Source organism: Ammospiza nelsoni, chromosome Z (assembly GCF_027579445.1).
Source record: "Ammospiza nelsoni isolate bAmmNel1 chromosome Z, bAmmNel1.pri, whole genome shotgun sequence".
Taxonomy (NCBI): Eukaryota; Metazoa; Chordata; class Aves; order Passeriformes; family Passerellidae; genus Ammospiza; species Ammospiza nelsoni.
The window spans coordinates 27174740-27235687 of record NC_080669.1 but is presented as its reverse complement, the minus strand read 5'-3'; the positions used below and the strand labels follow the sequence as shown (position 1 = coordinate 27235687).

The 60948-nt window shown below is 39.5% G+C and overlaps 2 protein-coding genes across 3 annotated transcripts; one reads left to right on the top strand and one right to left on the bottom strand.

Moving 5' to 3' along the window:
• Positions 1-245: 245 nt before the first annotated feature.
• On the bottom strand, positions 246-8482 carry LYRM7 (LYR motif containing 7). Of its 2 annotated transcripts, none has more exons than XM_059492514.1 (5): positions 8412-8482; positions 5875-5947; positions 5203-5273; positions 2627-2708; positions 246-776 (listed from the first exon to the last, which is right to left on the bottom strand). In XM_059492514.1, exons 1-5 carry the CDS (start codon positions 8466-8468, stop codon positions 700-702), a joined length of 360 nt encoding a protein of 119 aa, XP_059348497.1. In that variant the 5' UTR covers positions 8469-8482; the 3' UTR covers positions 246-699. The 2 variants fall into 2 exon arrangements, with proteins under 2 accessions (XP_059348497.1, XP_059348498.1); XM_059492515.1 differs by lacking the exon at positions 8412-8482 and adding an exon at positions 8007-8062.
• Positions 8483-12060: 3578 nt separating this feature from the next.
• Positions 12061-16019, top strand: HINT1 (histidine triad nucleotide binding protein 1). The gene is made up of 3 exons (XM_059492188.1): positions 12061-12225; positions 14817-14921; positions 15681-16019. Exons 1-3 carry the CDS (start codon positions 12115-12117, stop codon positions 15843-15845), a joined length of 381 nt encoding a protein of 126 aa, XP_059348171.1. The 5' UTR covers positions 12061-12114; the 3' UTR covers positions 15846-16019.
• The last annotated feature ends 44929 nt before the right edge of the window (positions 16020-60948 follow it).

Genomic DNA, 60948 nt, shown 5'->3' with positions numbered 1-60948 from the left:
ATTACACTTTTCATATATTCACTCTAGGCGAGTTCACTTGGAACTAAACAGCAAGACTGTTTTCTTTGGAAAATGTCTCAGTCACTCAATGATTACCAGTTAAAACACAAACCACAAATTCATAAACCAACATCCTTAGGTTATGTTGTATCTAGGTTCTCTTCTGCTGTCACCTGAGAACTCAAACCCTAACATTCTGGCTCATTCCAAAGTGTCTGGGAGAAAAAATACACTAAACATGCCTCTCCTGTCTGTAAAACACAAATAATTTATTCAGATAAACCTTTACGAATGCTCTCAAGCATCACAGTATACTAGTGTACAATTAATGACAACTTCAGAAATCATGCTTTTGGTACAAAGCATAAATTTAACATTAGATACCACAAGATGATTTTTCATTACTTCAAAGAAGCTTATGATTGACAATAAACTCAAAAATAAATATTATCAGTATTCAGCACTCAATTTAATTTTTATATAGCTTTGAAAAACTCTGGATTGCTGGGAAACAATCTCTGTCTGAGAGCTGTCATAATCAGAAACATTCCTGGCTGAAGTAACACAATTCATGACTGTACTTTTAAGTTCTGTGAAAGTATTACTATCTTCCACAGAACAAGTGCATGATGATATCCCAGAACTCAATAAAATCACTGAGTTGATTTCAGTCTTTTTTTTCCTGGTAACAGTACTTCCTCAGGATTCTTGCTTTTTTGTTGGTTTATCTAAGTAGGGAGTGTTGTCCTGTAGCAGATCTTTCCTGGGTATGAGTACTGAAATAGAAAAAACCCAAACAAAACAGTAAGACTATAATCTTATGGAAAATACTGGGAAAATACTATTTCAAATTCTAAAGGTGTTTTTTACATTTACAAACAAAATATTCAGTTACTAAAATGAGGATCTGAACTTGTGGTAGGTGGCATCTATCTAGCATCTAGATATCTAAGACAAAATCATACTAAGATTTTACTTTCAGCTGGCTACAATAATGTTTTCCCATCTTCTTTTATAAGCATTGAAAATTTTGATATTAAGAAGCCATAATTGTTAAGCATGTACTGTTAGTTTGGTTATGGGTTAAAAGGGTAGTTATAAGGAATACAGTACTCAACGGTACCATAATACACCTATGTAAAGAGCACCATCCTCAGGCGAAACGAGCCAGCCTGGACAGAACTGTAATGGGCCAATCAGGTGCCTTAACCTTCATGCAAATGAAGGATCCAAAAAGAAACCAATCCAAAGGGACAAAAATCAGGACAAAAGGGGCATCTGACCCACTGAACTGGTGCCGCTCCATCTGGAACATCGGGGACATCCCCATTGTTTCTAACAATTATGACAATAAACTCTGATGAGTTTAATGAGTACAATTTTGTAAAAATATGTACATAATATGTATGCTTGGCAGCCAAAAATTAAATTTAGAATTAGCAGTGACTATTAGCAGGAATCCAGTTGAAAGACAAAACATTATTGTGTCATCGTTGTGTGTATAAAATGCCTCCTTGCCCACAGTGTGCAGTGAATAGCAAGAATAATCACAGGCTTTCACCTGCTGTTTCTGAGAGCTGTTTCATGGGGGAAGTGAACAAAAAGGAGGCAATGAAGGACTTAAAAATTCATGAATAGCTTGATGAAAATGAAAAGTAATTGAAGAGAAGCCCATTGAAGATAATTAAACCAGAAAATATCCCTGACTCAGGAAGAGCTGCCAGGTGTGAACAGCTGAAAGAGGTGCAAATTCACTTTGTCTGTTCCCATTCTTCAACTATTATCTGCCTAGAATCATCATGGAAGACTTGACACTGGTCTAGACTTATCTTTGGCCTTGATTATAACGGCTGTTTTAAAGTTGCATGTTTTACCAAACCTAAAACTGAAAATTGGTACAAAACTTTCCAGACAACACTAAACAGAAGTAAAAGGAAACTATGTACACAGCTGAAGATTTCTTGTATTCTCTTACCACACAGCTGTATGCTGAGCCTACCTACTACTACTCTTTTTGACTGCAAGATAAAAGAACTTCTAAACCAGGAATCAGGATTTCAGAATTTGATAGACTTTGCATTGAGGTAATCGCTATGTCACACATCCTACACAGTATAACCTGAAAATGAAATTGTTGGAAGAAAGTTTTGGAAATGAACACTCAATCCTCAAAGAAAAAGCTTTTCTATGGTCAGTGTATATAATGCACTTGTTAATGCTCCTCAGGCAGCTCCTCCCTGTTTGGTAGAGCAAGCACCTACAGACAGGTACCGAGGCTACTGCCTTGGGACACATGCTGACTGATCAGCCTGTATATGCATGCTGACTAGCTAGCTAACTGCTGACCTTCCTAATAGTTACAGCTGGTTAAGGGATATTAAATGTAATCACTGCCTCTTTTCTACCAGCCTCCATACCTCAAAATATTTGTATGGAAACTTTGTACCTTTGAAACCTTCACCTGTCCTAGGTAGTGACATTAATGAATAGCTTACATTAAGAATTTTGCCAGAGAATAACAGACAGGCTATTTGCCTCTCTATCCCTTTCCTTAGTTTCACATTCTATATTTATTTTCTAAACTGTAACATATTTAAGTATCTTTTTAGCATGCAGGCTTACTCACCGATTTTGTCAGAATCTGTGTGAATGGCCTGAATAACAGAAGTTCTGAGAATCACTTCAACATCTGAAGCAATTTTAAGAAGCTAGTAATAAGGAATAAGAAGAGAGGAACAAGAGAGTAATTTGAATTATATGTGACTGTTTCTGAAGATATTTTCCATACCAGACAGCTATTCAAATAATAAAATCATTCAGTTTTACTACTCAGTTACTTATGTACAATGTATACATTGCTTTTGCCTTGGAGATCCTGGAATAACTTACAGGTTGACGTGTTTGACATGGAGCACATAGTGAGGGAAACTCTGGCTCAGTAACATACACCAGTACATACGTCCACGTATCCAATTAAAACTGGAAACGAATAAGGTGAAATGCAACTACAAAACCAATTAACTAGTTTCCAATGATCAAAGACGCTCACTCACGCCTCAGTAACGTTCGACGTCCCATAGTGAAAGGGCAATCTCATTCTTTCAACACTACTGCTCCTGACATAAGGAGACAAAAACAAGGGCGAAACATGACAAGAATTAAGAATTCTGAGTTTTCACAGTAGAACTGTGCAGAAACAAGGCACTACCTAAAGACTACCCGAGGTATTAGTATTTAGTATTTGGCAAATGGCCTAGAATTCCTTCTCTCACTAAGAGGATAAGCTGCAGCACCCTTGCTAGCTTTGCTGCACCATTAAGAGAACCCTAATACTTGTTTGCCTGTTATCTGTGTCAGAAGTAAGGAAATTGCTCAAGTGAGATACTTCAGGAGACATGCTCACACTAGGAAGCAGCATGTATCAACAGCAGTGGATCTTTGCAAAGGCTAGGGCTCAATACTTGCCATCCACACTGCACTTCTCATGCTCTTCCCTTTTAAGGGCTTGGAGCAGGTACCCTTCAGTTCCCCCTGCTGAGAGCCCATTAGCAGCCAGGCTGCATGCTCCTGAAGCGCAGCTTCCTCTTCAGATTGACCTTAAGGGAATTCTGCTAGTTGGTCTGACACTTTACATAACAAGAAAAGTCACAGGAAGTGGAACTAACCAAGGTAACTTCCTAAGTGCACTCCTGACCTGCACAAAAACTGCTGCATTAGATTTAGCTACTACATTTTTCATTCTGATACTGTAGACAGTTACCTCTCTCCTTATGTCACTGCAAGCTTGACATGTACAAGTACATACAGATACAAGTACCTGTTGTCACATTAGAATACACTGTAGTTTTCTATTCTGGCTGGTCAATACTCCATTTTTTAGTTGCTGTCCAAAGCAGAACATTAACAGCATCACATTCATGCAAGCAAGTGCTCAAAAATTCTCAAGTCCTGTATAAAACTTGGTTCAGTTCCTCTGCAACTAAGTCTTTTCAGTGTGTACATGTAATAAATATGACAGCTATTGTGATGTTCTAGGAGTGTGTAGCTGCAGTGGAAGTCTTGATATTTCTTTTACTGACACAGTTAATCAAATATCAACTATTCCATATTAAAAAGTCACATATGTGTAATTTGTAGGTTGCCTAAAAAACAAATACAGATTTCAGAATTGCAAAAAATCTTTTTCCTGTACATCTATAAAAAAAAAACCCTGAACACATAACTTAGCTAATCAGACAGTGGTAACACAAACACTGAGTATTATTACAGGAGGCTGATAACAAGCTGAAATTCAGGAACTCCTAACTAAAAGGTCAGAACTATTTAAATTACTGTTCTGTGTCTGGCATGAGGAAAAGGTTTTCATTTTAATTCTTCAAGGGACAGATGTAGGCACTTTCTTCCAACCAGTGCCCAGTGACAATGTAAGGACAGTCTGATAAAAGGCTGAAGGACAAGGACTAAGTTATTCAGTCTGTAGGATGTTAATAGATAAAATTATCTAAAACACATTAGTTCCCTTTCAGTTCAGAGCAATTGTCAGAAAAAACTGACTCAGCAAAAAGTTTTAAGGCAAAGGTAACTAACTTAGTGAATTAACAGAATGCTCCACTTTTAATGCATGGTAAGGAAAGACATAGTAAAAAAATCCCTGTAGTATAATTAAGATATACTACATCTATACTGTACTGCAATAAATCATAATAATGTTGCTGGTTTTTGCCTTCCACAAAGATGCTGAGTCATCACAAAGATGCTGTGATAGTAACTCAGCAGGTTGTTTAATTTGTCTGTTTGTTTCTGTTTGCCTAAACAACAGTGAGCAGGTACATTTAATTGACCACAGTACAGATAGGTATCATGAGCAAAGTATAAAATATTTACATGAAAATCGCTACTTCACACATTATCTCGTAAAATTTTATTATAAACTTTGAAATAATCACATTGGACTATCAGAACACACTTTCTACTTATGTACTTTTGTATGTACAAGATTCTATAACACAGTATTAATACTACTGCGGTATCTATATATTTACAAACAAAGATCCATGTAGAAGTCTTTCTAAACCAACCTGGCTTTCATGATGTCTCAATCTGTTTACAGTGGTTTAGAGATCCTTTAAGCAAAAGACTAATTTCTAAATATTCATATGTGAAGTGGGAAAAAACCCCAAACAACAGAAAGCAATAAAATACCTCATTAATCTTCTCTTCAGATGTCTCATCTCGATTATTTCTGAATTCTTCATTTATCTTTTGTCTTGCAGCTAAATAAATCAAACAAAAAACTAAAGAGTGAACAAAAATTGTATTTTGAATTTGTCACTGCCCCAAAGTTAAGAATCTTAAGTCCTTTATGGCACAGTCCTGGGACACTCTGATCAAAGTATTTCAATGAAAGACCTCCACATAATTCACATGATGTCATATTTCAAGTTGACTGGTATACAAATAAAATGAGATTCTCAGCTTAGCATTTTGTATTGCATACACAAGGTACTAAAAAAGCAGGATTAATCCCTTGAGGAAAAACCACACATAGAGAATTAATTAGTACAGCTGACTATGCTGTGGCTGGACTGAAGTTAAAAAAAAAAAGCAAATGAAAGAAAAATATCTCCAGAGAAAATCAGGAACACTTTAAAAAGAAATGTTTCCCTTCCAAAATATGTGTTGGTTGCTTGAATATAAGGACTATTTTTTGTTTCAAAATAAAGTTATGGACACATAAGTTTTCCCAATTATTACTTGAAAATTATGGGAGTAATTTGAAGAAAGATTATGTTAAGAATTATCTTTCTCTGTATTCCAAGATGAAAGTTCCATGAAATACAGATAAGCACACACCACACAAAACAACTATCTCACCTTCGAGGGCTTTGGTATCATTTTTAAAAACTTCTTGCCGTGTTCTGTGTAACAACTTAAAAAGCTTCAAAACCTGCCAATACAACATCAATAGAATTAACTTATTTGCTAACAGGATTGTTAGTTAAAATTAACATGTTACAATTGAAAATGTTTTGGTTTAAATTTCATGTTCTTTCCATTCAGTACAGAATTTGATAAAGAATCAATATCTAAGAGGTTTTACCTAAATTCCTGATTAAAACACTTGCATCCAAAGCTGATGTGATGTCATCAAAATCTTAGACAGGTCTAGATATTTCAAATTACCCTAAAATGCTGGCACCACCTCCTAAATAATTATTTGGCATGATGGAATTAAAATCCTGAAAAATACATGGACATAAGCATTAGTTATTGTGCCAATGTCAAATAAACCCAACAGAACTGGAATAACTCTAAAGGTCAAATTACTTGAAGGAATTATCAAGGTTACATCAGTGCATATTCTCTAGCTATGGAAAAAGATAGAAAAAGAAATGGCTGAAGTATTCTCACATAAAATTCTTTTACAAGTGGTGTGGCAAAACCAAAGCAAAGTCCTTCCCCTAAATACAACTCCAGGTCAGCAAACCAATACTTCAGTAAAAGCAAACACTCAGAAAGTTGGGATTTACAGTGTAGAGCAGACACACCTGAATATGTATGAAAATAAAACCCCCAGAGAATCACAGCTCACAGCCACGTGGTTTTGGTAAATCATTCACACAAACTGCAATGAATCACAGAAACTCTCAAGTCCTTATGAGACTATTTTGGTGTCTGTCACAGACTGAAAAGAATCTCTGACAAGCACCAGAAAAAAATAATCTTGAAAACAATATGCCTTTTGAAGTTCCTTCTAGTACTTCCTATCATGTTGTGGCATCTCTAGAGGGCACAATTCCAAGTACTTCATAATACTTCTCTCACAATTAGGATTCCAAGTATTTTTTAGAAGGACATAGAAGAAACACAGGGCTGTAAGTCAGAAAAAACCCAGCAAATGGACAGAGTCATGTTGCCTTTAACTGCACCATTCCCTAGATGGATGAATCTGTGGAAGGTAAACCCACAGAACTAAACGTCAACAAATAAACTTCTTGTTTTGCAGATATTCTAATATCCTAAAATTTCTATTCCCCACAGTACATTTGCTATCTTTTCAAACAGCAGATTAATATTACATGTGGTTTTATGTTGAACACATGTATGGCAAAACCTAAATTTTTTATGGTTATTTCAAGAATTTGCGAGCCATTTTCAGGTATCTTCCTACTCATAGAAAAGTCTATAGGTTCTTCACAAGGGAATAAGGAGAGGCAGGCACCAATCTCCTCTCTGGTATCCTGTGACAGGATTCAAGGGAACAGCCTGAAGTTGTGTCAGGGAACACTCAAGCTGGATATCAGGAGAAGGTTCTTCACCCAAAAGGTGGCTGGGCACTGAACAAGCTCCCCAGGTCAGTGGCCACAGCACCAGCCTGACAAGAGTTCAGGAGGCTTTTGCACAGCTCCCCCAGGCACACGGTGTGTGCACCACCCTGGAGATGGCCCCGTGCAAGACCAGGGGCTGGACTCCATCATTTCTGTGCCTCCCTTCCAACCAAGGATACTCTCTGGTTCAACTTCTCCAAACCCCTCCTGGAAACTTTTCACCACGCCAGCCACAATGGTGAAAAGCTGAATTAGATGGTCTTGATCAGGATGTATCAATGCAGACGCCTCTGACCTCTACAGCCACCTGCATTAACAGAGAGCTCCGCCAATACCTGTCGACTGCACTCCCAAAACTAGGCTTCAAGGCACTCCCGAAAGAGGCACTGACAGGAAATTACACCGCAGTAATGAAAGCGCTTATTAATTCTTAGGTCCCTGGTTTTCCCTAGCTTACTCTCACGTGCTTCTGATGTATTTTACCCTCTGCTTATCACACTTCTCGCTTTCATTTCCCGCAATGGCCTTTGCGCGCAAACTGCTACATTCCTTTACCTAGTTTTTTATCCTTCTAGTCCTGAAAGTCTATGTTTTTTGGCTCGACTAAAGCTACAAAGCTGCAGCCTCCCAGCACGGACATAGCACGTGTGTGTGTTTGTGTGTGTGTGTGTCACTCGCCTGCCCCCGGCTCCCCATGGCGCCCGCCGCCAGCACCGTCCCGCGCCGGAAGTGCCCGCCGCCGGAAGTGCCCGTCAGGGACGAGCCGCACGCTCCCGCGCTGCGCCGGTGCCGCCGCCAATGCTGTCCCCCGGGGGCCGCCCGCCGCCGCCGCCGCCGTTCCGAGCCGCCCTTGTGCCCCCGCGGCGCTGCTATGGCCGGTGGGGTTGAGGCGGCTTTAACATACTCACAGAAGGGACTTCCAGCCCAGCCTGGAACGGACCACACGGGCCCATCTGGTCCAACGTCCCTGGTCAGACAGAGACAGCCCAGAGCACATGGCACACGATTGTATCCAGACAGTTCCATCACCACTGGGGAAGACTCCACAAATTATCTGGAAAATCTGCTCCTGTACCCACTCACCTGCAGAGTAAAGAAGTTCTTCCTCGTGTTCAGAGAAACTTCCTGTTTCAGAAACATCAATTTCTGTCCACTGTCCCTTGATCTGTTGCTGGGCACGGCTGAGAACAGCCTGGATCCTCCTCTGACCCCTTTCCTTCAAATACTCACAGACATTGATGAGGCCCCTCTCAGCTGTCTCGAAGCTGATCGGACCCAGTTCCCACAGCCTTTCCTCAAAAGAAAGACGCTTCAGTCCCATCTTCACTGACTTTCCCTGCACCCATTCCAGGAGTTCCACGTGTCTCTTGTCCTGAGGAGCCCAGAACTGCACACAGCACTCCAGATGTGCCTCACCAGGGCACAGCAGAGGGGCAGGATCACCTCCCTCAACCTGCTGGCAATGCTCTCCCTAAAGCACCCCAGGGTGCCATTGGCCTTATGGGCTATACAGACAGTGCCGACCCTCGGTGTGCCAAGGTCTGGCAGGAGGCTGCCACTGCCTGCAGGAGGAGCTGAACGGGGTCCATAGCAGGCAGGCAGTGCTGCCCACAGGCTCCTCATTCCACTGGAGTGGTCAATGGCCCAGGGACCCCTGCCCTCCAAGGGGAGCCACAGTGGGGATGAGAGGCTGCTCCCTGCCCAGCACCCCCTGCCAGGGGCTGCACATCATTGCCCAGGGTGGCACAAAGACCAGTGTGTTCTGCTCCTTCTTCTAAAGAAAATTATCATTGTTTTAAATGGGTAACTGGACAGCCATCAGTTTCTGTGTGACACCTAGAATGGCCAATAAATGATGATTGCTGCTTCTTCAATTCAGTTTTTATTTTGCCAAGACTGCTTCCTTGCTCTTGCAGTTAGAACAACCAACAGGAGTTCGGAATCCTTCCTTATCTGGGGTGATATCTTCTTTTCCAGTCTATTTTTCACCATTTCAGAAGAAAAGTTGTGATTACAATTCCTTGTTTCTGTGCTTATCAGTAGTATCTCAGGATGTCTCCAGTTTCTAGGTATCCAGCTGTACTTAGAAGAGTCCAGTTGCACTTTTCAAGGACACTCTTGGTTCTCAGCATCACAGCTGCCAAGCTGGCAGGCTTTTTTTCTGCTGGTATTATCCAACAGGCATATTCTTCTGTTCAGTCATTTCCCCTCTCTAGTCAGGTCACTTTCTCGGCTGCTCACATCAAGCTCCCCACAGCTTGCCTTACTCACACCCTGACCAACCCAGCCTGGGCCTGGCCACATTATGGCCACGCTGGGTACATCTATAAAACTGAATTACCATTCTCTTGAAAAACAAACAAGCTTATAGTTCACTAACACATCATTCAGCATTAGCTAAAGGCAGCATAAGATATTTTGTGCAATTATCTTTACTACTCACTAGACCTCTAGCTTCAATACACAGTCTATTTAATCATTTAACAGCAGTTACATTGTAAGCTAATTAAAATATGGGAACACTAAATTATTACTCAATAATTTTAATATTTTTATTATTAATAGCACTTCTAAGCGTCTATTAAATATGTTTTTTTTACTATGTAACTCATAAAGAAACTTGATCTGTTAGCAAAAGTGATGTTTATTCATAATTTATTTCCAAGAATAATTATTGCAGATGGGAATGAATTAGATCTTTGAAAAGAGGGTCTAATTCATTCATTGTTTTATTCAAAATAATAAAATTTGCTGTTTTCATGGTGAGACAAAAATATATGCTGAAGTCAACTATATGAAAAAAATTGGTTTTGCTTTTTTGGAGAAACTTCTAAACTTGTCTCTTTACGTCTTCTCTTAACAAAGAAATATACTTTTTAATTAAATCCACAGCAGTGTTCACCTGAATTGTTCATATATTTGCTGAATAACCTTGGTTGGACAATAATATAATTCAAAGAAGTTTGTCCCTTTAATTGTCATAAAACTCCAATACCATCTGTAGGACACATACAGGTCAAAATACCTTAATCCCAGAACATCATTTAAGGAAGAAAATAAAATTTCATTGTTTAATGTACTTTATCAGAGTTTTTTTTTCAGGGTATTTCATGATAAATTATTTCAGAGTTACTACCAGAAATATATGACAAATTCTGCTCTTTCCGTATCATGTTCATATAATCAGCTGCAGAACCATATTAGGTTTAAGCCACTTAGCAATATTTATTCTCTGCCTCCCTCTGAAATGCTTTCCTGTAACACTTTTGTCTAGAGACAAATATATATATAAATATCTCTATTAATATGCACCTAGACAAATCTTCAGAGAAATCAATCTAATTTTTTTTGGTGAAGTTTAGAAAATCATAGAATCTAAAATTGTCTGGGTTGGAAGGGACATTAGAGGTCATCTAGTTCCAATGCCCCTGTGATGGGCAGGGACACCTTTCACTAGACTGGGTTGCTCAGAGCTCCATCCAGCATGGCCTTGAACACTTCCAGGGATTGGGCACCCACAACTTCTCTGGGCAGCCTGTTCCAGGGCCTCACCATGCTCACAGTAAAGAATTTCTTCCTCACATCCAATTTAAACCTCCAGTATTGCAGTTTAAAGCCATTCCTCCTTGTCCTCTCACTACATGGCCTTGTAAGAAATCTCCCTCCATCTTTATTGTAGGCTGCCTTTGGGTACTGCAAAGGTGCAGTTAGGTCACTCTGAAGTCTTTTCTTTTCAAGGGTGAACAATTCCAATTCTCTCAGCCGGTCCTCATTGAAAAGGTGCTCTGTCACTCTGATTATTTTTGTGGCCTCCTCTGGACTCCCTCCAGCAGGTCCATGTGCTGGGAGCCCAGAGCTGGATGCAGGTTCCAGGTGGGCTCTCCCCAGAGCAGAGCAGAGGGGCAGAATCCCCTCCCTCCCCTGCTGCCCACGCTGCTCTGGATGCAGCCCAGGACACGTTTGGCTCTCTGGGCTGGCTCATGTCCAGCCTCTCACCCACCAGCACCCCCAAGTCCTCCTCCCCAGGGCTGCTCTCAATCTCCCAGCCTGTGTTGACAGCAGGGGTGGCCCCGACCCAGGTGCAGGACCTCGTACTTGGCCTTGAAAATGAAGCTTGGTTGATACTCCTTAAGGTTTATGGTGGCTTTTTCCCCCCTGCTTTTTCATTTCTCCCATTTAATGACTGGTGTTATAGATATATACATAAAAAAACATTTACAACTAGATCTACAGCTGCGTAACTTTGTGTTGCCCTTTGAATTACTGCTTGGCTATACTGATTAGTTTGTTTCATAGTTACGAAATTACTTATTCGCCGAAGGGCTGGCACATGAAACTGCCCTTCTGCAGGACCCTGATTCCAGGACACCATACACCTGCAAACTTTGGTGGAAAAGGTAACCCAGCCCAGCCTGGTGCAGTCTGCAGGAGCTTGTCCCAAGGAATCACACAGATGTTTGAGTTGGATTTGATAAGTAATACTTCTGCCCACAACAGCCTCTCCCGGGACTGCACTACTTTTGTAGAGTGGCGTTGCACTTCGCAGCGTTGATCTCTGCGCGGAGCCTCCAATAGTTCTTTCCGCCGGATCCCTCCGCGATTCCCGGGTCAGCGAGGGCGCGGCAGTGCAGTGGGCGGGGACCAGCGGGACAATGACAGGAGAAACCGCCAATCAGACAGGAGAACACGGCCAAGGGACGGCGTTGGCCCAATGAGTGCCGAGGGGGCGTGGCTGTGGGGGAAGGCGGGGCTGAAGGCCGGCGGGAGCCGCGCGGGAGCCGCCGACATGGCTGACGAGATCAGCAAGGCGCAGGCTGCGCGTCCCGGCGGGGACACCATCTTCGGGAAGATCATCCGCAAGGAGATCCCCGCCAACATAATCTACGAGGACGAGCAGGTGCGCGCTGTGCAGGGGCCGCGGGCGTCGCGGAGGCGCTCGGGAGAGCGGCGGGGCGGGCCGTGCGCCCCCGCGCTTCCCTGCGCCCTCCCCGGAGCTGCATTGGGCTCCTTGCCAAGGGTCGAGGGTTCTCGCAGCTGGTGTGGGAGGGTAGTGGTGAAACCTTTACCACTTGCAGGCAGCCTTCTTGCGGGTTCGGAGCAGAGCACCCCAGCTGTCTGCTTGTGCAGGTCCCGATGTGCCTCTCAATAGCCTCACAGAGGTTATGCAGCTCTGCCTGCTGCGCTTTGGCAGAGAACCTCCGAGAGGGATTGCTGGTGCATCGCAGCACGTTAGGGCCGAAATTAAATAATTAGCTTTAGAAGAAATGCAGCGGTTATTCCCAAAATCCAGCTGGTATTTGGTGTAAGATCTCCTGCTCTTTGTTTTCCCCGCCCTTCAGATTGAAATACTGGAGCCCCATTAAGCCCCTTTTGCTTTTGAAATAAAGGGGTTATTCTCAGTGTTCAGTAGAGACTCGCCAAGGATGCAGTTTGTCAGATTTATGTGCTTAAAAATCATGCATAGCTTAAAACGGAGTTTTCTTAATAGATGGCAGAATTGTTGCAGTTGCCTTGTGCTCTGAAGAATATTGGAAATGTTCAGTGCTTTCTGAAAATAGTGCTTGTGTTACTGCTCTGTGTTTATGTGAAGGTGTGTGTTCTTTCCTTAGCCGGGTGTAACCTGTGTGAGCTTTTTCATCAGCTGCGGTGGTTGCAGCAGAGTAAGCTGCGCACTGCTTGATTAGGAATCAGGCCATTGACTTCTCTGAGTGTATAAACTACTTTGACAGCCAGTTGTGTGGAGTATTTTCTGGAAGTGTCATTACCTGCAGTGCACCATTTGGTTTTTACTTCAAAGTGTGCAGAAATGTAGAACTTCTAGATTTCAGTTGACTGGTGGATGATCTTGAATTAGTTTTGTTGGCTTTATGGAGGTCTTTTTAGAGGTGGTTGGAAGTGTTACAAGGAGAAAGATAAGGAAAGTCTTTAATCAATAATTGACCTTCAAAGAAAGGGAACTATTGAAAAGTACAAAGTCTCTGTGGAATTATGCCTTATCACTGTTTTTCCAGTTGAATCTAAACTTCCTGAAATGAAATTTGGTTTCCCATACACTCACGAATTTCTGTGATTGCGTTTTTTCTTTAATGCTGCTTTGGCTTTCTGTATAATAGAAAGCTATTTACTTCCAATCTTTCGCTCTTTTAATTCTTTGACGCAGTTTGGCCATTTGCATTCTGCCTCGATGGGACTACATATAATAGAAAAGCTGATTACAAAATGGTCAGCTCTAAGTATGATTTATTTAATTTGGTGCAAACAGTTTTATTCATCAGTTATATACTTACTGCCCTTCCCTGTTTGGAAGAAAGGAGTAGTTAATCAAAAATTCAAATTGGGCATTATCTTCTTAAACAGATTCTAAAACCACATAGATTTGATGTAGAAGATGACTTGCATAAAAGATTGATGCAGGTTGAGTTCGGCTTTTCACCAACTTTACTCTTGACTAAAGGCACATTTCTTTTCAGAATAAAAAAGAAGTATATTTGCACAGAAAATTAACTTTATTGATTCACAAAGAAAAGTATCTAGGAAATAAGCATTTTGAAGAATGTAGGTATATATGTTTTTAAGTATCCACTGTCTGTGACATAACCAATTGCTACCAGGTGTTACACTGTTGAACGTGATGGGAAAGTTAGAGATAGAGATAGAGATATCTTGGACTAATGCTGGCAGAGTACCTCCTGTGCATCTGCACATTTGTCGCGGTTCCAGTTGGAAGTCCCAGTTCTGTGGTTGGCCATTTGTACAAGGAGACACAGCTTAATTTTCTCTTGCCTACTGGCAGTTCCTAATTTGATATTTAGGTGATGCATGCTGTGTATGATCGATTGTAGTTTTGGTTTAGTCAAGATTCAGCTAGTCATTACAGACAGATGTTTGTATTTCAAAAGTGATGCCTTTCTTTTGATTTAAGCATGTCTGAAGCAAAGCTGGTTTTAATGCATTACTCTGAAATACTTGGTGCTGTTGAGAACAGAAGTCTAATATGGTCTCATTCACATAACTTCAGGATCTTTGGAATTGCCTTGTTGTCTTTGACCAAGGAAATATTCAGGCATAACTAGAAGTTGATTAGCAACTCTTTGCCATTTATTTTATTTAACATAAAATACAAAATAGCATTTAAAAAGCATGAATGTACTTTTTATAGGCATGCATGCCAACTGCTTTACTAGTTGTTATGCATGTGTTTCCGTAGCAAATCTTGAACCTGATTGCATATTGCTTTACTGAGAAGGCTGTAGCTTTTAAATGGTACTTTACAAAGCAGTGATTTTTTTTCAGTGGGTCTTGGTAAGTAGTGTTTTGTGTTTAGAAGTTAAAGGATGTAGAATAATATATCACTCAAGAAAATTTAACATTGCTGCTCATGTTTGGGATATCTGGCTGAAGTATGTATTTAGTGGGGCATATTGATTTCCTGAAACTCTTACCTTTCTCCAAAACAAACTGTATTTTATCTGCTTTCTGTTCCTCCAGTGCCTCGCGTTCCATGATATTTCACCCCAAGCTCCAACACATTTCTTAGTGATTCCTAAGAAGCCAATTGTCAGATTGTCTGAAGCAGAAGATTCTGATGAATCTGTAAGTACTCTAAAGGTTTTCTGTACACCAAACATTCTGATTACTTCATAATGTAGTAGGCTGTCCCCCTTTTCCTCTTGACATTTCAAAGAGGCAAAGTAGTTTTCTGATACTCTAATGCTTGGCCTGTAGCTTAAAAGATAATGGAGTTAAGATTTTTCAGTAAAATTAGCCAGAGAAAGCAAAATATATCTGTGCATGTATTTTCCATGCAAAATGAATTGGTATTTGTTATTTAACAATCCTGATGTCTGTTTTCATTGTTTGCATGTAACAGTACTTACTCTAATATGGGCTTGGGGGTTTTTAGCAGGTCAGAGGTGAAGAAAAGGAAGGTTAGCTGAGAGGTGCTGAATATTTCATTTGTAACTAAAAACATCAAGCTCAAAGATTTTGTAAGCTTTACATGGTAAGAGAAAATTTCTTTTCCACCAGAATTACATATGTGTTCAGAAGAAGTAGTGGGGGCTTTAACCATTAAGTAAATGTAGCTTCTATGACACTTTTGTTGTCTGTTACTGCCTGGCTTGAGAAAGATCAATAGTTCTATTTTCCCCCTATATTATGCATAGGCAGTCCTCATAGTTTTTCTTGGAAAGTGTTAGTTGCAGGCAGGCAACAATTTGAAGGGCAGTGGCTGAATTTCTGAGAATTAACTTACTGGTTCTCTGCTCTCATTCCTTCCCTTCCTGCCCTTTCCCCCTTTTTGTGTGTTTTCTGTTGGTTGTTTTTTTCTTTTTTTTTTTCTTTCTTCTCCAGCTTCTCGGACATTTAATGATTGTTGGCAAGAAGTGTGCTGCTAACCTGGGCCTGACCAATGGATTCCGGATGGTTGTGAATGAAGGGCCTGAGGGTGGGCAGTCTGTCTATCACGTACATCTCCATGTTCTGGGTGGTCGCCAGTTGGGCTGGCCTCCTGGCTAAGATTTGTACATCACAGGAGTTAACTGCATGCATACAAGTTACCACCAAATAGATTTAATATGTTGTCCATCAATCTAGCCACTGTTAGCGTATTTTTTTTTAATGTGTGTCTACACAGGGTAATAAATGCTCTGAACAACATTCGCACAATAAAGATTAAGCATGTGGGAATCATCTCTGTCTGGTGTGTCTTACTGATGGAAACACTTCTGAAGTTGAAATTATGATCTCTGAAGTTTAAAGCACAAAACATGTTTCAGTCTGCTAACAAGTCTTCTGTAGGTACTGATCTGCCAAGGCAAATCAAAATCTAAAGGTGCAAACACTTATCAGACTTCCATGTCTTCTGGGAAGAAATCTAAGCTTTTAGAATGTGGTATGTAAATATTTGTAAAGCCAGTGTAGGCTGCTGCTGAAACTTCTAAAAAGTGAAATTCCAAACATGCTATTCAAGGGCTGCGTCAGTACTGTGTTGGGAACAGACATTCTAAAGCTCCATTTTTCTACTGAGAATGGGTAAAATGATAGTCTTAATAGCAGCTGCTATAGTTCTGTAGCACATGGGTGATTTTGATCAAATTGAGGACTTGAAATTAAAATACTGAACTGTTATAAGATGTTCAAGGCATTTCTTGGCCTTCATGTAAGCAGCATGATATAAAATGTATATGTGTATCTTTTAGACTGCAGATTTTAGTGAGCTAATCTTTCAGTTAATAGTACTTTCTCTGTTGCTGCATACAATTGTTCATGCAACATGGTCATCAGATCTCCAAGACAATAAATTTTCTTGAAGTTAGGGGTACAGATGTGTCTGCCAGTGTAGAAATAGAACACCTGTTCTTTCTGATAAAATTAAGTCACATAGTTTTTATGCTCAAGACACCTAAAAGCTTCAGATGCCTTGATAAAAGCCGGTTGCTTGTGAGCATCTAAAGTGTTAAAGAAATGTGGGAATGTGTGTAAAAACTGTAGAGGTAAAAGCAGTGAATTTTATTTTCTTTTCAGATATAACTTGAAAGTTTGTTAAAGCCATTTGAGTTCATTCAACCAGAAAATACTCTAAGTACTTCAGAATGCTCTAGCTTTCAGAGTTTTACCCTAAGATGTGACGTAAACAGGAAAATCAGCTGGTGCTTCTGAAGGACGTTGGTTTATAGTTGTGTTAGGCATAAACACATGGTTCTGTAGTGGCAGCATAATGGCTCTTCTCTTGTTTAACTTGCATAGAAGTAAAGAAGAAAACCACCCAAACCCCAGAGTAGAAGCTGAATGCATATCACAAGAATGAGGTATCACAAGCAGACACAGGGGTGCAGTAAAGGTTTGTGGCTGGCAAACTGGCTATCAGAATGAGCTCCTGGAAAGCCCTTAAAGATGGTGAGATGAACTGTTGGCATCCTCATATGGGGAAGGGCATGTGACGTGTACTGCTTTGACTTCCCTAATTTCTGTTGTATGTGTCCTTTTTACCAACACTGGCATGTGTGATTTGAAGAGTGACTGGTGAAGTTTTCACAGCTGTATGAAGGTAACTGTAAAACTTCTGTTGCTTCACTTGGAATCTTGGGAGATGTGTTTGCAGGTCTATGCAGATATGTGCTTTGGGAAGGTAAGAAGACTTTGAAGTGAGGGCAGAATCATGAATCTTGCAAAGATAGCCATGAGGCCAGCTTGCTAACCAATTTATTGTGCTTAAGTTTCAGATGAGTACCTTCTGGATTGATACTCAAATGATTCTGAGTTCGGACCATGGTGTACTCATGTGGGAAAAATAAAACCAAAGGAAAACTCTTCCCTAATTTGGCCATGTAGGAGGTGGGAAAACTGGGCATTAGCTGAAACCTTTTGCCTCAAAACCACTTGCTGAAATGCAGACCAACCTCCTTGTCATCAATTTTTTTCTGCTTGTATTACTTTTATTTTGTGGCAAGGTGATGACTCTAGTACCACTAGTCTATGATTTCTAAGGGCACTTAACAAAGAGATGTGTTAACTGCATCACAGGGAGACAGCAAACTTCATCTTAGGAAAAACCAGGGCAATAGGCATAAGAAAGTAGTTAAACTACATGTCTTTTTAGTCTACATTAGTGATAGATCTGAAACACCCAGTGGAAGATCTTGATCTCTCAAGTAGTCGAATGTTGTTGAATGACAAAATCCTGTGAGCAATCCAAGGATTTCACCTGTATATAATCTTCATGGGCTGAAGGTAGAAACAATTAACCTGCATTAAGTACAGGCTGATGTATAATCTGTATCCATTTAATGGAATGATTGAGCTAGGCAACATCTAACATTAATCTCTGTAAACTCCCTGATGTATCAGGAGATTGTTCCGGTTTATCAGAGATAGGAATACAGTAGAGAATGTGTTTGGAAGCAACAGGGAGTTTTAATGTGGCTTGTCATTTCAGGCAAGACTGCAGTATTACTGTAAGCTGTGGTGGTTTCTGGTGGAATTTGTGTCTAATCTTCCATGTAATCTGTTACATCACTGTTAATCAGAGACAACCTGACTATCTGAGAGCTACACTGCATGTGTGGAATTTATGTCAGTTTTTAAAATGTCAGATACTGAGTTTGAAGTAACACTTCCTAGGTATGAAAATTTGCATTCCTTTGGGTATTGAACTCTCCAGTCTTCTTGTGCCAAGCTGTCCACATGGACCCACGGAGTTCTTGAAAATCCCATGACAGTAACAATTGCAGGTTTGGAAAGTCATCCTGACTGAGGCTATATTTGTCTTATTTTTACCTTTCTGTTTGCTGTTTTCTTGTGTGTTAGAACTCAGTTTTGTGGACCACACTCAATTTTTATGGCATTTCTCTCAGGAGCAGTGTGTTGATATTTTAGTTGATTGTGTTTATGTTTGCTATGGATTTAAATACAAAGTTCTGTCTTGATTTAATTTCTGCTCCAGTTACTGGGGGGAAAACCAGCATTGCAACAATTCTTTTAACTTCTTAACAGATAGGAAATGTCTGGTAAACTGGCAAAATTTTATCTTGTTTTATTGTCACTTCCAGTTAATAATTTCTTTCCTTTTGAGAAACTATGGGTACTCTAGCTAGTTCACAGCTGAGCTTGAAAGAACTGGGGGAAAATCAAAATCTAGGCTAATGGTGTTGAGCAGAGCTGTTTGTCAGTTTTGGCCATTAGGTATGTGCCCTATACCTGTCAGTCATCAGGGATTTGAAGAGGAAATGTGGTTTTTCATTGGACTGTGATGTCGTTACACACAACATTTAGGTAATTACAGGGCTGACAGGTGGGAGAAAAAACTTGAGTCTGAACTAAAATTCAGTCTTTTATGTAGAAGTTGAAGAGAGATGATGATTTAAGGCAAAGTCTGAACTGAAATTCAGTCTTTTGTGTAGAAGTTGAAGAGGGATGATGATTTGAAGAGAAGTTGAGAAATACTCTTTTTGATTGGGAAGCTTCAAGACTGCAAATTGTCCTGAGAAACAGAAGATCTTGAGAGAAAAAATATGTAGATTCCAGAAGAAAGAGACCACCCCTTCTCTATTTGTGGTAAAAGTGATAAAGAACCTGCAATTCTGTGTGCAAGGGATAAAAACCGTAAATATTGGCCAGTGCAGGTGTTCTGTATGTTGGAAACCCAGCAACACCTATGAAGTTTGTTGTACATGATGGTATTGGAGGTTATTTCCAATCTTGATTCTGTGATTCTGATGTCTTACAGAGTAGATGGGAACATGGTTAATTTAGTCTTGCTAAACTTGCTCAAAACACAGTCTCACTGGAGAGAATGCTCTTAGGATGTGAAGGATAAAGGGACAAAAACAGGCTGGAGCTGTAGTTGCTGACCTCTTTTTTGTGAAGGATTTGTAGTGTTGGTTTGTTTGAAGATCAAGGACAGGTCAGTCTCTTACAACAGACTTCAGTATCAGAGAAGACAGTTGAGAATAATTGTACTCCAAAACAATCGGGTATTTTTACTTTGTTGTCATGGTATCTGTACTTCTGTCAGATTTTCATAGAGCAGAATCATAGAATATCCTGACTTTCAAAGGACCCATCAGGATCATGGACTCGTGGTGCTGTGCAGGACACCCAAGAATCACCCCCTGTGCCTGAGAACATTCTCAAAACGCTTCTTGAACTAGACAGGCTTGGTGCTGTGACTACTTTACCAATGCCAAGCTACCCACTTGGTGAAAGACCTTTTCCTGATAGCCAGCCTAAATCTTTTCTGACTCAGCTTCATGCCATATCCTCAGGACCAGTCACTGGTCATGAGAGTGAAGACATTGGTCGCTGCCCATCTGTTTTGCCCTGCGTGGATGTTGAAGACCTCAGTGAGGTCTCTCCTCAGTCTCCCCCAGGCTGAACAGACCAAGTTACCTCAGCTACTCCTCATACTGCTTCCCCTCCAGACCCTTCACCATCCTTGTGGCCCTGCTTTGGATGCTCTCCAGCAGCTTCATGTCTTTTTCATATCATGGCACTTAAAACTGGCCCCAGCACTCAAGGTGAGGCTACTCCAGTGCAGAGCAGAGCGGGACAATTCCCTCTCTTGCCTGGCTGCTGATGCTGAGCCTGATGCACCCCAGGACAGAGTTGGCCCTCCTGGCTGCCAGGGCACTGCTGACTTGTGTTCAACTCACCCTCGACCAGGGCTCCCAAGACCCTTTGTGCAGCACTGCACTCCAGCCTCTTGTTCTGAGGTTTGTCTATACCACCCAGGGTTGGCCCATCCCAGGGGCAGAATATGGAACTTTCTCTTGTAAAACTTCATAGGGTTGGCGTTACTGATTGCCCAGCCCTCTGATTTGTCAAAGTCTCTGCAGAGCCTCCCTCTCTGTACTTGAGGGACTTGACAGCTCCTCCCAGTTTAGTGTTGTTCGCTAACTGACTTAATATTCCTTTGAGTCCTCTGTCCAAGTCATTTATGAAGATGTTGAAGAGAAGTAGGCCTATTGAATTTTGTCAGTGTAAAAATTCTGTTATTGTGAAGAAGATAATAAATTCCTAGAAACTTAATGAAACATACTGATGTTTGAAAGATCTGCACTATATGTGGAAAATTCCCATCCTTTTGGGTCATAGAGGAGAGGGAGAGCATACTGCCTTGCTTTGTGGCTTGTATTTTGTAGAAAGCTCTAAAGGCCCCCAGAGTTGTATCCTCTTGCAAAATAGGAACAGGTCTGTCAGTTCATTCATGAAATACGTGTCTGCTTCAGGTACTTTATTTTTCTTCTCTGAGAGTGCCAGTCTTTAAGTGCTGTTTTATGTAAGGAGGTATGATCAGTATTTTAGACAGTGTCAGCTGGCGCTTTCTGAGTTGGACCCACAGGCTTTAGTCTCTTACAAGGTCATTTATCTTTGCAGAGTGGAGATACTGCTTTATATCCCTATGCTTCTGTTTTATTCTTAGAGTAAGATCTAAACTACAGTGTGTGGAATGTATAGAATACACAATAGAACTACTGTTTTATTCTTAGAGTAAGATCTAAACTACAGTGTGTGGCATGTATAGAAGCACAATTTCAGGAAGAAAATATCTTTGGGGAAAAGGAGAAGGAGAGGTTATAGGAAAAATCCTCTTTTTTTATTGCATGGCATGGTATATTTCTGTTTTTTCTCTCTGGGTACTTTGCTAAGTGCTCAGGTGTAGGAATCTGGAAGTGAAGCTCCTGTGAATGTTTGCTCTTTCATGGTATAGTTCCATGCTAGGTAGAGTGTCCCCCTGTCAGATAACCTTTTTGGCAAGCCAAGGGAAGCTCAGTGCCTTGATTTGCATCAAAACTTATCCACCTGTCTATAACATTTATGTACTCTTGCACAGACCTGAGATTCCAGTGAGCTATGATGACAAACCTAACATCACAATACTTGGAATGCATTCAGTGATTAAGTTGCAAGTTGTACTGCTACTTTTAGTAATATTATTTCTTTTATCTTCATAATATTTTCTGGAAAAAGATTTAACTTGATTTAGTTTTTAGTCCTAAAGCTATATCCTGTAAGTTGTGTTTGGGTCCTAATTTATTTAGAACAGTTTGGTTTATGCTTGATGGAATTAATCAGCTCATTACTGCCTTTTCTGTAGTTAGAAAAACCTCATTTGATTCTTAATATTGTAGGGTTTTCTGTCATTTAGCAGCACAGCAGCATCCACAAAATTACTTCTGTTTTTATTCACAGTAGAGAAAAAACATGCATTTGCTTTTCCAGCTGTGACATGACAACATTCAAGTTTTGAATCAGGAGATGTGAAGTAAGTGAGAGTCATGGTACAGTTCACTTTCCGCTCTGAGGCACCTTGTTGATTTCATCTTGGTCTCCCTGGAGACTCCACTTATCTTTAAGTCATAAGCTAGCCTAGGGCCTTCCTCTGTTATTTCTGCACAAACAGAATGGAATTTCAGCTTCATGGCCAAACAAGATCCATTGGACTGTATCCAGTAGTTAGAATGCTTATTTATATTCAGTGAGGCTTAGCTTGGAGAAATGTGGAAAATACTATCACTCTGGTCTAGATGTGTTGAACACTAACATGAGGATCAGGGTAATGTTTTGCAAAGGAAGATGGGAACAACAAGAGGGTAGAATTATATTCCTGTATTTGAAGCTCAAGTCGTCCATCTCATAGTAACAGCATTTGGGATAGAATATGGTGAACTGCTTTAAGTACTAAACATAGGGTGCAGGGGTAGACATTTTTTAATAATTAGTGTTTTCCTTCAGACAACTTTTCAATTAAAAGAAGAAAAAGTCCTGGCTCTGTGACATGTGTCCTGATATTGCTGAGGCAATAGTATGTAACATCTGATTTTGTGTGTGAGTTACGCTGTAATCAAACTTGTCCTCTTTGAAAAAATACAGGTAAACACAGACCTTTCTGGAAATAACCAGACCAAACAAATTGGTTCCTTGGACCTTAAAGTACTTGTCTGTCAAGGATGGTGTTCTCTCTGAGGTTTTTGGCTCTTGCTGAGCTACACATCTCTGTCATCTTTACTATCATTATCTTGAGACTTAAGAGGGAGGCCATGTGTGTTACAGAAACCATCTGCATAAGTAGAAGAGTGTCCTTTTTATTGGAGAGAAATAAAAAGTATTTATGAAATTCTTCCAGACCTTTACAGCAGCACATTCATCTTTGTAAGAGGTTTCAGCTTAGACTGGTTATGATGAGGGGTACTACTTCTTCATCAGTATGTTAAGAAAGTGGTTTCCTGAGTTTATCCATGTATTATTGCTGGAAAAGAAGAAATGTAGCAGAATAATGATCCTTGTCTTTAAAAGAAGAGACTTCTTGAGTCCTCTTGTAGATGAGATCCCACGAGAAGTAGCTGTGGAGAAGTCTAAGACAGCTTTTTGATTGTCAAGAACAGCTTTCTTTGGGCATAGTAACAGCATGTTTTGAAATTCACAGACTGAGGGGATGTGTCAGGGTGTCCACATTTTTGAATGGGCAACTCTGAACTCAAGTGCAGAAACATCTTCTATACCAGTGGGAGGGATAGGAGGGAAGAAATGGAGGGAGGAAGGAAGAGAGGAAGGGTCATTTCTCATGTGTTGAAGAGCCCAGTGCAGCTGAAACTGAAATCTGTGACAGATGAGAAGGGCAGCAAGGGCTGTTAGGGCTGCCTAAGCAGCAAGAGCAGTCTAAGGAACATGTAGACCTGATGAAGAGATGAGGTGGTAGACCTAGTGACACAATAGGAAATAGAAAAGGCTGGAGTAGCATTTTTTGTTCTTTCTTTACCTGGTAAATTCTGCTGTCAGGTCTCCTAAGACTGTGTACACAAGTTTGTACTATGGAAAAGAAAGCTTGAGTTAAAGACTTAAACTAGACTTATGGAGAAGGCCATGGGACTGAATGAAGTGCATCCAGTGCTGCTAAGGATACTGGTCAATGTCACTGTGAAACCTTTCTCTGTGACATTCAAACAGTTACAATGCCAGGGTGAACTACATTATGATTAGAAGAAGGCACACATCACAGCTAGCCGGAAGAAAAATAAGATGGATTTGGGAAATTTCAAGCCTAATTGAAGTCTCCAGGATATCGTCGAGCCAGTCTTCCTGGAAATAATTTCTAGACCCATCAGAAAAAGATGATCAAGAAAAGCAAGCACAGAATTACCTGTTCAGATTGTGCCTGACCAACCTGATTGCCTCATACAATGATGTGATTAACAGTGAGAGTGTGGAGAGAACAAAACAGATACAGATACAGCCTCTTTGTATCTGACAAACATGACTGGATTGGTAGAATTCCAGGTGGGTGGAAAACTGGCTGGACTTTCTGGTTCAAAGTGTAAGGGTTCAAATAGCAGCTGGTTAGCATGGTATTCCTCAGGGTTTTGAATTGCTAACATTTACTGTCTTCATTAATCACCTAGAAAATGGGATGGAGTACGCCCTCAGGACATTCACAGGTGAAATTGGGAAAATGGGGAATGGTACAGGTAAATGGACACAGGTAAAATTTGGAATGGAAATGATTGATAAGCTGGATGTCAGGGTTGGTATTTAGAGGCATGAGAGGTTGAAAGAACAGACTGATGGGGACCTTTGGAAGTTCAACAAAGGTTCTGAGCCCTGCATTTGGAAGGGATCAGTCTCACACAGCAGGTACACTGGGGATTGACTGGTTGCAAAGCTTTCTTGCGAAGCAGAATCTCAGAAGTCTGGTGAACAAAAAGTTGAAGAAAAGTCAGCAGGATTCCCGTTGCAGCCATGAAAGCTGAGCCCACCCTGTGCAGCATTAGGAATGGTTTAATTGAGGGAATTCATTAATCCTCTAAATTCAGCATTTATGGGGTATTGCCTGGAGTGCTTTGTGCAGCTTGGGCTCATTAGTACGAGAAAGATGCAGACGTACAGGAAGGCGTTCAGTGGTGAGCCACTGAGACAGTTGCTGAAGTGCACAATATTCAAAACTCTCAGACTCTCAAATATTCAGACTCTCAAAGAGAGTCTGAGAAATTGTGTTGTTTTGTTTTGAAGAGGTAATGGTTTGAAGGGGGCTGTATCTCTGCAGCTTTTTAATGGATGGTTGTAGAGAATTCAGGCTTTTGGAGGTGTAGAGGGAAAAGGTAAGAATCAATGGGCTGATGTTGCAGCCGGTGAAATTCTGAGTAGGAATATTAGGAAAGATTTCATGGTGAAAAAGGTTAAATGCTGGAGAAGATTGCTTAGAGAGATTCTGGAGACTGGAGATGATGCTCAAAGCTTGACTAGGCAAGACTCAGCAATGTTATCTGACTTAAAAGTTGTCTCTCATCTGAGCAGAAATGTGGACTAGAGAGTCACTAAAGATCTCTTCCAACATTGTTCTGTGGTTCCATTAGCAGCAGCATAAGCTTCTACAAAGAGTAAAAATAAAGTGATGGAAAGAAAGCCATAAGGCAAAAAACCCAGTCAAAATTACAGAACTGAAATAAAAAACATGTGAGGAAGAAGAGTTGGTTGTATCTGAAATCCTGTAATTTTGAAATTCAAATGCAATGAGACTTTATATGTTTGTATAGAATTTATGACATATCTTCTGTCTTGAGGCAGAGAGAAAAGCCATATTAAGCGGCTCATTGTTAGCCACAATTAATTATAAATCAATGTCTGGAAACAATCAGAATGTAGAACACATTTATTGCAAGCACAAAAAAAAGAGAAGAGAACTCAAAGAAACGGAACAAAGGAGAATTAGAGCTCTTATGTAGTTATGAGCAGACTGGATATTCTGTATTGAAAGATGCATGATTGTTTCTTGTTTCACAGGATTTAAATTTTAAAAGAAGCATGAAGAATGTGTTCCTACCCCCCTTGCATTCCCTCATGGATTTGCAGCTATCTTGGGATGCTAGTCAGCCCCTGTTAATTCCCATGTGAACTCAGAAAAAGCAAATTAATTTGATATTGTATTAATAAATTGTCTGGTAGTGGTTACAGACAAACAAAAAGCTGTTCTGTAGGAGTTCTGTAGCTCAAATTCCCGAGCTTTTGGTTGGATCTTAGTCCTCTGGTGTCTTCATAAGAAACAGTGAAAACTTGTAAAAAAAAAAAAAGTGAAAAGTTGTACTTGTTACGTACTTGCCAATATTGTAAATCTTGCAAAGATTTATGAAGTTGCTTTGTTTAGTTGGTACTGTGATGTAATCAAACAGGAAAAAATATCCTCTGTGAACTAGATTTTTCTATCTTTTGAAATAATGATAGAGGAGGATTCGGGAATAGAAAAATGACAGTATTTTGTGAGCACAAATGTTGAAAACCATCTTCATAGCCCTAAAAGAAGTGACCTGCAGCAGTTGGCTGGCTAATCTAGGTACTTGTGGCTGCCAGACATTAAAATCCATCCTCTTTTCTTTCCCTAAGCAAAATAAGTTACTGATGGCTAGCACTACAATTTTTTTGACTTGCTGTGATCAGTCTGAAGTTTTTGTGGCTCCCATTTGAAAAACACTGGGATGGATTTGAACAAAATAACTCTAAATTAGGTTTTCACAAGGAAATTTTTTATTATTTATCTTAGACCTCTAGACCGTTATGAAATGTACTGCATCTGATGTTTTTCAAAAGTGATATGACAAAATAAGGTTACAAAATGGAATTTTGATAATTTGATCCATTGTAAATAGAACAATGAATAACTGAACAAAATAGAATGAGAAAGACAATGACCATCACAAATTTAATAATTCTGAAGTTAATGGAAAGGAAGAAGGTGAATCTCAAGACAGGTAACAGGATAATAGGATGCTGAGAGAAAATTAAATAAATATGGATTACTGAACATTACTTCAGCTCCAGGTACTGGGTATTGCAGTAAGTATAGTTTTAATGTGTATTCTGTTGAAGTGTTTTTCAAATGCTCTTAACAGACATTTGCCTTTGTAATTTACACTGATTTCTGTGAGATCCATTCAGCCCTTCCTGAGCGCTTGTAAAAATCCCTCATGTCCTGTCTGGCTACACCAGGTCATATTAAAACATTAAAATGTGTGAAAAATCATTCCAGTGGCGAGAAATACTGTTTCCCAATGAAAGACTTCCTGATTCTAGTGCGCGTTCTGTAACTGAAAATGCCACGGGCTCTGCAGGCGGCTGCCGTGAAGCCTGCCGCGCCCCGGTATGGGCGGCGGGGCGCCGCTGTCTCTTTGTTCCCGGCGGCGCGCGGCGTTTCCCGGCGGGGCGGGACCCGCCGCCGGAGCGGCGGTGGGATGGCGGGCCCCGCTCCCGCTGTGCTGCCCGGGCTGGCCACGCGGGGGCAGCGCAGGAGCGCGCCCGGGCTCTGCCCTTCGGCGCGACGGCGCCGGCAGGCTGATGGCAGAAGTTGTAACAAAGAGAGGTGCCGCGGGCTTGGAAATGGCTTCTCCTGTGATGCGCGCTGCTGCTGGTTTGCGAAACAGCCTTTGTCACTTCGGCGTGGTCTGGACTGCCTTTTTTCAGAGTTTTAGCTTCTAATTAGCTGAATGCAGTCTGAGGAGCTGCAGTGTGTTAGTTTAGGAAAAAGGGTCTTGCTGGTGTCCTTGTGCATCATGCATTGATTGCCCTTGAGAATTCATTACGTACACTCGTGTTTATACAAACTTGATGTTTCTGGATGATCCTTTTCAAAAATTATTAATGTAAGTGCTACAAAGATGATACGCATTTCGTATTTTGAAGATGGCATGTGTAAAAACTTAGCTTTACATCTATTATATAGTCACTGCAGGGACATAAAACATGGGTGGTTGCATAACTCTTTGCAATAGAAATTCTATCTTTGTTGTCTCATGATTCAGACAAGTACTGGATTGTTGCAGTGTATCATTACATTTCTAGAACTATGTGAGAACCTTTAGTGGAAAAGGGTCATTGAAAAATCTCTGAGTAATAATTCAAAATAACTTAAGAGCCACTTAGCTGCAATTATATAACAATGCAATCTTTTTTTCAGAAATGCTTTGGATTTATGCACAATACTATAAAAGTCCCTACTGAATAATGCTGTAGTCACTTAACATTGACTGAAAACGCCACTTTTTAAAAATCACTCTTCAGGTGAATTGCATTTCAGTTTGGAAGAGCATTAAGGTACAAGATGGGGACTGCAATGCCAAATACCAAATATCAAGAGTATTCTGAATCTCACTGGTTCTTTCATTTTGGTGGGGTTTTTTTGTTTTAGTTTTTGGTGTGTTTTTGTTTGTTTGTTTGTTTGTTTTTGTTGGTTGGTTGGTTGCTTGCTTGCTTTTCTTGGTTTGGTTTTGGTTTTGGTTTTTCTGTAATAATTTTTCCCCTGTAAGTGGGATTCTTGTATCTCATTCACCGATTCTCTCCTTCCATATGTTTTCATTTAAACTACAACTGATGCCATGCATGCCTCAAAAACTTACTGAAGCAGGAACCAATCCTGTGTATGTCATGGATAAACACCAGACATCTCACAAGATGAGGTCCTTGAGTATTCTTATAGTCAGAGGCACCTATTTGTTTGCAAGACCATAATGAGCATATGTTGTGCTGAATAAATCAATCCAAATTAGGGGAAAAAATAATCCAGTAGCACTGTCTTTTGGTTAGCTGCAGAACTATGTTGGAATAGAAAGCACACTAAAATGTGTGTTGCAATTCTAAAATATTGTAGGAATAAGTAGTGGAAACGAACGAGAAGGCTTTTACTTCAAGTTACCCTGCTTCATCACCTGTAAATATCCTTTTCAGTCTGCAAGAAAAACGTCTGTTTCCTCAGTGTTTTTTTCCTAGCAGCTGCATATATGTGCATTCTGTTCATTGCTGTTGTTAGAGCAGGGAAACCAACAACATAGGACTTACTCATTTAATCATAAACCAGATGAGACCCTTTACACAGTATGAATCTCATTTCAGGCTTTAGGCTGATAGTGATCTGAAAATGAGAAAGTGAAGTAGAGAAGTATATATTTTTTGAATCTTAATATCCAATTCAAAATAATTTTGAGAACACTACTTTCAAGGGGTAAATTGTTTTAAAGACTCTTGATATGTAATTCCAAATATTTTAGGAATACCTCTTTAAAAATGTACATTGTTCTAAGTGTTTTGTTATTAAAAAATGGAAAGCAAAGGTAGTGAAAACTGGTGGGTATAGTACAGCCCTTTTATTGGGTTGCATGCTGGGTTTTGGTAGTGGGGCTGTTTGTGGGGGTCCTACAGGGATGGCTTCTGTGAGAAGCTGCCAGAAGCTTCCTTGTGTTCAGCAGTGCCATCCCAGGCAGCTCCAAGATGGATATGCCACTGGCCCAGGTGGGCAGTTCTACCAGTTAAAAGCGATGGTAACACCTCCTTGATAACTTCTTAAAAAAAAAAAAGAAAAAAAAAAAGGTTATTGTACAGTTGTAATTGTGGCCAGAGAAGAGCAGAGTGAGGGGATCAAGAGCCCTGCGGACACCAAGGTCAGGGCAGCAGGAGAGGCAGGAGGAGCTCCAGGCACAGAGCTGAGATTTTCCTGCAGCCCCTGGTGAAGCAGCTGTGCCCCTGCAGCCCTTGGAGGTCCATGGGGATGCAGAGGCCTGTCTACCGCACATGGAGCAGCCCTGTGCCAGACCAGGTAGATGCCTGGGATGAGGAAAACTAAGGCCCAGCTGGAGCTTAATTTTATCAAGTGTGTGAGAAATACTAAGGGCTTCCACAGGAATGTTAGAAAAGAAAGACACCACTCCACACCCCCCAATAAATGAGACAACTGACATATAGACACTGAAGTGTTCAAGAGTTTTTGCTGATAATTCTCTTCCTGCTGCTGTCAGGTCCCAGCATGTCAAGGGAGGAGCCAGAGGAATGTAGTTGCATCTACCATAAGAGATCAGGCTCGAGACCATCTAAAAACCTAAAAATATGGGACAGAATACCTAAAAATATGGGATAGAATGAGATGCATTCTGAAAGAGTCCTGGGGCAACTAGCAGATGTAATTGCTAATCCAAAAGTTCAATGTCCAAATAGAAATACTGAATGCTGTCCCTCAAGAGTCCATACTGGCACCAATACTGTTCAGTATCTTCATATCAACATAGACAGTGGGAGTGAGTACATGGAGGACCATGTACCTGGTTTAGGGCAGGGACCAGTATCAGTATTTGTTGGGAGGTGACTAGATTGATGGTAGCCCTCAGAGAAAGACTAGGCCATATTGGTAGATGAAAAATTAGAGGTGTAAGCTCTCAATTTGCACTTGTAGTGTAGAAAGTTAATATTATCCTGGGCTGCGTTAAAGTGAGCATGGTCAGCAGGTACAGGGGGTGATTCTTGCTTTCTACTCTTGTGTGACCTCACCTGGAGTACTGTGTCCAATTCTGGAGTCCCTAGTACAAGAAAGACATGGACCTGTTTGGAGTGTGTCCAGTTGACAGCCACAAAATAATCAGAGACCTGGAGCATCTCTCCTGTGAGGAAAGGCTGAGAGAGCTGGAGTTGTTTAAGCCTGGAATAGAGAATGCTGCAGAGAGAACTTACAGCAGTTTTTCAATATATGAAGTAGATGAGTTAGCAGAAAGATAGAAAAAGGCTTTCTGAAATTGAAAGATTGGATTGAAAATTTAGATTGGATATAAGGAAGACATTTTTACATTAAGATTGGTTACGGTTAGACACTGAAACAGGTTGCCCAGAGAAGCAGATGCCCCCATCCCTAGGAATCTTTAGATCAGGTTGGATGAGGCTTTGAACAGCTTGATCTGGTGAAAGATGTCCTTGCCTTGGGCATGGGAGTTGGACTAAATGAGATATTAAAGTCCCTTCTAATGCTACCCAGACCATGATTTTGTGCTATTTGCTGGGAATAATTCAGTTTCATACCTGTAGCTTGTGATCACCCATCTGAAATGGTACAAGAATGTACTTGCTTTTTCTCATTAGAATATGCAAGTCATCTTGGAATATGACTGTGCTTCAGTAGATTATTCTTTTCTCACAGGCTAGGTTAGATTCTTGCATGATTTTATCACCCATACAGCAAAGATCAGCTTTCTATGAACATTTATGGGAGCAGAGTTTAATCCTTAAATTAATAATGTATGGAAAGTCAACCTGACAGAATCAAGCATGCATCAGAATTAGCAAAAATGTAAATGGACTAATATTCCCATCATATTGCTCAGTACATCTGGGATGTGATTGCCTTAGCTGGAAAAGTGTCAACTCAGGTGTCCTCAGCTTTGTAGTAGTACTAGAATGAAGTCTATGTATTAGAAGTACTGTCTGTGACTAAGGAACATATGTTTTAATAAGCTGCTGAACTGCAAATATAATGTGTTGTTTGTATTTTCTTCCTTAGATTTTTACTTCAGATTGACTAAATGCAAGCTGCTGGAAAAAAAAAATAAAAACAAACAAACCCAAACAACGCACTGGTTTAGCTTTGGCACTTTTGACCCCTCTAATAGAGACATTATTGTTCAGCTGCAGCTCAGTTTATTATGTTTTTACAGAGAAGAGAATGGATGAGCGATGGGAAGTGGAAAATTAATCTGGGAACAGTCACTTTTAATTTTTCTAGGACTTCTTAAAGCATTTTATAAGGGCACTGAATCCCTGGGGAAATACAATGTAGCTTTGAGATGCCTGGCAATCTGGAAAAGAGAGGAGTCATAAGAGGCAGTGCCTCTGTATGCTGACGTGAAGAAGGATTGCTTAAAGTTCTTGCTTCTCTCCCATGAAAAAGTAAGCCAGAAAGTCACAGATCTATTTTCTGTCTTTCTGGAATGTGTAAGCTACTATGTTGTTGCACATTTCTGTCTCATTTTTGAAAAGCCCTGACTTCGTCTGTGCTCTAGTGGTTTCAAGAGTTCATAGCTAAAACTTAAAGACACCAGCCTTCCTTTTCTTTCCCCAGACTTCCACTGCTGCTTGACGTTCTTTTAAGTGTGCTCTGAATCAAGGAACTTGGATTGTATTAAGCCTTACTCCCTTATAGGAAACGGTTTCCTGTAATCTGATTAAAATTATTTTAAAGTAGAAGTATTTCTGGTGAGCTTTTATCACTGACTGATAAGTCCAGGAATCAGTTTTTCACTAGGCAGCCTTTGGGTTCAGTATATTTTAATATATAAAATACTTTTTCTTATCCTTGTAGGTCTTTCTTATTCTTTGAGGTAATTTTGATATCTAGCTATTAGCTGGTTCATGAGTTTTGTATTTAGATATGGCAGAGTGCTTCTGTGATAAAATAGGCTTTATTCTTCCTTCATATCCTGTGCCAGCTTTTATGAGGCTACATCTATAAAAGTGTCACAAAGAATGGGCACTTACTGGTAGAAAAGTGATTTGAGCTTAGAAAAGTTCTTTGTGGGATATTCAGAATGTAGCTCTGATAATACATGAAAATACCTAATACCCTAATAACACTAGCTCTTCACAGGGAAATGCGATCAGAAAGAAGGCAGAATTAGCTTAATAAGATGTTTGTCTTGCTTCTAAGTGAAAGTTAGAGACTTGTAATAACAAGATTGTTAGCAAAGTTACAGGCTTTTTGCCTATTACAACTAGCAGCAACTATTGCTGCTTTTTCCAGAAAAGAGCAAATAGCTCTTTTAAATAGGACTCTTAAACACATATGAAAGCTATGGGTTAATTTCTATTTATTCTTTTGCTGCTTTATTGTGAGCATTAGTGTATCCTTATTCATCCTTATTCAAAGTATTGGGTATTACTGTGAAATCCAGGTATGTAACGTAATATTTCTTGCTTCACTGCTAATTTCTGTTTATATAATTGGAATTAGTTGAGAGTATTTTAAAGATACTGGCCAGAATATTGAGCTTGATTGAAGGATTTTGGTTAGCTAGATGTAAAAAATATATTTATGTAGGCTTCTCTACACTGTTTCCCGATATACCTGAGCATTAGAGGGAGTAGTTAGTCAATGCTTCAATTCTCAACCTGTGTACTACCACTGGTGATGTAGTGTCAGTGATAAAATTTCCCGGTCTGTTTGACAGAGGTGAGTTGTTTTTGGCTATCTGTTCAGAGATGTTGCCACTAAAAAAGTAGGAAAAGAAAGAGCAAATTCCTCTGGGCTTCAATGTAGTGATTGGAAAGATCAGGGCAGCATGTAGAAGCCTGTGTCAGACTGAAAAATGTCCTTGTAAGGTAGTTTATGCAGGTATCCCATCTAGAAATATTTGGGATGAACCAGAGGTGGAGTTGGGAGTTGGGAACATATGTCATCAGCAGACTCTGATCTCAAAACCAGCAGTTAGAGCAGCTTGGTGGTACTGATTTGAGAACAAGGGCTGTCTAATTCGTGGAGGTCCTTGTTATTCCCTGGTTATTCCCTTGTTATTCCCTAATAGCAGAGAACCAGAAGGTTGCAAAGTGCTCTCAGGTAATTTTAACATCCTTTCTCTGTGTATTTTGTTACATTTTGGACAATTTTGCATCATGCTGTAGAGGAGCTGAACTTCATCTTGCTCTCTTTCCAAGGTCGCCCTGTATCTGCCTGGGTTATCATTGTTTTGACAGCAACTTTCTGAAAGCACATTTCTGTAAATGAAATCCAGTGATAATAAAAAAAGAGATGGTGACCGAGATATTCCAGGAAGTCTAATGGCAACTGCATTTTCTAATCTGGGGAAGAAATTTATTCCCTTTTTATGCTGGCAGAAATGAAAGAGTTCCATAATTGAGGGAAATATTCTTCCTATCTGTATGATAGACCATGACAGGTGCTTTTCTACAGACACAAGTGAAAGCACTAGGCAAAGGTGATGAATAAAACATTAAAGCTCAGGTTTACTGTATGGTTCTGATATGAAAACTTGTTAGTAGTATTTCCTGAAAATTAATTAATATACAGGAAGCAGAGCTGATTCTTGATTGCTCATACATAGTGCAATCTCAAGGAGGAAATAAACAAAATAATTAGACAAGCTTTAGTGTTACGGGAAGAAGAGTAAAACATTTGTTTATCAGTATTTCAGCTATACTCCTACCATCCTGAGACTGAAATTCACTGTTAGACAAAAGCTGGTCTCATCCCTCTGGCATGTTACTTTAAGGGCTCCATGGACTATTGTTATTTGTTTGTACTGAGCCCACTATAATGAACTGCCTTGGTTTTGTGATCCAGTTCTGTGAGCAGTATACACTAGAATTCTAAAATGTTTTTTTGTTATTGTTTCCTTCTGTTAGTTAAGGTGTTGAAGCAGTCCCCCTGGCTTCCAATGCGTAATTGTAAGAATTATGTTTATTGGTTTAGTGTGTTAAATAGATTTGATGCCCTGATGATTGTTATTTTGCCTCTGGATTATTTCCCTTTGTAAGGCTGTGTGTAGTTAACATCAGGAACAGAGTCAACCTCCACTGACACAAGGTAATTTCAGCTCAGATCCTGGTTTTCCTCTACAGAAAATTTGCATCCTTTACCAAAAAGAGATAATCATCACCTGAGTTCTGTAATTGGTTTGTGCCTTTAAACTGAGTATTTGTAAAATGGAAATAAGTGGTTAGGATAGATAGATGGTTAATAAGTGATAGATAGTCAGTAAATAATTCAGTTATATAAGCATCTTGAGAATGTTACCATGACTCTTCTATCAGAAAAGTCAGATATTCCTTTCAGTGCATTATTCTTACTACAAAAATGGGAGTTTGACTGCATTATGTTTTGCATACCCCTGTTTTACTTCTATGAGGACAATCTTTTTGCTCACAATCAGGAGACCAAACTCAGAAGTAACTTTCTTTTTCATTGCTGATAATTTTCTATGTCATTAAGTGGTCTAACATGCACTGACACATTTAAAATCATTTGAAATCCTTTTAAAACGAAAACTCTAAAATAAGCATAAATTATACACTATCTTATTAAGATTTGAATGTGTCTTCTGTCTTATGCATAAACTGAATTCAGAATGTGAGATTAGATTTTTTATGAATTATATATATATATATATTTTATATATATATATTTTTTGTAAACTGCTGCACATATTTTCCAACTTAGGAAAATCTGGTGTTTCATGAGGAGTTGCAAGTTATCCAATTAACACAAAAATGAAATTAGTCTTTTAAGAAAGACAATTGTGCAAAAGAAAGTAAGAAGATGTTAGGTAATTGTGTTGAGGGGTGATTCTTTGTAACATTAACCTGGTCCTACTCAAACTGATGAGATTTTAAGGTGCGTCAGTAATATCCAACAGCATCTTCTCCCAGTGAGAAAGGAATACTCATTCAGAAGACAGTCACCTTAAGAATCACTCTTCCACATTTATTCAGTGAGCCTAACATGGCTCTGTGGTCCCCCTGTGAAATGTAGGGGTATGAGCCATTTTTGAGAAACATCAGTCAGAAATGTTAGGAACTCAGGCAAGGACTGATGTTCATGGTTACTTTGACATAGTGTTCCAGCACAAGAAATGGCATGGTGACTTTTAAGGAGTGGTAGAGTTGTAGGACTTTCTGTGCTTTGTTTTCATTAGTGGAGCCAAAAAGTCTTTCACCCTAGCCTTACTCACAGATGCTTTCATACCACTGATGACAATGTAACTGCTGCTTGTGTTATAAATGTTCCCAATGACAAATACTTGAAGAGAACTAAAACTCTATCCCACTCAAATCTTCTAAAAGATGTTGGGTATCTCCACATAGTAGTGAATTAGATGAGATTTGGGAAACAATGGGGCACCCTTGAGAATTCAGTTTGTTGTAAACATTTGATTTCCTTCCTAATTTTAAGTGCTACAGTCATATATGTTTCTTCCAGGTATTTTCCAAGACATCCCAATTTGTGTTACATTAACCCTCATTTCTCTATGGATCTGCCACGTCCATATTTCACTGATCTTCTCAGTGTGTAACTTACTGCCTGGACTAGCGCTGATGAGTCTTTTAAGTGGGACAGTCATGAAGAAGAAAGTAAGGGATGTTTGGGGATTGTGTTCCTGTTTGTTTGTTGGTTTGGTTTTGGTTGGGTTTTTTTTGTTTGTTTTGCTTTCGTTCTTTGTAAAAAAAGCTCTAATGAGCTGGTGTCTAGTCTCTGAGATGCCCATTCTAAGTTTGACTTAGATTTTCTGTGTTCCTTAGGAAAAGCCACACACTCTAGAGGTACAGCTATGAAATTTGATTTTAGCCAAAACCAACAGTTCATGTGCCCCATGTCATGTGCTGGATACCTCAGTTGTGCTGGTACAGCTAAGAGTACAAGTCCAGAGCAATTTAAGCCTGTTGCCTATCTGAACTGTCACAAATTTTACCTGCCCCTCTTTGTGACTTCTTGTTCTTTTTCTAGTAGCTACATTGTTTCCATTGCACAGTGAACTAGGAGGTGACTAGGGTAAAATATTTTGCAATTGCCAGCACTAAAATATATACTTTTTACCCTGCTTGCTTCCTGTAACATCTTCACCACACAGAGCCAGTGCAGAAGAGAAGGTCAGATGATGGGCCAAGAGGGGAGCTTCCAGGATTTTAACTGTCTGAGACTTGTGGCACCATACTGCTACTTTTGCCTGAAGTGTAGACAATAAATAATACATCTTATATAAGCCCATGTAATTTTCTATTTCTGTAAAAACTACAAATACTGGAGTGAGATAGGACCATTAAGACTCATGAGATGATAAGTTATTGGTAAAGAATGTCAAGATGACAAATCATAGCCTATTTTTCATCTGTTCTCTAGTTGTTCATGGAAAGATTTCATAGAATCATAAAATGGATTGGATTGGAAGGGGCATTAAGACCATATGGTTCCAACTACCTGGCTGTGGGCAGAAACACCTTTCACTAAACAAGGCTGCTCAGAACTCCATCCAGCTTGGCCTTGAACATTTCCAGGGACAGGGCATCCGTGGCATCTCTATGCAACCTGTTCCAGTGCCTCACCACCCTAAGAGTGAAGAATTTTTTTTCTAGTACCTGATCTAAACCTACTGTCATTCTGTTGGAAGTCATTGTTCCTTGTCCTGTCACTACATGTCCTTGTAAACAGTCACTTCATCTCTCTTCACCTTTGAGGTGCAGATAATTAGATTATCCTGAAGTTTTTCTTTTCAAGAGTGAACAATCCCAATTCTCTCAGCCTGTCCTCGTAGAAAAGGTACTTCATCCCTTTGATCAGCTTGGTGGCTCCTCTGGACCCACTCCAGCAGGTCCATGTCCTCCCTGTGCTGGAAGCCCAGAGCTGGATGCAGGTTCCAGGTGGGCTCTCCCCAGAGCAGAGCAGAGGGGCAGAATCCCCTCCCTCCCCTGCTGCCCACGCTGCTCTGGATGCAGCCCAGGACACGTTTGTCTCTCTGGGCTGGGTCGTGTCCAGCCCCCAAGTCCTTCTCCCCAGAGCTGCTCTGCCCCAGCATTTGTTGGTACCAGGGGTTGCTGTGACCCAGATGCAGCACCTTGCGCCTGGCCTTGTTAAACCTCATGAGGTTCCCATGGACCCAGTTCTCGAGTTTGTCCAAGTACCGGTGTAGAGCACTTGGACAGGCTTGTTTTGAGTTGACAATGTTTTCATAATGCCAGATTCACTGCATTATGATTCCATCAGTTGGGCTACTCATAGGCTATGGATTCCTTTCAGACTAATTTTTTGTTTTGTATATTCTTTGTCACTGTGTCATTAAGTGAATTACCTTTTGGATGATAGCAGAATGGGAGGAGGAAGAATTATATCATCTTCCTGGTTCCTTGTTTTTTTTCTGAAGAAAGTGAAAACTTTAATCTGATAAGAGTCGGGACAGAGGCACTGTTGTCTGATAGATCAGGGCGCATGGCTGGGTAAACTAGAATTGACCTCATATTCTCCTTTTGTTTTGTATGGGATTTTGACTAATTTGCACCATCCTTTTTGTGCACCATCTCCCGCCATAGTGGTTTGGACTTAACTCCATCTTAGCAGGGCCTATCTCTCTTCATACATTTGTACAGTGTGCAGTGAAAGAGGGTGATGGTATCTGTCTGTCTGTCTGTACACATTGCCTTTATGAATACCTCGTTGCTTCTTAGAGACTCAGTTACTATTTGACTAGATGATGACTGGTGAAGTATTGCTAGTGTCCAGATTAGATTGAAATCTTAATTCCTTGTAAAAGATTTCAATGCAAGATCAATCACAGGGACTGCATTTGGGTAATACTCTACCTTATTTACTTGACTTTTTTAATTTCAATAGCTTTGGTTATTTTCTTGAGCTCCATCTGTTCTTACTTCCCTTATTTAAGATGAAAGTCCTTTCACTGTTTTTTTTTCCTTTAGAGATCTGGAAGAACTAGTGAACTGTGCTTTCCATTGAGGGGAACTGACTGTAGCATCCATGTGCATGTCCAACTAAATATGTATTTCCTAAACCAGGGGCAAATTGCACTCAAAAGGAAACAAATGCCTTTCTGTTTTTAAGCTTTAAATGTCAGAGTAGTTTTACCTCAGAAACCCTTATGCTTAAAAAAGAAAATATAATTTTATTTTCCAAAGACCTCTAGGAACTTCTGAGTAGATCTAAAGTGCAGATTTCTTTGGTAGTTCCATAATTGTGAACGTTTTTGCTTTCATTTGGCAGTGTGAAAGAATGTGTCACTTAGCCTTTTTTCCTTTTGTGCCTCAGGGAGTAATAATGTAATATACTGTACATCTTGAGATTATGTCTTGCCTGTCAGAATTTGTTCTAGATCACTAGTTTGCCTGATGCAAGATGGGGTCGAACCACTTATAAATGAAAAGTGTCTCAGTTGCCAGCTGCAGTAATAAAGCTAATATTCAAAAGGAAAGAAATTTGCTAAATCAAGCTAGATTCTTAATATTTTTGTCACTCCTTGGAGCTAATTTCTGAATGAAGACAAAACTTTTTAAAGCATATTGCATAAAAGAAAAATTCTAATTTTCATTTGATACATGGAACAGTCTTAGGTGTTGTGCCCTCAGCTGAAATGAGCAGGATGTCTTTCATACTTGTCCTTATTTTGATGAATGATGGGCAGAAATGCAGAAACCAAAATTTTTAGGGCCTAGAAAGGAGGGAAAAGAAGTTATTTTACAAAGAGCATAATGCTGGAGACATATTGTGCTTGCTATATTTTCTAATTGAAAATGAGAATTGCTGAATAAGTGTGAGGAAGATGTAATCTTCTTTCTGGCTTCCTGAAATCCTTGCAAAGATAGCCCTAATAAGCTTGATTTTCACTGGTGTCTCTACACACATAGAAAAATTTGACTTTAGGATAAGTATTTTTGTGGGGACAAGGTTAACAAAGCAAAGGTTGAAAAGAGTAAATGATTTTCTGACTTCTCACTGAGAACTATTGTCTGGCCATTTGAAATGATATTCTGACTTTCAAATACAATAATAAAGGCACAAAGACAAAGGTCCTTTTTGAGGATTTTGTTTTGAGAACTGATGATGGACACACCTTACATGCATTTGTAAAGAGAGGGAAAGAATGTTTTTGTTATATGTAGGTGGAGCAATGCAACCTGTGATGGAGCTAACACTACTTTCTTGTGCAACATAGCTGCATTTGTGGACAAATAGTCACCAGAAAATTTTAATTACAGTTTTTCTATTTCTAGTGATATACTGTATTGTTGCTAGTCTTGACATCAAACTATAAAAAATAAGGCTGTAAAAGTCAGAGTAATTTACACAACTCTGCAAGTTGTTCCTATATCCTGCACAATATTCATTATAATTCATCTAGGAGACTATAAATTCAGCCCAATGCTCCACAACTTCTTTAGGGACCAGATTCATTAGGAGACAGGGAATATATGAGGTTTGCCTTTCCCACAGAGGGAATTTGGCAGGGAGAGAACTGCAGTGGCTCTGCCTGTTTTCTGTTGAGATAGTTCTGGCTTACTAATAAATTGCATGATTATTGACTCCTTTGTGTTGCCAGAAATGCAAAATGAGCAAGAATAAGATGCTTGCTACCTGTTCTCTCTGCCTTATGGAATAGGCAGACTATTTGCAGGCAGAGACAAAAGGGTGTTGATTTTTTGAGGGGTAGGTGATCTGAGCTTTGTTTCTCTGGACACGTCTGTATGGTGATGCTGGTTTGCAACTCAGGTCAGTGTGCCCTCCTCATCCATGCTGCTGATTTGCTGTGCTGACATACATACTAATTAGTCTGCAGCCAGCAAGTTGCACTGGAGGACACTTCAAGTAAGAGACTCAATAGCTCAATGCTTTTAGATTGCTAATTAAACAACTTCTGCAGGTGTAAAAACAAATTAGTGTGAATTCCAGATGCCTAGCAAGCATCAAACAGAAAAGAACAGTAACCCCTTTTCTGATCTCTGTGTTGTGACTGTTTTTCTGAAAGGATATTTCACAAGTTCAGATTCGTATATGTACATGACTCATTATTTTTATGAAAAAAATATGAATAAAACCAATTTGACCTCAGTGTCTTGAAATGTCTGACTTAAATGTGAACCAGACTGGGTTTGCTTGCTTTATTTTCAAATAGACCATTTGAGATTTCAATTACACCTTCCTGATCTCCATTCCTATAAATATTTTCTTCAAATATTACAGCAGCTCTTCAGGTTGTGTCGTGGTTTGACCACTAATGAACCAATTAGCATGAACTGCTTGCTCACTTCGCTACCTGCAGGATGGGGGAGAGACTCAGAAGGGTAAAATCTGTAAAACTCATTGGTTGAGATAAAGACAGTTTAGTTTAACTAGGATAAAAAAAAGCTGCACACTTAAGCAAAGCAAACCAAGGAATTAATTCAGTGCCTCCTGTGGGCAGGCAGGTGTTTAGCCATCTCCAGGAGAGCAGGGCCCCATCATAAGTAAGGATTTCTTGGGAAGACAAACTTCAAATATTCCCAACTTCTGCCTTCTTGCCTCTACTTTATGTACTGAGCATGATGCCACATGGTCTGGAATATCCCCTTGGTCACCTTGGGTAGCCTGTCCTGGCTGTGTCTCTTCCAAACCTCCCATGCACCCCCAACTTCTTTGCCATTGTGGCAGTGAAGAAAAGGCCTTGGCTCTGCAAGCCCTGCTCAGCAATAACAAAAACATCTCTCCTTTATCAACCCTGTGTTCAGCACAAATCCAAAATGGCCCCATACCAGTCATTGTGAAGAAAATTAACTCCATGCCATTTGAAGTCAACACAGAGTGTCTTCTATGCTCTGATCTTGCCCAGTTTTTTGATCTTGCCCAATTTTTTTGGGAAACTGCAATCATTAAACTTTTCTAAACAAATTGCCTAGGTATCCTGAACATATCTAAGAATGGAGTGTGTAAGGTCATCTTTTTCCCATCTTTCTTGGGATTGTTCTTTTCTAGTGCCATTTCTTCAGCCAAAAAGCCCATAAAACTTTTCAGTATACATTTATAGTTTCAAGTATTGGAATAGTCTGTGGTCAATGCTTGTGAAAACATAAAGAAAGGGAGGGAGAGATGTAGTGATACTTTCTCAATATATTTTTCCAGCATATACTTTCTGGCCCAGAAGAAGTATGAGTTTGGGCTTTTTACCTCCACTTAAACTTTTCTCCCAATATATGTATCCAATTTCTTTTTGGATTTTAATATGCCTCAGCTATCCACAACATTTTGCAGCAGTGTATTCCTGAGAGAGGAAGGAGACTGTACAACTTGTCCCAGACACATGGATTTGCAGCCATTAATCCCAAACAGAAGACAATACCTCTCTCTAGTCTATGGCTAGACCTGTGAAATTTCTTTCTGAGTGGGATTGCAGTCTCTTTCTTAGCATGTCCAACACACTTAAGGAGCAGATTGAATCCCTGTATTGATTTCAATAAAGATAATGTTTTACGCTATAAATTCTACCTATACATGACATAAAAGGAACATAAAAGAAACTGGGCACTAGCCATCTATTAGCTGGATATTACAATGCCTAAATTCCCCTTGCAAAACTAGCCTATAAGCTTGAATAAGATATTTTGACCTACTGAATGTAATGTCTCTTCAGACATATTGCAATCTTCATAATTAATCTTACATTAGGTATGACATTTACCTTCTGACTGCTTTTTTCCTTCTGTTTTCTAAGTGATGATTTTTGTCCTGAAATTATATTAACTATCTTTGTGTGTTGTTTAGTAGTGTTTAAAAAAACTAAAATAGAATATTTTTTTCTCTACTTGTTGAGAGCACCACAAAAAACCACCATGTCAATATATGATTTCATTATGATTCCATATCATGAAAGCTGCAGTTGAGACAAAAGGGAAGATTTGAACAACACAAAAATAAAATCAACGATGATGAAAAAAGGCAGAGTGTTGCTTCTGTACATGAAGAAAGTAAAAAGCTGGTAGGGAGATAGAGGCCAGTAAAATAATGAGTTAATATAAAAAGATGTGAATACTACCTATTTCACATAATGAAGTACCCTAAGGGCATCAAATTAAACTACAAAGTGTCAGGTTCTAAAAGTTGGGGGGGTTAATTGTTTATTAGAGGTATTTTAGCATCTACTTAGCAGACTTGTGTCTTTGTATTTTGACTTTGGGAGAGGTTAAGAAACAAATTAAAGGCTATGAATTGGCATAGCATAATTTCTGATTACATATGCTTTTGCATTCAAGAATTGTAAAAGAATGAAGCAACAATGAAGTGAAGCTTTGCATGCATTTAAGTACAGTAGCCAAATTGTTGAAGCGGCTTTAGGCAAGATCCTGAAACTTCTTAGATTTGTTTAAGATTTGCTTTTCCTCCCTTACATGAAGGAAGTTAAATACTCAACTGCATGCTTTTGTAAAATTCCGAGATCTTGTCTTTGGGGACATCACCCCTAGTACCTAAACTATACAGCAAAGTGGTTCTTTTGAGTTTGGCCTTTATATGCTTTGTCCATTCATTTCACTGCTTGGAGTGAGTTGCAGGTTTTCCATTGACTCATTTGCTTTTAGATCTTCCAGCTGTGATCTTGCAGAGTTGCAATCTGCAACTGAAAGGTAACCATAACCACCTAGAAAATGTAAAATGTGTCTCAGAGTCACAAAATCTTGGATTCACTGTAGTGCTTCATCTTTAGGTAGAAGTGAAGGAACTTCTTGCTGCAAATCAAGAAACTATTATTCTGGAAAAAAGAGGTAGTGTGTATGCATGCTGGTAAATTTTGCTTCCCTGTTGCAGGGATGGTGGTCCAGTCCTGTGTTTGCTGCCAGGACTGGCTTTAGGCCAGCTCTCAGTGTGTTGGGCAGTCTTCCTGGTTTTGTATGGGAGTGGTGTGGAAACAGAAAAATCACTATGATAAGCTATTGCATTTTCTGATTTCACTTTTTTAGTCTGTGTGAATGCATTTATTTCCTATGATCCAAAACCTGCAATATAGAATGTAGATACTATAAGTACTGTCCTCAGTTTTCTTTTGTTAAATGTTAGGTCTTTGGAGTATGACCTGTGTACTCCTGTGTTTTATCAATCTCCATGTATAGTCACAGTGATATGGAAATCCTGTGAAGGATTTCTATATCTCTGTGGAAGAGGAAACTGTGAAAAAGAGGCATGAGAAGATCTGTGCACCTGGAAGCACAAGCTTTGGCAAAATTCCCCATGGCATTAACATTCCTAATATCCAGAGTTAATGTTCTTGCTCAACGTAGGTTTCAGTTGATATTTTCTGGTGCTCACTTTCCATAATGAATAATCTTTGGGGATTGAAAGACAATGACTTTCTTTTTAAGGAGGAGTCTAAATATCTCAAAACCAATTTTACATACAGAATAGATCTATTGATACATGGGCATGGATCAGTTTAATTTTCTCTACTGTATGTTTCTTACTTTTTGCAACTGCAAAGAATGCTGGTCTGCTCCCAAGTAACTTGATTTTTAATGATCTTAAAACATTATAATTGTAAACAAGCAGCTGTATTCTTTAGAACTCTCAAATTAGCTTAAGCTTTACTGTGCTTAAAAGCTGCATGTTTATCTAGTCTGCAGAAATCTGCCCTTTTTCTCTCTGTGTCCTCCAAGAAAAAGTGTGTCTACTGAAGAAGGTAGTGACAACATCTGCTGCTTCAGCTAGATACAAAGTGGGAAAGACGCATGAACTGTGGAAAGTCTGCTTTACTCTTGGGTTGATTACATCTTCCTGTAAATCAGAAGTCCTTTGAGGGCTTTTAGAAAGTGCTGTACAATCTGGCTGTCTCTCAGCATGTAAAGTAATTCCCTGTTGTTTGGGCAGGTGTAAGGGGAAAGTTGCCAGCATGTTTATGTCTGACAGGCATGTGTCTGTCTCGGGGAATGACTGTTAACTTCTAGGCTCTAAAGCTGTGGAGAAATACTAAAGAACAATACTCTTTCAAGTATACTGTGAGATCTCTGTAAAATAAACTGGTTGTCTTCTTTAGGTGTGCTACAGAAATATATATAGCAGGTAAAACAATATTCTGTTGGAAGGCTCTACATTTTGACACCACTCTGTAGATACAATGTCATATAGGGGGTGCATTTATTTAGGCTGCCTTTGATCTCATTGATTCTGGGATTTTTCATTGCCAAAGACAAAATATCCCAATATATTTTTCAGTTACATTTATTCTCTAAACACTGTCTTTCTTTGGGCCTATGTATACTGAATTTTTAGTCTTACAATTTGGAAAGCAAGAAATTCTCCCTACTGAAAGATTCCTTTATATGATGGTGAATACAGTGCTATTAGTGTATAATTATTCATGCATCTATCAGCTTTGATAACAAAAATTCACCAATTCTGATTTTAGTAAGCTAAGTCCCTTTGTTATAACCTCAATGGTGGAGTGTTTTTTTGTTGAGCTGGGATCAAACCCCAGCAGCTGATGGTGAATACAACTGAAATAGTAACCTAAAATATCTTTAAAAGTAACATTAAATAAAACATGAAATTATTTTATACTTCTGTTTTCTATTTACTCTTGCTTTTGGGTGGCAGTGACTTACCTATTAATGTCTATGAAACCTAAAATGAGGCTGGATGTTAACAGGTGCCTGTGAACCAGTAGTAGACTCTCAGCCATTGAAGTGTGAATGTAAAGACAATTGGTAGTTCTTTTTCTTAGTAATAAACAGAAATTTGTATGCATCATCTGTTACATGCCCAGTTTTCCTACTGATTTTATTTACTGTTCAAATTTCCCTGCTTCTGTAGAGCTTAGCAATGTTTTTGGTTACATCAGAACTTCTGCAGATCTTATCGGTGCTTTCTTTCATGTGGAGTTTTGGTCAAGACCCATCTGTCTTCCAAAAGCTGCTGGGATTCTTAATTGTTGAGGTACTGCTTTGTTTCTGAGGCACTATCAGATATGAGAGACCTTAAAATGATAAGGTGGTGCATGAAGAAGAACTCCAAATGAGAAGGAACTACTTGTGTGGGGATCACAGGCACTTCGTTGTGCCAGAAAGAGTTCAGCATGCTCTCTAGCTCCAATTACTGTAAGAAAAGGATTAAAGGATTGCCTTTCTTTTGCTTGTGCATATTTAATCTTTTTAGACATCTAGAAACCAGATGGACTCCAAGAAAAAAGCTTTTTCTTCCTTACTGGTCTTTGAGCATCAGATGCTTGCCAATCCTTTCCAAGAAAAAAAATTTCCAGTGTAAATGCCCCTGGTGCAACTTGAGGCTGTTTTCTCTCATCCTGTCACTTGTGACTGAGGAAAAGAGAATGATCCCCATGTCACTGTGACCTCCTTTTAGATAGTTGTAGAGAGGGGTAAGGTCTCCTCTGAGTCTCCTTTTCTCCAGAATAAACACCCCCCCAACTCCCTCAGCTGGTCCTCCATAAGACTTGTGCTCCAGGTCCTTTACCAGCTCTGTTGAACTTGTCTGTACTTATTTCAGCTCCTCAATGTTTTTCTTGTAGTGAAGGGGCCAAAAGACATTCAACACATCATGGATCCAGGCTTGATCTAAGGTTCTAATGGTAAACAAATGTTTATGTCCTCCAGAGTCAGAGTCAGCTCTGCTCTTGCTGCATGGATGTACAAGACAGTTTTTGAGCTGCTATAGTGTACACAGCATGATGTTTGTTTCCAGGTAAACTGCAACTTCTGGTTGCCTTTCCATCTGCTGTTTTAGCATCTGATTGGTGAGCTGTGTGATTTAGACAGAGAGGAAAACATCCTAATCCACTTTCAGAGGCTTAAGTACTGTCCTCTTGTCATCATAAATCTCATAAATCCCTGTAAATACCAGCTGAAACTGCATTTATTGTCTGTGTATATAATAGCACCCCCATTCCCTATACGGATGAGATGATGTAGGCTTGCAAATCTGTGACCTCCTGTGGTTTGTTTAGACATTGTCTCTCAATGTCTAAATTTACAGAGACTAGTGTGTGTCTAGGAGCACTCACTAGGAAACCATGGGCTAGAAACTGGAAGCAAGGAGGCTAAGGCACTCGTTCCCTTGCAGTTTGTCAAGTGAGGGGTACATGTTTCTGCGGGGTAAAATGCTGTCCAGGGAGGTGTTCAATTCCTATCCCCAGGCTGTTCATCACTACCTCTCCTGGGCTGAAGTCTGCACCACAATTTCACTAGGGCTGTGTAGCTGTGGTATTCAGACTTTAGGAACCGGAAAGACCCATGACAATGTAGGGGGAATAAGACATACGGGTTTGAGAGAGAGTAAAACTCTCTTTGTTTACCTAAGTGAAGGACATAATTGTTGGAGCTGGAGGAACAGGTGAGTGAGGAATGACTGGCTTCCTCAGCAAGATGAGAAGCCATACCAGCATGACTGAAAAAATCATCCAGGAAAAGGATCCTACCCCAAAGGTCCTTTATTTTGGTAGGTCATTTACCACTGTGATTGTGACATGAAATAATTTTTCCATGCCAATAGGCATATGAAAACTTATCATCTCAAAAGCATAGAGAATTGTAGTGTGCCTTCTACTAAGACACAAGGTCATACCATGAAGGGACTGGGCAGAAGGAAAAGATATCCCAAAATGGAGAAGAGAACTTGGGAGTTTCCTCACGGGTTTCTTTTGCTCACTGTATCAGACCAGAAGCAGAGAAATATCTGGTTTGTCTTTAGAGACTGTGACTCAGTGAAGCGAGTGAACAGCTTAGTGTATGGATGGTCCTGCTGTGCCTGTCATGAATATTTACGATATAAAGTGGTAAAAACAGGAGTCATGAATGGGTTAAAGAAAGAAAACACCTGTGAATGGCATACTACCAGATCTCTTAGAATTTTTATCAATGAAACTGTGCTTGTGCTTGTGAACACTTCTTAGCTGATTTTGGAAAAAAGTTCTAATAATGACTGTAAACCAGCATCTGTCTGGTAGCTAATGATATGTATGTATTTTTGCCTTACTGTTAGGAATTTTTTTATTGCTATGGTGTCTTGGCAGATAGAAAAAAAAATCTTAGTGAATTTTACCTCTAGTTGTCTACTGACATGCAGCAACCTTTGACTATCTTTAGACTACCTTAGACTATCTTTAGTATTTTTTAATACTACTTTAATGTTGACATCACTGAAACAATGTAGACTTGGACAGTGAAAATAAAGACCATGCAGATACCTCAAGGGATACTTGATATTTGACTATATCTAATTAATAATTTTAGTAATTTCTTTAAGGTTTGCCACAAGAGACATGGATTTGGTCTTTGCCTTTAGCCGCTTGTTTCTAGAAGGATAAAGGTCAGATGAGTGTAAGCCAAGAGATACAAAGGGTAATGATAACTTAAGGCATTTAATATGTATTTTAGAATGAGTACCATTTTTTTATTTTGTTCTTTGAAATACCCTAAATTTTCCTTTGCAATTAAAAGTAATATGTCACATGAGTGAAATCCAGGTTTCTAATGTAATCTTCATTATGAAATATGACTTTCTTTTGCTGGTGTTCATAATAGTCTTTCTATATATGTTGGAAAAACAAGGGCATACATCCTGGTTTTTCTAGATACCATTTTCTAGAACAAGGTTTAGTATGGCAATTGTGTGGAGAGCATTGACTGATCATACAAATATGTTATCAAACCACAGCTACTTTTGATACAGAATACATCATTGTAGAAGAACCAGCTGTAAGGCAAAATTGAAGCATTGAACAAATTTGTGAAATTCTCGATTGCATCACCAGCAGTACTGACAACTCTTCTCCCTTTGCTGATAAATTATGTGACTGAGCACTTTCTTCCAGTAAAGATGTGTGTATAATCTAGGTTTTGAATGGCATTAAATTTTTTCCTTTTCTGAACCTATAGTTATGAACTAGATTTCTTTTAATAAATAGCTTTACTGGGAGCCTTAAAAAAGCATGGTACTTGAGCAGTGTAAAATAATATAGCCCTTTAAATTTTACAATAATATCAGCTGTAGAGCATAATTCTGACAAACACAACTGTTCTACAATAAATGCAATCAATAAAACTAAACTTTAAAATTAAAATAATTCAGGAGAATACTTATCTCTGAATGAAACACAAGGAGACAAGCCTGTTCTTTCTCCTCAAAAAGCCTCATGCTAGTGTGGATAATACATTTTTATGATTACTCCTTAATTGCAATATAAGAATAATTATAATTCACAGTGGTTTCCTCATCATGCTGTGACAATAGAAACATTACATGAAGGATTGCACCTTCACAGTCCAATTCGGGATGTTTTTGGAATTTAGTACTGAGTGATGATTACTGCAATGACTCAGAAAATGAAGGGGCTAAATTTTGCCCAGCAGGTTTTCCACTGCAAACACAAAGATCCATCTGTGGATCCTAAGTAAGATTTTGCCATTTTACCATCTTATGAGGTTAAGTAGCCAAACCACTGGTGTGTTATCGAAACCTTTCTAGCTACCAATGCAAAGCACAGCACCATGAGGTCTGCTGTGGGAAAATTAACTCCATCTCTGGAAGATTTAATGTACTATACTGGGTAGAAGAAGAAAATACAACTTTGTCCTTGTTTTTGATGGGCAATATTTTCAAGTGTTTTGACAGTTTATTATAAAATAGAGAAGGCTCATCAATCCATTCATGTATATGAATGTATAAGCCCAAAAATAGACTTCTTGCAGAGAAGGACATTGTAACAGTTGTTATGTGTATGGAATTCCTGGTCAGAAAAAATGATCATGTCCAATTTGCATATTACAAATGCTGTAATGCTGCAATTTGAAAATCTCAAAGGAACATTATTATCTGTTCTATTTTTTCAGTTTACATAGTTTCCTCTGAAAAAAGATGATGAAAAGAGCCAGCAACTTACTTTTAAAGTAACTGTGTTTTCAGTGGGGTAATGCTGGAATGGGAAAGTTTATGTGCCTTATGCATTTATACAGGAATGACGTACACTTTCTCATGATGGTACCTCATGAGGGTTTCTTTCATCTTTCTCTCAAATTGTGCAATTTTTGAATGAAAGGGTAAGTAGAATCCTACTTTCTTGTAATCTTGAAATTAAAAAATGAGGACAAATGTTTTGCAGTATTGTGTGAAATTTCACTTTTTCTATAACTTGACTCTTGAGGCACTATGTTTACTAGCTCATCAAAGAGGTTTTCTTCTGTCTGTCCTTACTTTGAAATTACTCATTCTCTATTGAATTTTAATGCAAAATGCAACTGAAGTTCAGTATGAAATCAAAGGGAAAACCAAGTCTTCACTGACTTTGTGTGTGGAAAAATTTAAGAATCTATGACTTGAGAACAAAGAAAATATTCAGCAGTCAGACACAGAACTGTCCCGGTTTTCTCATACCAGTCCCAACCCAGTATTCCAAGTAGCCTCCCCACTCTTTTTGGTGCACACTCTGTTGCCAAATTAAGTTAGGACTCACTTGTTTCTACCCTTCTCTTTCTCATGGTACTCTGTATTCTCTTGCAATGCATCCCTGCGCTTTTTGGCCACATTTACTGCGTGACTGGGGAGCACAGAGTCTGATACCCATTCCTGCAAGAGTGGTCGTATCAAGGAGAGATGCTGAATCAACCACCCTACCAAACATAAGAAAAACCCACCCCCAATATCAGTGAGTGTGTAAGTAAAAGGAGCTGGGAGACAGTTATAAATATCCCTCCCCCTATCTTTCAGGTAGAATGTGTGGCTTTGAAGCCTGGGAGCCTCTGAGCTGGAGATGAACTTAAAGAAAAAACTTGCTCATTATTCCCCATCTGGACTAGTTTTAAAATAGTCTTCTTTTAAAATTACCTACTTAGGGTGCTTTCATATGGGTTATTGTCACATGTTTCCAAAGCAGATGTTGTAGTGCATTAGAGTGTGAACTTGAGAAATTCAGCAGAAAATATGAAGGCGTTTGAGTGTCTGAAGTAGCATTGATTCAAGAAAGAAAGTAAGTTCTAACTGCAGCTGTTAATAATTGTTCAAGGCAGTGATATTCCCTCTGTGACTGGAAATTCAGTAACCTCCTAGAAACAGCTCTCAAGATTTTCTACAAAATAACTGCAGAATCCTGAGGTTTCTGGCAAGATTTATCATCAAAAGCATCTCTAGGACTCTCTTGGTAGCCACTGGAATAGACCTGCTGCTGGTATTTGTGAACTTATGCTCCTTGAGATTTATGCTGGTAATGACACAATGGTGTGCTGTGATTGTGATGATACACAAGTAGAAGTAAGTTACCTTTATGGATTTGCAGTGAAGTAGCTGATCAGGCCAGCATATGTTTGGTTTTGAATGATTTAGAATGCAGAGCTGTCTCAGAGATCTCTTTTCAATGCAAGATCATGAAAGTATAAACAGAACTTTACTGCTGAAAATAGCTTTGAATCAGTATCTGCTTCCTATAAACTGAATATAACAGATTTATTTTTCCTGAAAAGGACTTTAGGAAAAGTCCAAAAAGTGTCAGATTTTTAAGTAGTGAACAAATTGCAGGCAACTACAAGAAGGAAAGGCCCTGAGAGAGGGCAAAGAAAGACAGTGGCTGATGTAACACAGGTCCAAAACAGCAGAGGAAAGAATAATTTGGAAGAATATGGAAGAATATCCTGTACATGCCGGTTGTGACAGTACTCTTGCAGAACGGATTGTTGGCTTATTTAGATGACAGATGAAGCAACATTACCATTAAAGAAGATCTTGTACAGTATGGAACTAAACTTTCAGAAAGATAACTCAGCCTTTTGAATTGATACAAAACTGAAATAGGATTATGTTTCTGCAGCATCTTTATGAAGCTAAAGTTTCTTCTTTCCACTACTGTTACTAAAGAAAAACTTGTGTGCTGACCAGAGTTTCCTGGTTTCGATGAACAGAACTCCAGCATGATTCCCTGTTAACTAGAAGGGGGATATCAGCATTGCTATCTCCTATGGGATATTCTTCTCTGGAGGACTAATTCAATAATTCTCCTTTTCATTGTCTAGCTGCCAAATGCCCCCAGAAGTTAACAGTATTTAGATATTTTCCTAATACCATTTTCCTACATACAAGACTTGCAGTAGCTGGAGTATTATTTGGACACAGGGATTGTTCATCTATGAAAAAGAAGGGAGGCAGTTCCATTAAGAACTGCTTCTCTTTGCTAACTCAAGGAACCTTAAACAAATTAATTGATTGTCTCCCCCAGTAGGCCATGAATGGAATTATTTCAGACAATTTGACTAGGAAAATGGGCACAAAGAGGTGCACTTTTTTTTAGGTGTAGCTTTGCTGTTCCTATATAGTGAAAACCAGAAAGGAGTATGGTTTCTGAGATGCTGTGGTAGTTCTTGATTCCATCCAATATATGGTAGTAGGGAGGTTTTAAAATTGCAGTTGCACATTTTCCCCCACTTCATATATCTTCAATAGTGAAGCTATAGAGAGCATCCTGATTTCAGTCCTTTCCCTTGCATGCAACAATCAATATGAGTAAACTGCAGCTGTAATCTATACAGTCTGTATTGAAGACTATAAAAGGTTACAGTTATAAAATGGAATTTTACAGAACCTCTAAGTAAATAATGACTTAATGGAAAACCTGCCTTCTGTCACAGAAGAGCAAAACCTCTGACACACCTACAAATAGTTTAATGGATATAGTTAGAAAGATTGGTTGCCTTTAGTGTTCACAGAAGGTTGTTAAGCAGTTAGATTGTTTTGGCATTATTATTTATGACACGAGTAAGTGCACTTCAAATTATTTGAAAGAAATCCAGCAAAAAAAGTGAAGACTTGTTTATTCCTTCATGTTCTGCCACATGAACAGGCATGCAATTTACAAAAATCCCTCCAGATGGCTCTTGGAGCAGGTTGGACCAATTTGCTGTGGAGAGTGTGTGAAGTGCTGCCTGATGGTGATGAGGTCAACTCAGATCGAGTGACCTAAGCCTAGCTCAGGTACTGAAGTAAACTCATGGCAGAACTTGCAAAATTTTATAGCTTAGTGCTGCAAAAGGGCAGGAAGGCAAAGAGTTTCTATCAGTAGTTAACCAGTGCTGCAGATACTGTGGTGTCTTTGGTCTGATCCAATAAAGAAAACAGCCAGTTTACCACTGCTGGATACATTTTTTATCCCAGTGGTTTTCAAAGACCTTTCTGTGGCCAGAACATCCCCATTTTTTATTTTTTTTTGCAAAACTTGTATTAATCTGTGTGCAGTTGTAAGTCAGCAAGTAATTTGTTTGGAAAATTGTACTCTTCTTGTTTTTTTCCATCTTTTGATAGCATTTATCTTTGGGCTTTTCCTGGAATGTTTTGGGGATATGTGATTTTTTCCTTGGTCAAAGTTTGCGTTAATCTTCTAAAGTGTTTTGGAATTGAAAAAATATCAGTGGAGCATAAAAGAATGATGTAATGATAATAGCAGTATGGGGCAAGAATTTAATAGGATAAGAAGTAGCAGTTTTTCTTTTGTTATTTCCAAAGTGTTGCATTAAGAACTTAATGCTGTGTAGAGAGAATGCCCATGTAAGCCCTAGCAGAAATGTCTGCCCATGTGCATTCCTGCTGGTGTAAGTCCTCTGACAGCTACCATGTGCAAATTTTGCACAGCTTGTAATTATCTGTGCAGCTGGAGTAGCTTTGTGCGGGGTCTGAATCTTGATCCTAGGCAGAATGTTCCTTTCAGGTTTATGGATAATGTAATCATGAGCATGTTTGCCTTGGCAAAGTATTCCTTCTGCCGTGGGAATACATTACACTAACAAAACAAACTCCTTTTATAAGAATTGATGGGTTTTCAGTAAAGGGAAAATATCCTTAAAGGCTTTTAAAAGGTACTGTAAATCTGTGTACCTTTTAAACATGTGTTGTGATGAAAGAGGTCCTTAAAAGATATTTATTTGGGAATGCAAAGGTGTTGGCAGTTTTTAACTGACCATTGCTGTTTTAATTTTTCTCTAAATCTGACAGATACATGCTGAGGCACTGCTGTATCAAATTTCAAACCCTTCTCAGTCTGGATTTCATCTGACAAATAGTCACATTAATATCACAAAAACCTGAATATTTCATGGAACCTGCTGGGGCTGCAGATAGTCCTCACATGAGTCACCTTGTACTGACTCACTTTTCTCTGCTGGACATTTACTTACTGAATATGAACAGCATTAATACCTGCACAAGAGGGCGGCTGGTTTGAAAAATTAAAGTGGCATTAAGTGGCAGAGGAAGGGTAGAAATACCATTGCCTTCTTTTGTCTTTCTCTCCTCTGCAAGCAGCACTCAGGGCACTCAGTATGGTCTTGCTCCCTTGATGGGCTGCAGCCATATATTTGTCCTGTTCTCTCTTCTATTCCACTTTGACCTTTCTAGACTGTTTACAGGCTTCTTGGCAATGTCAATGTGAATCTGGCCAAACCAAGAATAAAGACCAAACAACAAAAAAGCTGTTTCAAAACAAGTATTTGGGACAAATGGCCAGCTGAGAGCTCAGAAATTGGGCTTCCTGCTTTGGATGCTGCTTTGGAGGATGTGAAAGGCAGCTTTTCTTCTTTGAGAGACTGTGGTCTCATCCACCTTGATCCTTCTCATGAATGTAGAGGTGGCAGCAGCAGCTCTACCCAAGCCCTCTGTACTTAGCTGTGCAGATAGGAGGCAGAGAATTAAGTGCCACATATGTTGTCTGGTTGTGCCTGGTAAGACGAAGACCCAGGTGGCTGGAATAGGCAAAGTAGTTATTACAGAGGTGCACTGAAGCAGTCTTTAAGTTTGAATTTGCCTGTGCCTAGGTGTATTTTGAAGCTCTGTTGCAGCTTACCAAATACAGAAACAGGCTCCTTCAAAATAATATTTTTTTAGTGACGCCAGGTCAAGTAGTGCATTTTGGGCTGTTTTGAAAGTTAATATAATATTGTTGATGTATTGCATAATAAAGGAATAATGTAGCTATATTGTCTGGGTTGTATGGCAGAATAGGCAAAGAACTTAGCATATTTTGGTGTGAGGCTTGTAATTTCCTTGTTTTGAGCATACGCTGGAATATCATAAACATTAAACTATAATATTTATGTAATTGTGTTCAGTAATCTATTTTATGGAAGGTGCATTTACTTATGGATAATGAGGAGGAAGATAGTCTCAAAAACAACCTCTCCTTCAGCCAAAAATGGGAGCTTATGAAGTTCTTTTTCATTCATAGGGTGGGTGTATTAGAGTGTTGGGAAAAGATGAAATACTTGTTTATATGAGGATATGCATACTTTCTCATTTCTCTCTAGATACCATTGAAAAATTAACGTTTGGTAGGAAGTGACAGTAGGACATTGCTAAGGCCATCTTTGCAATGAAAAACTGTCAATTTTTTCTATTTCTAACTCATACCGTTGCCAGCTGCATGTGTGTGGTCAGACTAGAAAATCCCAATTACCTTCAAAATCATTTTTCTGAGTGAGAAAATTTGTATTCAGTTCTAGAGCTATTAAACATGATGATGTAAAGGTTTGAGAGTCACAGTTGCATTAAGGCCTTCTTATATTACTTAAACACCAAAGTGAGTATAACTGTAATTGATTAACTATATTTAAGTACATAAAGGAGAGAAAAAGGCAGGCATGTCTGTCATTAAAGGTTTGGGTTTTTTTCCATTTTGGCTGCCTTTTTGCATTTTATCCCATCCCAAGTCCTTCTAATTTTCAGCATTTTTAGATTATAACTAGTTTTGTTCTAGCTAACTGAAGTGTTTTCTGATTATCTGATGTTAGAATATTCTTTGATCATCCTCTCACACCTTTCTTAAATAATGTGCCTGAATCAGGTTTGTTCGCACGGAGACGTTTTGCAGAACCCTTTTAACACATTGATATGTACATGCTGGTGGTTCTGAATATCTTTATATGTATTTGTGAGTGTTTATGTGGCTTTTGCCCCTATCTGTAGCCAACAATTTAAGCCACTATTAGAGTTTTGGATAAACATCTTTGGCTGTGGTACATAAGGCATGCAGCTCTGAGTGGTTTAGTTACAGTGCCCGTCCTCCTGTGACCAGCTCCAGCAGAGAGACAGATGAATGACCCATAAGTCAGCTCTGGAACAGGATGCTGGCTTTGCTCCAGTTGCTATGGCTCCATGGAGTCAACACCAGGCTGGTGTTGCTCGGAGGCTGAGGTGTGAGCTGGGTCAGTATCAGCATCATGGACTGCCAGCTGAAGCTGCTGACCTGGCACACCCAGCTAACATCCATCCTGTGCTCTCACATCATCTGTGTCACATTCAGCTTGTTCACGTGAACCCCCAGCCTGCACCTGTTTCACAGCTGGATATCCAAAACACATAGAGAACACAGCAGTCTTGTTTTCTCATTTTGCTTTAAATAGCATGCACTGTTAGCACCCTGGGGAATACTAGGTAGAGACATCAACATTTTCTAAGGGTGTTTCTAAAGACTTGCCCTTGGCTTCTTCCTGTGACTCTTATCTACCGCAAGATGCTGAGGGATTGATTGCACACTTGCAGCATAATTGCTTTAGGTCCTATCATCCTTTTGAAGAATGAGAGAATACCTCATCTGCTTTCTGAATAAGTATTTTACTATTAGAGGTGAAACAAAGGCTTTCTTTGTAGCTCAAATTCTGCTGCCCAGTGAGAAGATGATTTCACTGTATTAACAGCAACATTTTTTCACCTGAAATCTGCTCATTTTGTTATAGCATGCAGACCAAGGAAATTATGCTAATTTCATAAGTATTGAGAATACCATTTGAAAGAATCACAGAAGTTGGAACCAGGATGTTCCAAAACGTAATACTTACTCTTTGTAAGGTGCTCTTCATTTCATGAGGAGGATTTTTACCTCTAGAATTATTCAAAGAACAAAGTGCATGGACCTGAGCCTCTAGTGTTTTCAGTCATTGTGATTTAAAAGGTTACACACACCCTTGAGAGTTCTCAAGCTAAAGATAATCTCTCTTCCAATTTATATTTCCTTGCATTTGATGGTGGTGATGTGCATGCTACAATAAATAGCAACAAAATAATTTGGTGTATAGCTTATCCAGTTTTTGCAGTTTCTTGCCATTTAGACAGGACGTGTCATACCTTAAATGTGCTTTATTTTAGTTAATACATCCTGAAAATTTTTTTACTCCTTCCAGATTACAATTTAGGTAAGTTATGGATAACAATATAAATAAAATTAGTGTTATAATTTATAAAATGCCCCTATTCCTAATATAAATCTACATGACAGCAGGTGAAAAAATATGAATGGGAATGTTTTCAGAATCCACAAACAGGGCTAATCTGGCTGTATATTAGAATCTCAGAATCATAGAATGGTTTGGATTGGAAGGGGCCTTAAAAATCATCTAATTCCAATGCTCAAAACCCCATCCAACCTGGCTATGAACACTTTCAAGAAAGCACTTTCAAGATTCACAAAATCTCTCAGCAAACTATTCCGGCGTCTTACCAACATCACAGTAAATAATTTCTTCATGATACCTAATCTAAAACCTATCCTCTGTCAGTTTAAAGCCATTCCACCTTGTCCTGTCATACATGCCATTGTATAAAGCCCCTCTCCAGCTCTTTTGTAGGCCCCCTTTGGATTATTCAGTGCTGCTGTGAGATCTTCCAGAGTCTTCTCTTTCCAGGCTGAACAACCCCAAGTGTCCCAGCCTGTGTTCATAGGAGAGGTGCTCCACCCCTCTGATCATCTTTGTGGCCTCCTGTGGACTCACTCCAACGTGGTCACATCCTTCTTATGCTGGGAGCCCCAGAGCTGGATGTAGTTGTCCAAGTGGGATCTCATGAAAGAGGAGTAGAGAGGGACAATCATGTTCCCTGACCTGCTGGTCCCATTTCTTTTCAATACCCCCAAGTCCTTCTCCTCAGCACTGCTCTCAAATTTGTTCTCCACCTAGACTGTGTTTGTGTTTGGACTTGCCCTGACCCAGGTACAGGACCTTACACTTGGCCGTGTTCAACTTCATGACATTCACACAACCACACCTTTCCTGGTCCAGGTCCCTCAGGATGGCATCACCCCGCCACAGCCTGGTGTCACCAGCCAACTTCCTGAGGGTGCCCTTGATCCTGCTGTCCACGTCTCTGTTAAGCAGTTCTGGTCTCAGTGCCAAGCCCTGGGGACAGCACTTACTGCTGGTCTCCTCTTGCTCATTGAGGTCCTTGAGCATGACCATCCAGCCAATTCCTTATTCAATCTCTCAAATCCTTTTTAGAGACAAGGATGTTGTGTGGATCAAAATGCTTTGCAAAGGTCAGTCACTCTTCCCTTGTCCAGCAATGCTATAACCCTGTCATTGAAAGCCACCAAATTTGTCAGGCACAATTTGCCCTTAGTGAAGCTGTGTTAGCTGCCACTCCTTATTTTCCATAGGCCTTAGCATAGTTTCCAAGAAGATCTGCACCTTGATCTGGCTTGGCACAGAAGTGAGCCTGGCTGGCCTGTAGTTACGTGGATCTTTTTGTTCCCTTTTCAAAAGTGAGGGGTTTTGTTTCTTCTTTTTCAGTCTGTGATATCCTCACCAGAGTGTTACTACTTCACAAATATGGTGATGGTGGCTTGGACACGTCTTCTCGCAGTTCCCTCAGGATTCATGAATTCTTCTTAAGTCCCATGGACTTTTGCACCTTCAGACCTCTTAGATGAGGTTTTGAATCAGATCTGCTCTCTTTATTTGCCCAGTCCCACCTTTGCCTTCTGCAGCTTGGTGTGGCTAGATGTGAGGACCAGACACATCTCAGATTCTGACTGTTGTGAATGAAAAGTTGTGATTGGAAGAAAGATCCTGTGGAGGTGGGACAGCCCTGTTCTAAGCCAACTTCCCTTTCCACCTAGAGATGCCCATCCTGACTCACCTCCTAGAGGTCTGGATGCTCATGGGTGATCAAACTGGTGCAAAAAATTTAGTTTACATAAGAGGCATATAGTAGGCTAACTATAAAAATTTGGTCCTACCTGCACTTCTTTTTCTTCTTTTTCTATTTGTCTAGCTATCCCAGATCCAGAATATCTGTGCAGCAGGATCAGTGTGGGACTACAGACTGGTAAACTTCTTTCTTCTCTTTGTCTCCTTTATGTCTTTATTTCTCTCCTACCTTGCTTTGTCTGGGCAACATGCACCTATCATATTCTACCACTTATTCTGTATTGGAGTTTGTTGCAGGAATTGGAAACTTGTGGAAATGTGTTGTAAAAGTTAAGAGCTTGCTAACCAGCACTTTTGAAACTAAATGGAGGATTACTTTCCAGAGGTGAGCTGACTATATAATAAAACCATAAGAGTTCTCCATCATGTGGAGTGGTGTCTTTGTAGAGCCTGATGAGAATTTATAACAAACATCACCTTCCTTACTGATGGGTCATGACACAGAGTACTTGCCACTACTGAAGAAAAAAAAGTCTTTGAGTACTGCAGTCTTAGCCAAATCCTGGAGAGCCACGTCTCCCATTTTTCTCTGGAGAGGTCCACATTTGCCCTGGTCATCCTTTTATCATGGATATATCTGTAGAAGGTTTTCTTGTTGCCTTTGATGTCTGTGGCCAGATTTAACTAAGCTGATCCCTGGATCCTCAGACAATCTCTCTGTACTCCTCCCAGGCTATCTGGCCTTGCTTTCACCCTCTGTGTCCTTCCTTTTTTCATATGAGATTTTCCAGAATCTTCTTCTTCATCTATCCAGGCCTCCCAGACTTTTTGCCTGGATTTCTGTTTTCAGGATGCATTACTCTAGAGCTTGGAGGACGTGGTCCTTTAATATTAACTGGCTTTCTTAGGCCCCTCTTCTCTCTAGGAGAAGAAATTATCCCATGGTAATCTACCAAGCAGATCCCTGAAGAGGTCAATATCTGCTTTCCTGAGCTCAAGCGTAGTGAGCTTGCTGTGTGCCCTCCTTGCTGCCCTAAGTATCTTGAATGCCACAGGTAAATGGTCACTGCAGCCAAGGCTGTATTTGGGCTTCACGTACCAGACCAGCCTCTTCCTTGTTGGTGGGAACAAGGTCCAGCATAGCATTTCTCCTTGTTGGCTTCTCTGTCACTTGGAGATTGGTATTATTATCAGTGCATTCCAAGGAATTCCTGGTTTAGTTGTTTTCCCTCCACCAGCTATTGGGGTGTTGGAAGTTCCCCATGAGGACCAGGGCTTGTGAATGTCTGGTTGCTCTTATGTATCTACAGAGGTTCTCATCTGCTTGTTCTTCCTGCGTAGTTCTCTGTAATTGGAAGCTGCATGGAAATTTCTGTTGGGCAAGTCAGTTAGCAGCTGCCTCCAAAGATGTAAAACAGAATAGAAAAACAACCAACCATGCCCTCCTCCAACACTGCTTTAGACAGGAGTTGTGATCTGCAAAGTGAGTATCTAAGATAACAGTGTCCTTCAGGAGTGCAGATAAAACCTGTGGTAGCACTTTGGGATCACAGTTGTTATCTCCAATTAATGGGGAGGAAAATAGGAATAAGTTCCTGGTATGGATCCGCTGTTGCATAAAAAGATATTTTTATTTGCATTTTTTATTTGGTGTATTATGAATATGGTGTAAGATTTTGTGTGTAATGTAATAGTTGGTGTGAAGGAGGCTTAGGAAAGCAACCAATGTGAGAGAGGAGATTAAATAATTCCTTTCTTACACACAGTCTAGAGAAGTGGGAATAGATTTACATTTAAACTGTAGCCTAAATGTCAGGTGTGGGAGTAGTTTTTGCAGAACTTTCTCCTGGTGTGTTAAGTAGAGATTTGAAGTTCATGCCAAAAAGGAATTATAACTTCATCATGGGATACAGAAATATGTTAAAGTAAAGATGGATATTGCTTTTGGCACTTGAGGTGAATTTGTGTAAAGATCAATTTATTGTGAAGAGCTGTGCTCTACTGGGATGTTGGTTATGTCTTGAATACTTTGTTTCTCCAAAATCCGTAAATTTTATTTGCTCTGCCTCAATAAGCTTTTTCCAGTAAATAGTTGTGTATATATATGTATTTTCAAGTTAATCTTAACAACAGAAAAGCTTAGTCCTTCACTGTTTTCCTAACCAGACTGAATGCTGATAATGAGTCAAGTACGAAACCATACTTCATTTTTGTTTTATAAATGTAGATCATTCCATAAAAATGCTCCAAGTATAACTTCTAAATTTAGTAATTTTTTTCTGTAATAAAATACATGCTAGAGCTGCAGGGAGATATCCAAGTCAAGATGTCATAGGAAGCCTTCTACCAGCTTAAGCACTATCCTGTGAATGTTCACGTGTTGTGTAGTTTTATGCACATATAGAATAGAATTGCTTCTGTGTGTGGAAAACTTATGACAGTGAAGAGCCTCTTAAACCATGATGATATAAGAAAATTATACCTACAGCATGACTTGAAGTGGGTGTCACAATTCATGAAGGGTCACTCAGAAATATACTATTGTTCCAAACCAGAAAAATAGAGTAAAAATAATGCTAGATCTGGCTCTTATCTGCTAGCAAAATCCATGTACTTTTTTTGATTGTCTCATATCAGCATAATCTGCCTTTAATTCCTCAAGTCCGCATGACCTGGAAACATCTCTGCATCTTACCTAACATTGACAAGAAATTATTTTCTGAGCTTCTTAATATTTCCTCTCAGCTGAAGGACAGAGCTCTCTTTTCATGCTTTCAGAACAATTCAGAGATACAGAAGTGCATCCTGTCTCTTCCATGCTGACCACCAACCCTTACCAAATGCTCTTTTCAAGTTAGTTTCTTCATTTTTTAACCCTGTACTGAATTAGGCATAGAACTACAAGGAATCTCAAGTAGAATCTAATTATTAGTAAGAAAAAGCTGATCATAGTTTTGGA

Coding starts and splice junctions, on each gene's coding strand:
- LYRM7 (XM_059492514.1), bottom strand. CDS start 8,468: ATGTTTCTGAAACAGGAAGTTTCTCTGAACACGAGGAAGAACTTCTTT. Junction 5,948..8,411: donor AGAACTTCTTTACTCTGCAG/GTGAGTGGGTAC, acceptor TTGTATTGGCAG/GTTTTGAAGCTTTTTAAGTT. Junction 2,709..5,202: donor CTGAAGAGAAGATTAATGAG/GTATTTTATTGC, acceptor CCTTATTACTAG/CTTCTTAAAATTGCTTCAGA.
- HINT1 (XM_059492188.1), top strand. CDS start 12,115: ATGGCTGACGAGATCAGCAAGGCGCAGGCTGCGCGTCCCGGCGGGGAC. Junction 12,226..14,816: donor TAATCTACGAGGACGAGCAG/GTGCGCGCTGTG, acceptor CTGTTCCTCCAG/TGCCTCGCGTTCCATGATAT. Junction 14,922..15,680: donor CAGAAGATTCTGATGAATCT/GTAAGTACTCTA, acceptor TTTCTTCTCCAG/CTTCTCGGACATTTAATGAT.